The sequence below is a fragment of the Rousettus aegyptiacus genome, unplaced genomic scaffold (genome assembly GCF_014176215.1).
Source record: "Rousettus aegyptiacus isolate mRouAeg1 unplaced genomic scaffold, mRouAeg1.p scaffold_m13_p_5, whole genome shotgun sequence".
NCBI lineage: Eukaryota > Metazoa > Chordata > Mammalia > Chiroptera > Pteropodidae > Rousettus > Rousettus aegyptiacus.
Window position 1 is genome coordinate 95,222,962 of NW_023416308.1, and position 72,089 is coordinate 95,295,050.

Genomic DNA, 72,089 nt, shown 5'->3' on the forward strand with positions numbered 1-72,089 from the left:
TTTTCTTACAAACAATGCTGTATTTTGCATGTGTATGTGTGTCTTTGTGTTATTATTTTCTATCATTGCTTCCAAAAAGTAAAGTGACTGAGTTGATAAAGTGGTTAATAAATCTTAAACACTTAGGTTTACTTGCAAATTGCATGCCCAGTTCTCTGCTTCTTGCATGGTGCGCTCTGGCCAGCTGTGGTGAGTTGGTTACCACAAGCTGGTTTTCAAGAAAGAGCTTGAAATCGAATCCTTCAAGATCCTAATCTTTATGAATTTGATAAAGGTGGTCCAAAGAGCTCCTTAGTTTTTCCTCAGTAAGTACGACTCTCACCATCATTGCTCCAACAGGAACATGGGCTTTACAACTACCCTGCTAAGTGACTTGGGCTAGTCACTTCCCACTCAAAGTCTCAGATGCAAAATGGGGATGGAACGAACAGATGATCCCTTAGGGACTTCCTGCAATGATATCGCACATGTCATATGGTCTTTGAGTCCATAAACTCACACTCTTCTAGGGTGGCAACCAGCATCCATCTGTGGATATATGGCAGACTTTGGGCTTTATTGTCCCTGCTGTGCCTCTTCAGGCTCCTGCTTTGTATCTCAGCAATGACAATTTCAATTAGCTTATGTTTCCCCGGAAGCAGATACTGGAATGAGGATTCAAGTTTAAGAAGTTTATATTTGGGAAGTGCCATAAACACCAGTAAGAGCGTAGGAAAGTGATGCCGTGAAAGAAAGTGGATGAAATGCAGCCGATCGAGGGTGTGCTATCAAACCAGCTGTCGCCGCCAGTGCTTGGAGCTTAATCTGAAAGGGAATGCTAAGAAACGGTATTAAAAACATGGCTCAGAGTTATCTTACCTGAAGAGCAAGAGAGCTGAGGTATTTATATACCAAATCCCGTCGGCACACCTTAATGCTCTAATTGTCAACATATCCAGCCTGCCATGAAAAGCAGTGCTGCATCACTTGGCTTTGAGAAAAGCTTTTTCAGGTCAGAAGTGCAGCAGTTCTCTGGAACACAACTGCAGGATGTGGGCACAGCACCAACTACGGTTGTAGTTAGTTCTCCTTCACACCCCATATCATTTACTCACCTGTGCCTTACTTTTTCTGATTAACTAATAACCCTGAGACTTCCTTAGATTTGTGTTCTGCCTCTTCTACTTACTACTTGTGTGACTTTGGGCAAGTTATTTAAGCTCTTTGTGCTTTAGTTTCCACATTTGCTGCAATAACATAGTGATAATCCTTATCTCATAAAACAGTTTTTTTAGGATTAAATGGTAAAGGTTGGCAAGCACTTAGTGAAACTGAACAAGTCAAGGGAATCCATGCCCACCTGTGCAGTGAGTCAATGAGAACTGACACAGACCTTTGCAGTGGAGAAAGACTGACTATTTTATTTTGAATGGCGCCACCCATAAGGACGGGAAGGGAAATGCTCAAAAGCCCAAACTTCTCAGTGGCTTATAGACAAGAGGTTTTATAGAGCAAAAATCGTGAATGATCATGAGTAAGGGTTCATGGTCGTTGGTCTCTCTGATTGGTTCTTGGTTAGATAAGCAGTTAATTTTCTTCTCCAGTCATCTGTTTCCCTCCTGCTGTGACCCTGTCTGGTTTTGGGGACATGGCAGTCATTTGCTTTGCGGGCTGAAAAAACACCTTAACAATGCGCGTCAATAGGTTATCCTGGTTTGAAGGGGTGGAAGCTGTATATCTTGTGACTCTTACTGATTGTTTGCTGTTACTATTTCTGCTGTCCTGGTTATTTATTCTCCCCCCACCCCACCCTGCAGCCTAACAGGTCCTAGGCTAAGCAGTTTCTACAATGGTTAACAGGGTGCTGCGTGACTTCCTTCTTGTGGCTGATAGTCAAGACTAGCTCACAAACTTATTTTATATTTAATATATTTTCTGAACCAATATCACCTCAATAATTTTAATTAAAAATATGTTTTATGCCTTTATTAATTCTTTGATGTTAGTAGAGTGGTGCCTACCACATAACAATTCTTCAATAAATGCCACTTATTATTTTCATTATCCTTCCATAGCCACTTCAGATGAGAGTTGCTTAAAAAAACTATCGCTGAGACCCAAGGCTGGGTTAAGGGCTCAGGTCCCTTCTTAACATATTATGGTGGCATTTTCCATATGCGAGTTTGTTTTCTCCTGTGGACAAGGAATCACAGGAGGGCACCACTGTAGCTTACTCAGCTCTCCACCCCCTGCGACTAATACAGGGCATAGCCTGCCTTTCAGTAAATAGGTAATAAACATTCTGATTTTACTTATTCACAGATAGATGCTCTGCTTTCAGACTCTGGGTAAAATGTAAATTTCACCAAACTGTAGCAATATCTCATAAAACAGTTTTTAGAATTAAATGGATTATTCTAACACACACATTCCTACCCCTGTCCCCTTAAAACACAAACACATACATACAAAACACTTTTTAATGTTTCTAAAACTGGTTGAGTTAGTCTTAACACTGGGTTTCTTTAATAAAGTAAGCCACTACTAAATAAATAGTGGGCCCTACTATTAAATTTGACAATATATGCTTCAGACTGCAAAGTGAAAGATAACTTGGAGACAGTTCTCAGGTCTTCTTCAAGAAGAAGATGGTTTTCTGGAGTGCCTTGCCCATGCTGTGGATCTCATACTCCCATCTTCCCCTAACACAAATCCCAGAGCTGATTCTGCCAAGTCTCGCTGAGTTCCAGTCTTATCTTGATCAAGGACGGGTAGGCAGACAGGTGGGTCCTAAGAGTGGAAAGGGACAGAAGAGCTATGTTAAAATCATGTTGAACAGAGATCTGAGAGTCAAGACAGAGAAGCCAAATTCGATATAAGGATGAAGGAGGAAACAAAAGAGAGAACAGAGCACAAAGCTCAGGAATGGAATAAAAGTCACAGGAAAGAGGGGAGTAAGAGCCTGTTGTAAAGGTACAGACCCAGCCAGGAAGTCATCCTGCATTAGATGACAGCTGCACGGTGTGTGAGTGACTTGGTCTGGGCTGGAAACCGCAAAACCAACATCTGGGGCAGAGGAGGCACTGATAGTAGAGGGCCTGACCCCAGGCATCAGATCATGCAACCGTTTGAAATGGTAGAGGAGAAGGCATCAACAATGAACCAAGGGCCTTGAGAGCATTTAGTAAGATGTTAAGAAAAATAACTCTGGCTAGAAATTAGAAATTTGGCTTGCTAATATCACTAAATTAGCAAAAGAGCTTGGTAGGAAAAAAAAAAATCAAAAGCAAACCCAAAGTGGAATTCTGACTCCTTGACTTACTAGCTGGAAGAATTCGGGCAAGGGATTTGGACATGTCACCTCTGTGCACTTAAGCTTTTATAATAAAATGCAGATAAACATCCCTGGGCTGTTGTGAGGAATCGGTGAAATACTAAGATAATGACAGCAATGACTGCTGACTACTTAGTGTGTACCAGAGGCTTTTATATACTTTGTCTTATTTGCCATAATAATCCTATAAGATAGGTGTGCTATCATTTTTATTTTACAGATGCAAATTGAATCAGCGTGGTTAAGTAACTTGTGCTTTGTCCCATAGCTAGAGAATATGTACAACCATCATGCGTGTAATATAGTAGATGTTTAATACATATGAGTTTTCTCCTTTCACTCTGCCCGTAATGCTAGCTATGGATATTTTTGAAATCGTCTAATTATTAAAAATAAAGTCTTAGAAGAGTCTTCTGTCTCCGTTGTGCTAGAATTTGTTTAACTGTCATCATGTTCTTTGTGAATTTAATAGCGTCTTAATTCATGGAGGCTGTGACCTTATTGCAATGTGTTGACTTCCTCCGCCATCAGTGTCTGCCTCTCAAGGGACTTCCATCTACAATTGTTTGTGGCTGTCTCTCTCAGTGACATTTGCTCCTCTACCTGATTCCTAAGATGATTTGTTTCTCATTTGAGCTTGAGAAACCCAAGAGATAATGTCAAAATCAATCAATCCCAGATAAGCTTTGTAAATGCAATTCCTCAGCTTTGCATAAAGTATAATCTCTACTGCCCAGAAGAGCTCACCCAGAAGAGAACCAGGACATTATAACACTTTCTAGAATCTCACACATGGAGAGACTTCAGCCACACAGCACCGAGACCTAGCATAGGAAGATGCGAGCTGAGGAAACATCACTCCCTGGGACTTGTGGGAGTAACAGGTGGGACATGGGAGCCCTTGATCCAATGTAGATAACCAAGAACCCCTTCAGAGAGCCACAGAAATAATTCCTTCTCTACTATTCTCCTTCAGTAAGGAGAGAGAATGATTAGGTCAGTGATGCCTTGAGTGGTTTGTACTGGTTTCCAAAGAGAGATTAAGGCTGGGACTCGTGGTTACTTCTTTTCTTAGAGAAGCCAGCAACCATGGGTTGCATGAATGCAGCCTGTTGTGGATGTGCCTTATAACATGTTCGTAAAAAAAAAAAAAAAAAAAAAAAATCGAGTTAGTAGCAACATTTAAAAATGAGAAACTGTAAATGAAACTGCACATTTCTGTTTTCTCTTGAAAAATCACATCTGATAATCCTAGGCTGTCATTTCCACAGCAAGAGTAAGCTGGATCTAAGGAAGCCTCTTCAGATGGGGGAGTCACACTCCTATATATGTCCCACTCCCCATGTGGCCTCACACTCACTTAGGTTATTTGCCTGGTCCCCTAGGTATTTGAATTTTAAAAGGGAGTAGGAAAAGAAATAACGATGTGGCTAAAAGAGTGTTCTAGTTTATAATAGTAAAAGTAAAAGGCACTTTATAACTATTGCCCTTCTATATAGTTACCCCAGTTTTGCAGAAAGAGAAACTGGAGACCTGAGAAGTTAATTAACATGTTCACTGTTACATGGTGGTAAGTGGTGGAACCATAATTTGAGGTTGGGGCTTTCTGGCTCCAAGTTATGTGACCACAAAATTCCACTCTGCCTTTCCACCACCATGGCCTTATTGGGATCTACTTCTCCCTTATGAATAAGATGCCCACACATTCCTGAATCCCCAGGGAATGAGGTCTTGTCAGGGCCCTCAGAGTTATATAGTATACCAATCATTGTACTTTATTCCAGTGGAGTCTTGCTTTTCTCTTATCCTGGCTGGCAACCTCTCTGCTCTCTGAACCCCTAATGAGAATGTATGCAGTAATATTCAAATAGGAGAGGAGAAACTGCTTTATATATCACTGAGGTTACCATTTGCATTGACGTTTAAGAGGTAAAGGTTAAGATTAACTGGCTTTTAGTCCTGTACTCAGCAGCCACTTGCACTATACATCACTGGCCTGAATTTTCGGTCCCATTAAATTCTTTTAGGTCATCTGGTCCCAATCTTTGTGGTTGTCTGAGTGTGTGTTTACATCCCAGGAGTTACTGCCATTTCTAATCTGTGCTTTATAGCTCCTACCTCCCACCACCCTTAATTGCTCTTGCAGTACTTTCGATATTATTTTAAGAGCCTTGCCTCTCTCAATTATTTCTAAGAGTCCACAGGGGCTGCGTGGCTATCAGACATTTGTCGTCCGGGTTTCTGCATGACATTTGTCTTGTTCTATCAAAGATACTGCTGAGCCACTTTTGCTGGTCACCCCCACCTGACACTATTGCCAAGAGGTGTCAAGGTCATACATGCTTTCATGCGGTGGTGGGTAGAACAAACACTTATCTCTCATATTTTGTGTTTGGCATGGCTATCAAACTGCTGGTAGCCTCAATGTTTTAGAGTCTTAGGTTGTTTTGTTTTGTTTTGTTTTCCACAGCAGTCCTCTACCCCTGTATATACCTTTGCTTTGCTCCATAGGACCCAGAAAAGATGCTATGGGAAACTGGGCTGGGAGATACAATACTGAGTCTTTGCTTCTCTCCTTTGATGACTAAGGCTTAATTACTGCATTAAGACTGTCTGCCTAATGCCTTCTTCCCTTAGGCCAGGTGTTCTGTGCAAACCCTTACTATCTCGCCCACACTAGGTCTCAGTGATGGATGTGGCTCAGAGTCCATTTGGTACCCTTAAGTGAAAGTATTTGATATTATCTTGCATCCTTAAAGCCAAATCATCCAAAATAGGCTTATTACATGGCCTCAATCCAGATACAGATTGGCTTAAGCATTCCTCTGAGTGCTCAGGTAGGCAGTTTCAGTGTTCTCTTTCCTAAAGAAGTCAGCATCACGACTCGGAGATGATTTGGGGTTTGGACTCTTACATGGTATGGAGTGAATAATAGGGCTACAAGGTCACAGCCACTGCTGCAAAAGAGGGGACTCCTTGAGCAGCTTAAGCAGGATATGGAGGTTGAACCCAAAGGTAGGATTATAGCTGGGTGTTAGGAAGGGGTGAAGGTGGTAATCTGTCTTGTTACTGCCTTCCTCTGCAGACTGGTTTCATCCTTGCTCTCTTTCTCTCTGCAGACTGTCTATCTTTGCCTCCTCAGTTTGCAGGGAGGCATATGGCCTTCCCATAGCTCTCAGGTTTACATGTAATAGTTCCAGAAATATGCAAAACTTGCCATGTCTTTCCCGATCCCAATTTCAAATTCCCAAAGGGGAGAGCTCAGTTTTTTCCACATGGATCAGTGTTCCTCTTGATGCAATTACTTTGCCCAACCCATCACATCTATGTCTATGGGTCAAAGGCAGTCCACAGGGAAGGTCAGCATGAGCTGGACAGCTACATACATTTCATGCTACTTGATCGTATCTTCTTTCTTTCTTCTTACACTCACTTGTACCTTTCTGGGAAGGCTTTGAAGAGATAAGAGAAGGTACTTAAGGAAGCAGTTTGGTCTAGCAAACAATGTTGGTGGCTAATAGTGAACATTTTCTATGTGCCAGATACCATATTGAGTATTTCACAAGAATTATCTCACCTAATACACACAATAAGGTCTTATCAGTGGTTATTATAGGCCGTGTTTCATAATGAGGACACCAGGCTCAGGGAGCTGGTTTAAAAAGTGATAGGAAGGCAGGATTTGGAGTCAGAAGATCTGAATTTGAATCTGCGTCAGCATTATACTAATTTCTTGACCTAAGGCAAGTCTTTTTATAGTGCTTAGTCACAGTTTCCCCATCTATAAAGTACGGATAATGGTGTACTACAAAGATGTGGAGGTGGTGGTGATGGTGATGGTGGTGGTGGTGGCGTATGTGTATTCTAAGGATTAAATTAAGAAATGCATGTGAAATATTCTGTAAAAATTTGAAGGCACCACACACTTAAAAGGGATTACTATTATTAAGGTAGAAAACTCATAGAATGAACTTTTGGCCTAATGCCTGGTTCCCAGGGTGTTTTAGGCAGGCCATTGTTTGCACAGTTCTTTCATACTCTTAATTTGTAGCTGCATGTCTTACCTTTTAGGTGGCACCTTGAGTCTAGGGTGTGTCTTTCAAGTTTCTTTACATAACTTAGAAACGATGGATGCCTAATAAATGCTAGATATACAGATGGAGTTCAGGCTTTCTATGCATCTGTCTTTCATGTTTTTGCTGTCATGTTTTTCAATAGTCTGGAGACCTTTTAACAATAAGAGTGAAAGTTCTTGAAAAATCTCAAAAAGCCCTGTATATATGCAAAGGCATTATTAAATTTACAGGAGGCGCTATTACTACTAATACTTTGCAAATTTACAAGTAGTAATGGAAATAATAAATCTATAAGAAAAATACTTTTACTTCTGTTTGTTCTTTGCACTTGGCGAATGCATCTCATACAGCTCAAATTTCTGCTTCCTGTATGCTTTAAGCCATATTGAGATATCGAAAGAAGAAACATATAACGACATAGAATCACAAAATGTTAGAGCTTAAAGATCATTATGTTCAGCCCCATCACTTTACAGATGAGATAACTAAGTCTAAGAGACATAATATGACTTGCCTAAGGTCACACAATGAAATAGTCATCTTATGTCATTATTCTTCCTCAGAAACGTTTGGATGTCTCAGGTATTGTTAACATTTCCTTGGAAAGAGAACAATTTTTACAATATAATCTTTTCTTTCAATTACAGTGCCATGTATCTTAGGCTCACTGATGGAGATGGTAGAAATGAGGCCATGTATGGAAAGCAGAAAAGGCCTGTGGGCTCACTATACACACACCATTCGAGTAGTAGAAAACGCATCTAGCCAAGTGAATTTCTTGAAATTAAATATTGAGTTGCTTCATTCAAGCAATTATTTCTTGAGTATCTACTTCATGCCAACAGTAGGGTAAGCTCTATAAGGAAATAAATTTTACTACAAATGATAACATTTATAGAACAGAGGCAATATAGCACAGTGGTCAAGAGCATGGGCTGTGAAACCAGACTAGCTACCTAACAGCTATGTGACCTTGAGCAAGATCCTTAAGCCCCTTGTGCATTGGGGGCATCATGTGTAAAGTGGGACTTAATAAAAGCTACTGTGAGGTTCCTGAGTTTAATAAATATCAGATGCTTACAGTGTCTGTCATATAGTCAGTGTTATATTGAGGGTTATTTCACATATATTTTCTTATTGAGTCTCTCAGTAACCCTATGAAGTTGGTACTGTCCACCTTTTATAGAGGAATAAACTGAAATTGAAAGGTCAAGTAACCCCTCCAATGTCACCCAGGTACCAGCGGCAGAGCCAGGATTCAAAGTCAGGTCTGTGTAGCAGCTGGGCCTGGTTTCATATCCACTAAGTGGCACTAGAGAGAAGGAGCTAAAGTGGCATGGAAATCTTGCGATAGGACCTGAGGAAGATCTTTACCACCTTGGGAAATCAGAAAGAGCTTTAATGAGGAACTGGCATTTAGTTGAATCTTGAGGATTTATTTATGCAGAGGCAGGAGCGAGAAAGGATAAGCAAAGGGTCAGGGGTTGAAAGGTCAAGGTATAGATGCGGAACAGGCAGTGGGTGTTTTAATAAAAGTGGATTCTGGGCTATGTGCAGGACAACATGGATGTATGAGGCTTGAAAACCTAGGTGAAGCCAGATCACCAGGGGACTTAAGTGTGAAGCTAAAGGGTGTGCAACTAAAATTAAAGGTCCTTAAAATGTGCTCTTAAAAAGCCCAAATGGAAAAAGAACAAATATAAGAAATAAGACTAAGACTTTGAGACATGGTGCTTACTTATCAGCAAGGACTGGAAAAATATGAGCTTATTTATCTAGTTACTTCTCTTCTGAAAAGGTCACATCACTTTGCAGAAAAGAGCTTCTATCTTAATCACAAAAGGAGCTGATTTTGTAAACAACATACTTGTTCATTTGGAGAGTTTCTTTCTGAAAAGTGAGATAATTTTCATATTTGAATCAAAATGCAATTATGTATAGATATTTTTCCCTGACTAGATAAAATATACCTAGATTTAAATTTTCATTTGTGAATTCTTTCCCTTCTTCTCTCCCTTCCTTCCTTCCTTCTGCTTGCATTTGACCTTTGATGACTCCTTTGTCCAAGACAACTGGTGTCTCCTAAATCTTTAATTCTGATCTTTCCTTCATGTTTGAATATTCAAATTTCATATTCATTGTGACATGAACTCTCAGCCACTAGGGAACCCAACATCCCTAGTATGGCAGAGCCAGTTCCAGGTGGAACTGGGACCTGAGCTTGTCCCCTGTCTCCCATCCAGAGCTCATTTCAGTGAATAATCTGAGAAAGCAGTACTTGGGGGAAGAATTTAATTTCCCAGAGTCTCAACAGCCTTCTCAGGTACAGCTTCAGGACTTAAAATCCATGGAGGATTTAGAGCTAGAGGCAACCTTAGGTTTATCAAATACAGTGCCCTCCTTTTGCAGATGAGAGGACCAAGGCTGAAAGAAGTGAGGGGGAACTTGCCCAGATCACACAGGCTGGAGAGAGGCTGAGCAAAGTCAGGGCTTCCAATCTGCTGACTCCCAGGCCCACATTTTCTCTCTGTACGTGCTCATTCTTATTTTTCAAAGTCTCCATTTCAAGAATCCATCTCTTTACAGTCACACACACTCAAAGGAATTCTGCTTCGCAATGGCTGGAAGTGCTTCAAGTGGAATGCGTCCAAACCAGGAGGAAGCCATTCCCTTGGTTTTCTTCTGGATGGGCCATTCAGGTTGGTGCATGGTGAGGGTGGAGGTGTGGAAAGCTGGCAAATTCTGCTCTAGCAAGTTTTTCATCCTTTCCTACCCCAAACATATCCCAGTTATTGACTTCTTGGTGAAACCAGAACCTAAAAGAGTAAAAATGGAATTGGTAACTGGTGAAGGAATGCCCAATTGAGCCAAAACCAATACCGCATATTTACGTAGTATTTCTGTAGCCATCTTGTTTTCTCACACTCACAAAGTGAACACATGGTGCAAGCTCAATGGCTGGACTGTGTTGTCAGTATGACAAGTGAACTGTGTCTACCCATGTGTGGAAGCACTGTGTAAAACACATACAAAAGGAAAAAACAAAAAGAAATCTCTAGGAAAGGCCCATGTTATCTCAACACCTCTCCTCTGTCATGGGTTAGACCCAGAGAAGCACATTGGTCTAATCTCAAGCAACCACCCATAGATCCAACCTCGTCTGCCCTGTAAAATGACCTGGCAGCTTTGAAAACAATATCAATGCCTAAGCTCCACCCCCAAAGATTCTGATTCACTTGATCTGGAAAGGTATTAGAACAAAATGATTTAAAAAAAAATTCCTCAGTTGGCTAATGTGCAACTAGGTTGGAGTATCACTCCATTGGACTATCCAGAAGCTTTCCTTAACTACTAAGATCCATTCTTTATGCTGTTTTTTGTAGCCACTTACGGCTAAATGCACTTAAAATGTGGCGGTGTTATACTGCATCATTCAATTTAATAGACACTTGTTGAGTGCTTTCTGACACATGGCTAGATGGACTGAGGGGGTGTATAGATGAATGAAAATGTCCACTGCCTAGAAAAGCATGGAGTGAAACAAGTCACATATACAAATATCTACTGCCTGGGAAGGGGGCAATAACTTTTTCCTGGGAACATCCTGAAGGCCTCATGGAATGAAACCTTGAAGATTTCAAGGGAACATTTCTTTATCTTCTTGAATTCCTTTGTATGCAGGGTCCTGCTTAATTGAAAAGTTGCTTTGGTAAGTCCACCATAAGAGCGTTGGGTCACAGTCTAGGTTTGGAAGATGGAAGCTTCTCTGCATAATAGAGACTAGAAGCAGGGGATCAGAGCTGAATGCTATGTAGGGAAGAGGTCAAAAGAACATTTGGTATCTTTTTGATCAAAAACAGAGGCTCATGAGAACATTTTTAATAAAAAATTTTTTTAGACAAAATGTAAGGTATTATGGCATGTAAACCCCATCTTCCATATTTACTAAGAATCTTGCAGTAAAGTACACATTATTCACCAATGATTTGATAAAAGTGAATTATGTATGGAAAATACAAAGAAATGCCCAATTCTACCTTGAGAAGGGCAGAGTAAAACAAGAGGATGCATATGGGCAAAAATTTATGTGTAGGGTTGCCAGATTAACCAAATAAAATTACAAAACACTAAGTTAAATTTGAATTTAGATAAGCACAAATAATTTTTTAAATTTAATTTTAATATTAATTTCAAGTATACAGTACATTGGTTAGACAATTAATATAGTTTATGAAACGATCCCCCTGATTGCTCTTTCTCTCTGGCTCTACACCTAGCTGCATTCCTTATGCCATGCTCCCCATCCCCGTGACCAGCTATCAACTACTGATTTGTACTTCTTTAACTCTTCACTCCCTTCTGTTCTCTATATTTGCGAGTCTGTTTTTGATAAGTTTGCTCTTTTTGTTCCTTAGGTTCTGCATATAAGTAAAATCATATGCTATTTATCTTTCTCTGTATTACTTATTTCACCCAGCATAATAACCTCTAGGTCCATCCATGTTGTTGGGAAGGGTAGGATTTTATTTTTTTTATGGCTGAGAAATATTCCATTATATTTATGAACCATACCTTCTTTATCCAATCATCTGTTGATGGGCATTTAGGTTGCTTCCACATCTCGGCTTTTGTAAATTGTGCTGCCGTGAACATAGGGGTACATAGATCTTTACGAATTATTGTTTTGGTTTTCTTTGGATAAATACCCAGAAGTGCAATTGCTGGGTCAAAAATATATCCCTTTTTAATTTTTTGAGAAACTTCCAGACTGTTTTCCATAGTGGCTGTACCAATCTGCAATCCCACCAACAGTGTATGAGGGTTCCCTTTTCTCCATATCCTCGCCAACACTTATTGTTCTTTGATTTATTGTTGATAGCCATTCTGCCAGGTGTGAGGTGATATCTCACTGTGGTTTTAATTTGCATTACTCTGATGATTCATGACCTTGAGCATCTTTTTATATGTCTATTGGCCATCCGTAGTTCCTCTTTGGAGAAATATCTATTCAGGTCTTCTGCCCATTTTTTTAATAGGATTGTTTGTTTCTTTGTTGTTGTTGAGTTGTATGAGTTCTCTATATATTTTGAATATTAACCCCTTACCAGTTGTATCATAAGTGAATATCTTCTCCCATTCAGTTGATTGTCTTTTTGTTTTGTTGATGTTTTCTTTGTTGTGCAAAACCTTTTTAGTTTGCTGTAGTCCCATTCCTTCATTTTTTCTTTTGTTTCCCCTGCCTGAGTAGATATGTCCGAAAAGGAATTAGTAGTAGCTATATCAGAGAGATTATGGCCTATGTTTTTTTTCTAGAAGTTGTATGGTTTCAGGTCTTACATTGAAGTTTTTAATCCATTTTGAATCAATTCTTGTATATGGCATAAGAAGGTGGTCCAGTTTCATTTTCATGCATGAATCTGTTCAATTTTCCCAATACCATTTATTGAATACACTGTCTTTACCCCATTGTATGTTCTTGCCTCCTCTGTCATATATTTAATGAGCGTATAGGTATAGATTTATATTGGCTCTCTATTCTGTTCCATTGATCAATGTATCTGTTTTTATGCCAGTACCATGTGTTTTTTTTTAATTTTTATTTTTATTATGGTGACATTGGATAACAAAATCCAGTAAGTTTCAGGTGTACAATTCAATAATAAGGCAAATATATACATGGATTATGTGTTTACCGCCCATAGTTAGATTTCTTTCTGTCACCATATATTTGACCCATTTAATCCATCTACCTCCCCTGTCCATCCTACTCCCTTACTCTGTACCATGCTGTTTTGATTTATATATCCTTGTAGTATAGTTTGATATCAGGTAGTGTGGTACCTCCAACTTTATTCTTCTTTCTCAAGATTGCTGTGGCTATTCGGGGTCTTTTATGGTTCTATATAAATTTTAGGATTATTGGTTCTAGTTCTCCAAAAAATGCCATTAGTATTTTGATAGACATTACATTGAATCTACAGATCGCTTTGGGTAATATGACTATTTTATTGTTTATTCTTCTTCCCCCACACAAATAATTTTTTGATTTAAGTATGTCCCATGCACTACATAAAACTAAAAAGCTTCTGCTTAGCAAAAGAAATCATCAATAAGGTAAAGAGAAAACCATCCGAATGGGAAAATATATTTGCAAGCAACACCTCCAATAATGGCCTAATATCTAAAATATCATACAACTCAATAACAACAAAAAAACAAGTGAGCCAATCAAAAAATGAGCAGAGAACCTAAATAGACATTTGTCCATAGAGGACATACAAATGGCCATCAAATATTTGAAAAGTTGCTCAACATTGTTAGCTTTTAGAGAAATGCAAATCAAAACCACAATGAAATACCACCTCGCACCTGTTAGAACAGCTATAATCAATAGGACAAGTAATAACAAATCTTGGAGAGGATGCAGAGAAAAAGGAACCCTCATACACTGCTGGCAGGACTGCAAATGATACAGCCATAATGGAAAACAGTATGGAGGTTCTTCGAAAAACCAAGAATTGATCTACCATATGATCCATATTTACCCCAAAGACTTGAAAACCCATATTGGAAAAAATATTTGCACACTGATGTTCATAGCAGCATTATTCACAGTGGCCAGGACATGGAAGCAACTGAAGTGTCTTATGATAGATAATTGGCTAAAGAAACTGTGGTACATATATACAATAGAATATTACTCAACAATAAGAAGAGATGAAATACTGCCATTTGCAACAACATGGATGGACCTTGAGATAATCATGCTAAGCAAAATAAGCCTAACAGAAGAAGTCGAAAATCACATAATATCACTTATATGTGGGATATAAACTGAAAAGCAACAAAAGAACAGGATAAACAAACAGAGATTCATGGACGTGGACAATAGACTAGTGGTTAGCAGATGGTAGGTGGTGGGGGGAGGGGGATGGTAGACAGGGTAAAGGGGGTCAAATATGTGGTGATAGAAATCTAACTATGGGAGGTGAACAGACAGTGTTTACTGTTAAAGTGTACAGCTAAAACTTACTGGATTTCATTGACCAATGTCACCATAAAAAAATTAACTAATTAATTTTTTTAAAAAGTATGTCCCATGCAGTTTTAGGACATACTTATATTAAACAATTATTCATTGTTTATCTGAAATTCAAATTTAATTGAGTATCCTGTTTTGTTTTTTTTTATCTGACAGTCCTACTGTGGGTTAAGGTTAGGTAGAGTTTTTTAAATCAGAGAGGGAAACATGAAGTGAACAAAGGCACAAAGAAGGGAGAGTTCAAGCTATATTTGGGGAATAGGGAAAGGTAAGGTGGAAATGTAGTGTAGAGTGTTGGGAGTTGTTTGGGCAATAAAATAGGAAAATAATCTAAACCCACAGAAAGCCATAAATACCAGTCTCACTGATTTATGCTCTGTTAAGAATAGAGAGCTCTTCAACATGTTAAAGGGAGGGAAATTGTATGCTCCATTCATCTACCCATCCATCCATTCATTCATCCATCATCGACTAACTCAGTGTGGCACGTTAGAAATACATGTCCTCTGAATTTATATTCTGGTTCTACTATGTGCACACTGAGTGAAGTTTAGCACATGACCTAGCCTCTCTCAGCCTCAGTTTCCTGAGAAATGGGCATAATTAGGTCTTTATTCTATACTTTTCATCAAGGTTATCACAATGATATACAATTACTGAGAAGACAAGGCCACCTTGAATGCTTCTTGAGGACTTGTTTGAAGGTTCCAATACTGCATGTAGCAACTCATAATCTTTATTACCATAAAACAGTCTTTGTAGTCTGTCCATTTAATCCTTTTGCAAAAGCACTGGACTTTATCCCTGTGTCCTCACCAGGGAGTAAGGACTGCATCCCTGGCTCCTGCCCAGTCAGTAAATTTGTGTGTAGAAGGGTGTTGCTGTTTGTATAATGTGTTACAATATGTTTTCACATTCATTATTTCCATTGAACCTTCAGAGAGATCATTCTCCTGTCATTCTGCTAGGAGGATAGATTGGGGCAGGGGTAATAGATTGGAGGTAGCAAACCCACCAGCAAGCCGCTATGACAGTCCAGGAAAGATGGAAGATCTGAACCAGAGTCATGGAAAGGTGAGCTAAAAATGGAAGGAACAAATGAAAAGAAATGATACAGAAATAAAAACAAAGGGAAGTTCTGACACCCACGTTTGGTCTCTTTGACATTGCTTCCATTACCTCTAGGGACATGTCCTGGATAAGGGTGAAACTGGATGCTCCTTGGCAGTTTCACATGACACCACCCCTAACTTTCCATTGGATAAAGGAAGGCCCAAAATAGCCTCTGGTCCCACAGGCTAGTGATTACTGGGACTCGGATTCCTGTTTGGAAAACATGGGGAAGAAGCCAGGTACTTGCCCACTTACCTTCTCGCCAGCTGAGCTGGGCTGGGCGTTAGCCCCCTGGTGCCTGCTAAAGCAGAGCATTTGCCAACTTCGATTAGCCCCTTGGCCTGGTGTAGCCGGGCTTTGCTGCATTGCTGCTAAAAGAAGCCTCCAGGAAGGGGCTGTGAGACTAGAGATGTTCCCCCCGCCCCCCTACTAAGTGTAAATCAGGACTAACTGCTTAGCAGTTTGAGGTAAGGGTGGAGAATAGATAAAAATATTAACAGAAGCAGAAGACAAAGCCAAATGTTAACCTAATGGTTACTTCTGAAAACAGAGAAAATATTCCAAACAATCAGTATGAATTACTCGTTTTTCTTCTCTTTGCTTAAACTTTGTAAAGTCCTTTGGAGTCCAGCAGAATAAGCCTAGCGTTAGTGAAGTGAAGTGTGGAAGCTGGGTGCTGGCTCAGAGCAAGCCACTCGCGGTGAGACAGACAGGTGACTACCTGTCTGATTTCTGGCCCCTGAAACTCTATTCTTTGCATCACTGGGAGACTTGACCCTCATCTGCAATTTGAGCCCTTCCATAGCAGGTAGCACCTCTTTTGTTCCTGAAGACAGGTAATTTAAAGGAATTTGAGAACCCTGGTTCAGAATTCAGTGTTAGATTAAGCTTTCTGGTCATCCCATTTTGACTCTGAATGTTGATTTTAGTATTTATAGCTGTTTTTCTTATTTCTGTCGTTAGGCTCCTACTTGTGTTCATTTCCTCTAGGACTAGGGTCCTGGCTGGTTAACCTCCAGGCATTAGAATTCTATGCCCAAGTCCTGGCCAACAGGAGGAGGGTCCTGCTTCCCATGAGCAGAATTCTCTGCTATCACTGACTCATGCTTGCTTACCTGGGGGAAGAGGAGTCTAGGGCAGCTGTTCTGTCCTGGCTGGTCAACAGAACCACTGGGAAGCTTTAAAATATGCAGATGCCTGGGCCTCACTCCCAGAGATTCTGATCGAACTCATCTGGGGTGGGGCCTGGGCACAGGTTTTTAAGTGATTCACATGTATAGGTCAGGATCAAGAACCACTGGTCTGGTGGTTACGATGGGGGGCCTTGGTGTTTGCGACAACATGAATGGATCTCGAGGACATGAAGTTAAGTGAAATACAGGGAAAGACAAATGCTGTATGATATCGCTTGTATGTGCAATCTAAAAAAGTCAAACTCAGAAAAAGACTAGGATAGAAGTTACCGAGGGCTGGAGGGTGGGGGAAATTGGGAGGTATTAATCAGAGTACAAACTTCCACCTACAGATGAATAAGTTCTGGGGATCTAAAGTACAGTATGATTATAATTAATATACTGTATTGTATACTTGAAAGTTGCTCAGAGAATAGATCCAAAATGTTCTCACCACAAGAAGAAACAGTCATTATGGGACCTTATGCAAATATTAGCTAATGTTCAGGTGGTAATTATTTTGTAATATATAATGTATCAAACATACACGTTGTACACCTTAAACTTATACGTTATAAAAGTACCAGAAAATACAGGGGTGTACTAAAACCATTAAGAGATTATTAACATAGAGGATGTAGTAAATTTAATAAAGATTTTAGATAGCATTTGAATAATTTAAGGAAATAAAAGAACGCTGATTTAGAAAAAAAAAAGAGATTAGAGCCTTGGGATTAAATAGATGTGGCTTTAAATCTGACTTTATCATTTATTAACTGACCTCGGGGAAAGTTATTTAGGCTTGTGTGTTGTCAGTTTCCTTGTCTCTAAGATTATACCTATCTTGTGGTTGACATGTATTCTAGATAGCATGTAAAGCGTCTAGCATGGCAGCTGGAATGGACCCAAAATAGGGATGTAATACTATTGCCAAACTCTTTCCCTTGTATTCAACCAATTCCTAGAATAATAACCCCTTACTAGGCTTCTCGCATATGGATCATCTGTCCACAGCCTACAGATGCCACTCTCTCTGTACGTGTCTGTAGAATGTTCTTTACCTTTTCAGGCCAAGATCCTGCTCAAACCTGTTGGGCACATGCAGTTGTCAGCACCTTGAGTTTGCAGCTCGATCTACCCCATCGCCTACAAGCTCTGCTCTTGAGAAACTGGAGAAACCAGGAGAGCAAACAGTTTATCTTTCAGGTTACTTCTATTTAGTTGGCAGTGACCACACAGAGCACAACCTTGAGGATTCTGAAGCTGAAACTGAGCGCAGCTAGGACTTAGTGACGTCCGCCAGACACAGAGGAGTAGGGGAGAGATGCCACGTGTGCCGCTCCTCTGCTGATGCTGGTATCCAAGACGACTGCCAACCCAGCAGGGCCTGGGTCACTGCCCTTCCCCTCCTCCAATCCCAAACACAAAATCACTTTGTGGATTTTTGATTTAGGGAGGATTGGGCATTCCTGAATTTAGCAAGTGGTTCCAGAACACTCTCCCTGTCTACCCAATCCTAGCAACTCAGAGGAAGCCCTCTGATCTGCTGTGAGGTCGAAGGGGTGACAGCTGCTCCATTTCCAGGTATTGGAAACAGCTGACACAAAGCTCCAGCAACTCTGCCCTTGGATTGTTCAGCACCGAGCTGTGCTGTTTCTGCTTTTGGAAGGGCCTCCATACAACATGAACCTCTTTGCATATTAACCCTTAAAAGAGCAAGCCAGTGTTCTCTTGAAAGCTAGAAACCATAAGAACCAGTAGTGCTCTTCCTTTTTGATGGAAACTCAGATCTTCTAAGGCATGTACCTATTTTCCATTTCTCTTGTTTTCTTATTTTTCCAATGCACTTTACACTGTTTCAATTTTGCAGTGATTAACAGCATGGCTCCATATCCAGAATGCATGGATCTCAGTCCCTGCTTTGCTAGTCACCAATGCTGAATCTTCAACAACTTAACTGAATTCTGTGCCTTAGTTTCCTCATTTCTAAAACAGGGATACTAACACTGCCACCTGGTCAATGGATCACTGCGAGGATTAAGTGAGTAAATCTGCATACGATGCCTCAGACAGTACCTACTTAGAGTAAGGTTCCAATGTCCTTGTGATTGCATAATGGACTGGATGACATGAGGCTGGATGGTGAGGTAGGACCTTCCTGAGGTGCCATGGCTATTTTTAAAAATGTGACTGTGGCTCCTTGTTTCTCTTTCTCTTTCAAACTTTGTGAGTTCATCCATTTCACCCTGGCTTCAGTCATTTCCAATCAGCTGGGATGGACACTTAAGAATAATGGGCCTCATTTGGAATGTACAGCCTGGAAAAATGCCTTTTATCATAGTGTATCTCCTTCACCATTTGCCTAAGTGTGTGTAGTGGCCACATCTTAACTGCCAAAGAGTATCACTAGTGGATAAACAAGAGTTGCCTCTTTGAATCTTCCAGAAAAAACAAAGTGGCCCTGGATGCCGATGAAACAGATGAAATGGTATCCTCTCTAAGAGACAGAGACTATTAGAGAAGAGTCTCTGATATCCGTACTAGGTGAGCCCAACATACCCTGTCAGCAGAGTACGAGTTCAGAAATACTTTTGAGATATTTCTATGGACCCATCACTTTTCTAAGTGCTTTTTACATATTAATTCATTTGATTCTCACAAAATCCTATGAGGTAAGTCACAATATGTTTTACTTGTTCCTCATAAATGGGGAAATTGGAGCACAGGGAAGTTAAGTAACTTTCCCACAGTCACACAGGTCTAGTAGCAAACCTGGGATTCAGACCTTAGCAATCAGGCTTCTAGATGGGTATGGAAGGGAAGATGAGCATGGACTGGGAGCAGAAGTGGTTTGAAATAGAAAGGTTTCTAGTTTAGGTTTTTCAGAGATTCAGGCCCAGAGGACTTTGGGTCAAGAATAAGTCAGCGAGGAATATCAGACCTTGCTTTGCCAGTGACGTCTGTCTCCTAAGCTGGTCAAAGCTCCACTCAGAATGGCCTTCCCTAAAAGTCTGCTCTGAAAAAGTATGCTATTGGGTAGGGTATTGCCATGACTTATCATGTGACACCCTTGTCTTCAAGGTCATTGTTTCAAGAAAAAGGATATATCCAAAGGGCTGGAGACAACAATTGAAGCAAGTTGAGAGCTGCATGTCCTTGGTGACATTATAAATCCAAAAATAAAAAAACTGAGATACAAACCCCTTTTGTTTCAGATACTGTTTCTATAAACAGTGACTCTACAGGATACAAATCCTGCAGTTTGATCCACGGTTTCCTGCCTCTTTAACTCAGCAGCACACTGGATCTCCCTTTGCCGGGCACCATATACTATGGAGTGACATAAAACACAGGCAAATATTGTCTGGCTTTGAAAGTAATTTTAGAGCCAGGCAGAAAATGTTTGTAGCTTGAAGAATATCTGGGCACCTTCCCCAAAGTATTCTCTGCTTGATTGTCAAAAGCTGGTAACATTTTTATAGTTACAGATGAAGTGAAAATCTTCCTTGGGGCATGTCCACACTTCCCTAACTCCCATGCTGGCCTAAGTGCCTGATTTCAGACTTGGGGCAAGTGCCCAGTAGTAAGAGCGTTAATGATGGAGGGAGGCAAGAGATGAACAGTGAGTTTTCAGAATGTTCCCCAGCCTTTAAGTGCTTGAGAAACCTCTTTAATATCTTTTTACTACAAACAGTGAAGCAGGAAAAACATAAACATAAACCCTTAAAACTGAAATTCACCTAGAAGACCATTCAATTTAGCCTCTTCCTCTTATAGACAAGGGCTTGGGCCAAAACCAGAAACGACTTGGCCACCTAGTTAATGGCTGAAATACCAGGACCCCTGGCTTGCCAGGTAGGCTAATCAGAATTCAAGTTTCTGCACTACCTAAGAGATGGATGATATATTTGGACACCCTCCACCCCAGCCCATAAACGGAAAATTTTCAAATACAGTTTGCAGTATCTAAAATGTGCAAGAATGTGGACACACAGACATACACATACACACAGAGCTGGCATGGGGGTGGGAATAGATTGTTCTCCTGCCCTCGTTTCTAGAAACCAGTTCCTACAGCCAGGAAAAGGTTTGCCACAACCACTGAAGAAGCCCTTTGTATTTACAGTGTGGCCATTCTGGAAGGGTAAAGCTAGGACTCCTCAGCTGGACATTAATAGCTGATTAATTCAGGAAGCTTATTTAATTTGTGACCAATATAACTGTTTCACAGAGAGAGGCTCATGTTGGCAGGTGCAGAGCCCAGCTCCCCAGATGGAATAATCTTTTCCTTATTAATTTGCTGCATGTTGCTTCTCATTTCTCGCAGTCGTTCCAAATGTGTTACAAACGACTACATGCTTTGGGTCCTGAATCCACTACTGCTGTAGCTTTGAAAGGAAAGGAAAAATAAATTGTTGACTGTAAACTGCAGTGAGCTTTCCCAGCACACATTTCCACGCTCGCCTTTAAATCGTCAGTGCACTCTCCTAACCCAAGCACTGCTCCACTGGGAAGCAACCATTGCTCTTGTGTTTTTTAGGAAATGGAAATCTAGGTGGTTTGAATGATGTTTTCAGGGCTGTGGTAAGAGGTAGTGGCGTGGCTAGGATGGGAACTCGCCATTTCAATTTCTTGGGCTGCGCTGTTTTCCTATTACTTGAGTATATAGCAGGCTGATTGCCTACTTCCTTAGTCCAGTGCTTATTAAAATTGAGTGGAGGGCTTGTTTAAAAAACAGATTGCTGGGCCCCTTTCCCCAGAGCTTCTAATTCAGCAAGTCTAGGGCAGGGCCTGAGACTCTGCATTTCTGACGAGTTCCTGGAGATGCTGAGAGCTGTGGCAGGAGAACACACAGAGTACAGGTGCTGCTTTCTCCCAGTAAACACTGCTTGGTATCTTCTGGAGAAGACCTCTTTCGTTTAGAGGGTTTCTATTTTGTGTCATTTTCCTCTCCTCTCCCCCCACACACTAAAATCCCAGTTTAGAAACTTTTTAAAAATATTAGGGCTCAATGGAGGTTGCAGCTTGACTAAATAAATTCGAATTGGAATAATCTTTTCCTTATTAATTTGCTGCATGTTGCTTCTCATTTTTCGCAGTCGTTCCAAATGTGTTACAAACGACTACATGCTTTGGGTCCTGAATCCACTACTGCTGTAGCTTTGAAAGGAAAGGAAAAATAAACTGCAATACTTGATATGGATTTTCCAAAATGTGAGCACTTAAGCCAGAGAAAAATATTTCCCCTGGGTTCAGCCATTCTACATAGACCAGCTCCTGGTTTCTAAGGAACCATTTGAACAGAATACGGTACCAAAGTACAGTGCTGCAGAAGCATCCTTAAGATAATTTCTAAATGTAGAACATACTCCTCAACCTCAGTCTCTCAACCAACATTTTTTGGTCATTTATAGGCTTCAGACATGCCCTGTCATTAACTACAGTGTTTTGTGGGGGGTATTTTAGGATAGAAGGGCTCATATTTCCAAGAGAAGCATTTTTGCTATGCCAGATGTAAAAAATTAGCACCTCACACTTAAATATATAATGAATGCAAAGGTCTTGTTTGTTTAGTGTGTGTGTGGTGGGGAGGGGTGTGATTTAATTAATTGGAAGACCAGCTTTTACAATTCCATGCTTCTGACATTACCAAGCATAGATTGTTGTTATTCGGACGAGCAAATGCCAGGTTGAGCTCCTGATCTAGTGTTTTGTACCTAGTAAATAATTAGAGGGGGTGAGGTAGAGGCCTATGGAAATCTTATGAAGAGTGCTGCATAAATAACTCTTTTTCTTAATGAGGAATATAATGCGTAAGATTGCGATATTTTTCTGTTAATATTTAAATACATTCCTCAAGCAATTTACTGCATCTATGCACATATGAAAAAGCAAGGAGGAGGATTTCCCCCTTCACAAATTAAAATAGTGGCTAGAATTGAGGAAAATAGATGAAGATAATCAAAAGGCTTGGGATAGAGGTACAGGTTGAGTCATTTATTAATTAGAATGTAATTTAAAATGCTGGTTGATTTGGAGTGGCTGCATCTACTCTAGTCATTGAATTTTACTCTTAGGTTGAAATTCACAGATCCAACCACTGGTTAGTTTAATATAATAAACAAAAGTCAGATTCCCAATTCCTCCTTCCCCCAAACCAACCAACCAACCAACCAACCAATCTTCAAAGCAACAGTTAAAGCATGGCTAATAAAATAAAATAAAATAGCCCAGATCCCATCACTAATTTTGCTGCTCAAGATTTTGAGGTTAGATCAAATCCACAGATGACCCTTTCTGAGCTAAATACTTAACCTACATCTATATACACATAATGTTTCTTATTCCGAAGAACTAGTAATAACAATGGCTCATCAAAATGTAGCCGTTTCCACTTTAAGTGACTTATAGAACAGGCTTTATATGAGAATATGGAGAAGCCATATGTGTTTTACTTTAGGTTTAAGCCCTAATGTGGCCAGAGTACTGGATGAACTAAGGTCAGGCCTGAAGTGCTTGATTGTAGCTCTAGTAACTACTTAAATGAAGAAGGGGTAATTTAACACTGATTCATTCTAAGATTTAGTTCAGATCTTCACTCAGAACTGTGATAGTATTCATAAAATTACTACAGCTAATAAAAAGAAAACTTCAAAGACACTGCTAATGACCACAGAGGCTTATCGATACAGTGAAAAATAATAATCAAAGCAATGATCTGGGTTATTTCCAGGCATCTTAACAATCAAACAGGTTTAACTGCTTGTACGCAATGAATAGAGTACAACATGGCTACTCCCGTTAACTTCAAGTTGGTTAATTTAGTATATACCTCCATTTTTTTCTCTCTGACCTCATCTTCTAATGAAACCTATCATGTTTACCAATCTCCTTTAACTTCAAGTAATTCGAATCTCACATTTTATTCTAACTCCTTTTATTCAACCCTTTCAAAAATATTTTAGTCTTCCTCAATTATGAAAATTGGTTAAGCCTTGAAGTTTCCCAAAGTTCTGATGTCATGGCTGGACTCATGACCTGACTGGCAGTCAGGAGTTTCCCTTAGAGTTTACAGTACTTTGCAAACTTACTGGACAGATTATAATCGAGTAATTCATCTCATTCAATCTGCTCTTCCATATACATAACACAAGTCGATGTTTGTTATGACTTTCTTGATCCTTATTTATAAGACAATACAAGAGGAAACCATGTGTGTATGTTTGAAATAGAAATGATACATCGCACAGATATAGTTCACCACGTTCTGGGATGGGTTGACAGTGTTCAAATGGGGAGTCGGAAGAGTAGGAACAGATGCTTTTTTTCCTTAATGGCTCTTTCTCTAATTTAAAATCCTTCCATTTATTTCCCTAAGATTTAGTGATAACTTTAAACACTTTAACTAAATTACCCAGCGGCTTGGCAGCCATCACAGAGGCAAATCTTTTTAGAAATCCTAGCAATCTGTTAGATCTTGGGTACTGTGATATAAAATCTGTGTGGCTCCATGAACAAAAATTAAATCAGTGCAATGGATACAAATACATAATGCAAATGGCACCATCTTCAAACTGAGGGTACATGACCTGCCTCTAAATATTGAATTTCTATATCTTTTTTCAGTCACTGACTTTCTAAATTTGGGCCAATTTATTCTCATTATCTGTGAGTAAACCTACTTTGATTTTTTTTTTTTTAACAGTTATTTGATAATCAAATAGAGCCAGCCAGCCCTGGATCCTGATGTTGCTAGGATACACAGTTTGGTACTTGATGAAAGTATATCACTTCAAAGGGGAAAATTTTCAAGTGTCCTAGAAAATGACACTTCCGTCTTCCACTGTGGAAGACAGGCCCAATCCTAGAGCTTCTTGGAAGCTCTGACTGCAGGACTGGCCTCCCATGCTTTGACATAAGCATCCCTTCTGGAGGGCTGTACAAGTACTAAAATTCATCAGGTTGGTCTTAAAGCAAGGAACACGCGTATTTATAATAAAACACGTTTTTGTATATGTTTTACAGTGAAGAGAAAAAACCCAGAACCCCCAGATTTTATGTACTTTGAAAATATATTTAAAAACATTAAAAATTCTATATTTAAAACATATATTATATGTTAATTAGTACACTTAAATAGAACTTGTATTTACAATAGGCTTCTGATGCGGTTAAGTTTTAATGCCAATTTTTTCAATAACATAATTATATAAATATACTAAAATACAATAAATATTTTTTTTTGTTTTACATGGTGAATAATATCTTTACCATAGAGAGAACAAGGCCACAGACATTTACTTACATTTTCAATGGGAATCACCATAAAAAAGCAACAGGCCTGCTGCCATGCATGAAACACTTCTGCCACAAAGAGACCACAGCAAGACTTTTAAAAAACAAAATGGAACAAAAATGAACAGCAACAGAGAAAGATTTTAACAAAATAAATCTTAGGTCAACATAAACCAACAAGCGTGTGACTGTGATGTATCTTGTTGGGTAAGAGAGAGCCACTGACCACACGATTGCTGCGTCTCCTACTGGACCACTTAATAGAACTGGTTTTTGCAGTACTTTGAGACTGTGATGGGGACTTTTTCTTTTTCAAATAATTTTGTCCCTCAAAACAAAGCTGCAAAAAGTTAACATACAGCAGATATTCCAAGTATTCATTACATGTAAAAAATAATTACAAAGACAGTATTTTCAAACAGCACAAATCTATGCTACAGAAATTCTTCCTTCTTTTAGTGGCAGGTATTCAGATGGTACTGTAAAAGATAGTCTCGTTCTAAATGAAAAGACTGAACAAAGAGAAATTACTTGATGACAGCGTCCCTCGTTCCCTGGGTCATGGTGGATCTCCTCTTTTGCTTATCCCTCACCCTACTAAGATGCAGCAATTTCTTGAGGCTTTCTTATACTCAGGGACACTTTGGGATTTGGGCAGTGGGCTGAATGGGCTTAGCGCTAATGTTCATGGGGGTCCATTTTTCCCAAGACCATTATTCCAGGCTCCCAACTTGACTTCTTGTAACCCAAGATGGCAGAGGTGAGGCAGGGACTCTCTTCGTGAACAGACAGGATGGGACAGGAGGTTTCTGTGGCCTTCCCTGGGGAGCAAAACTTTGTCAGCTCTGTCCTGGTCTCTTCCATTGAGCAAGGCACCTTCAAGTCTTTGGTGTGCTGGATGTGCAGACACCTTCCCAAAGTCTTGTCTCTGGACAAGATTTTTTTATCGGTAGCCTTGATCATCCAACCTGAGTTTTGGGGCCTTTTCCTGTTCCCTTCCCCCTTACCAAAAGTTCTTAAAAGATAAAACCCTGGTTTCCTCGTCTGATTTCAAAGAAATAAGTGTTCAGGTAGCAAACATCTTGTATCTCATCGCATCAATCTCATGATTACAATGTCCCATTTGGTTCTGAACCTGCTCCAGGCTAATCCAGCTTTATGCAAAATTATCCAGGGGTGGAGAGTGTTAAGTAAGCTTGAGCGTGGTCCTCCAGCGAGAACCTCTTAGCACAATTAGATAATGTAGGCACTTAAAGCGTGAGGTCCAAAGCAACTTGACACATGTCATTCCAGAGCCACCTCTGAAGGGCCCTTCAGAAGCCTCCCTTTTTGGAATGTCTCAAGTACCGTTCCCCACCCCCACCTAGACCTCAGGATGGCCACTCAGAAATTCCTCTTGCACCGCCCGGAAATGACATATCAGCTCCACATAGCCTCCATATGGCTGTTCAGTCTCATTTCACTGGCAGTGTGGACTCCTGTTCTGATCTAGGCGTTTCCGGGTCCATACAAAACACCACCTTTTGCTTGCAAGACATGTTTAAACCTTACCATGATTTTTCTTTTAAGCCTTACAATGATTTACCCAAATTACTTAAAAAAAAAAAAATCTTAATTTTTGAGTTATTTTTGGTTGTTCTTTTTCTCTTCTAAAAGAAAGAAACCACTGTTCTCTATGCTTATGAGTGCCACGATGTGACAAAATTTGTTCACTCGTTCACAGCAGCGGTAAAATATTTCAGAGCGCGGAACTGATTTTTCTTAAGAGAAAACAAAACAAAGAGGAGACCAAAGGGGGAGGGGGGGAAAGAATGTGCTCTAAGTAAAGGCAGGTCTTTCCGACAAAAGCAGCTTTCCCTGACCAAGGCCCAAAGGGTGAATGAGAGCCTCGGAAGTACATTACGGGAACTGGAGTGAGCACTTCATTCAGTTGCCTTATTTTTATTTACTTTCCAGTCATCTGATTGATATTGCAAACAAATTTACAGCAGACAAATGAATCTTTTATCAACCAGAATATATATATTGAAGAAATTCTTTCCCCATCCCTACTCCCAGTGGGAACTAAAAACAAAAACAAAACAAAACAAAAAACAAAACAAACAAAAAAACACAAAACAAACAAAAATAGACCCCTCCCATCCCTCATCCCCTAAGCCAGTAAAGCGATGACAACAGCACCTTGACACTGTTTTAATTCCAATGCTATCAGAAGTTTAAAAGCAGTAAAACAGATATAGTACTAACAAGAACGAAGATACTTACTGTCTAAAATGTAAACGGAATGTTTTGGTTCAAATTTTTGTTGATTTTTTTTTGTCTGTTTTCTGAAAGAGGACAGTTTATTATCAATTCACAATTAAAGCAGCATGCAATTTATTATTATTTTTTTTTTAAAACTTTTTACGTTTTCAATTCTTGGCAACGGCAAAAAACCACAACATTATCGAGGAATGTAATGCAGACTTTTTAAAGTTGTGCGCAAAATGACTGTTTCCCTTCTGGTCATGGATATGTCCAATAAATAGATTGTAGAACCACTGTACTGTATAAACTTCATTTATACATGCAGTTCATAAAATTATTTTTTTCTTAACTGAATAATTTACCCTGTTATGTATATATACAAATAGATAATTTTGTCTCAATATAATCTATACAACATAAATCCACTATCTTCCCCTTTTAATGGTCAATGTACATACACAGGAAGTGTCTATCCTTATGAATCGCCAGCCAATTCTCTTTTTGCTATCCATGGTAAGGGCCCGCACGTAGGACTGGGTAGTTCGGCACTGGGAGTTCCAATGCCTCTTGTCTATGCCCCTGCAGCCCTCCTTCGTGTAACCCATGGGATTGCACTTGGTCTCGTAGAAGTACTGCTTCAGTTGGCCTTTCGACACAGGGACTTTTTCAAGGACCGTGACCGTCCCGCCTGACATGTCCACTGCAGTCTTTTTATCTGCCGCTGTGACCCACTCGCTAATGCTGTCGCACACGCTCAGCTCCCCGCGGCGGGCAGGGTCAGAGTGGCGCCGGACCCTCATAGACATATTTGCAGCATCTAGGTAATTTTTGTATTCCTCAAGCAGGAAGAGAAGAGGCGGCTCCAAAGGCACTTGACTACTGAGCATCACCCTGGAAGTGTACAAGTCCGCGTCCTTATTGTTTTCTTCATGGGGCCGAACTTTCTGGTCCTCGTCCAGCAGCTCTTCTATCACGTGTTCAAAAGTGTCAGCCAATGCTGTCAGGCCTCTCGAACCTGCCTTGGGCCCATTCACGCTCTCCAGAGTCCCATGGGTCCGCACACCTGGGTAGGCCAAGCTGCCTTGTCCTCGGACGTTTGCTTCTTTCATGGGGGCAGCCTTCATGCAACCAAAGTATGAAATAACCATAGTAAGGAAAAGGATGGTCATCACTCTTCTCACCTGGTGGAACTGTGGGAAGAAAGCAGAAATAGGACATAAAAGTGGTTAGGACTTTCTTTTGCAGGATACAACGCAGCCCATCTGATTGTAATTCCAGGCCATTCTGCAGGGTCACGGTTTTTTATGTATTGGTGATAAACTCCAGCTGTACCAGACACAAGTTAATGTCAGTAGTGTGCTGTATGTGGTTTAATATAAACCAGAGGCGTGCAGTGTTTTCTCCAAGATTTAGAATATAAACCCAAGATTAGATGGAGTCTAAGCAAGTGAAAAAATTGTGGCTTCAAGTTCTCCTCCTTCCTCTCGCTTTAGCAGCTTTGTAAGTTAAATTTTTAATGATCTCTGCTCAGGCTGTCACAAGAAACACAAAATCAGAAATGTTACTAAGCAACAACTGCAAGTGTAATAGTAATTTTTTTTTTTCAAGTTAGCAATATGGTACTATTGCAGGAATGTGTGACAGGAACAGTAGTGGCCTGGGGGTTCTGAGTAGGCCTTTCTAGCTATGTGATAAGTAGGCATGAATAGCACAGAAAAAATAGAAGTCGGGGAGCTATAAGGAGCCCTTTCCTTGACTTTTTTTCTCCCGCAGAGATAATCTATTAGGGCAAAGAAGATCTGTTTTACAGATAAGGAAACCAAAGGCCATAGAGGACTTGCCTCGTGTCCCAAAGAAAGTTCATATTAGAATTCGAGACTCCCGACCCCAGCTCCAGTATTTTCCTACTATACCTGGGTGGTCATAACCGAAAATATTTTGCTTATTTCCAAACAGAAAGCATTTTCTATACATTGATTTTAATGATGTATCTATGCCTGGGGCCCATATCATGAAAACAACGTGTCTGCTTAAGAGAGAATTGGAAAAGTCAGCATTAAAAAGGTATTGAAGTCAATTTCACATGCCTCCCATATGTGGATCCACATTTATCTCCTTAACTCTCTGAGCCCTTCACCCCTTGGCTTTTCTGGCTCATATGCAGACACATCTAAGAAAGCTCAGCTTCTTTTTTTATTGGGAATGGGGTCCTCCGTGTGTGTGTGTGAGCCCTGAGTTTATCGTACCTTTAAAAAGCTGAGTGGCATATTACATGTTTTGGAATAGGCAGCCAGCACTTCTTTCTGTGCTTTTGAAGTTTCCTGGGAAGTCCCTTAACAGCACACCGCAAAATTAATCTTTTCCTGTTTGCCAGAGGGTTGCTATACTCTAAATTTGGCTCCACATCTACAAGCATGCTCCGGGAAGCCAATTAGAATGGATGAACAAGCAAAATGAAGAGATACCTACAAACCAAACCAAGGTTACTGTCACATGGTGAAGGACTCCAGAATCACTTACCTGAAGCATCGCATCCCTTAGTGAGACAAGCATCCCCCACTCACAGCCCCGATATTCTAACTTTATTCCTACTTTCAGTTCTGGAGCACAAACTTACAAAAAGACACATATGTGCTATTTAGTCTGTACACACACTGTGCCAGTCAGTAGGAAAAAGGACTGTTTTTCTGTCCACTGAATGAGAAGGCAACCTACCTCCAGTCAATAGGTCACACCGCAGAAATGGCTGAAAACTCTGGTACCGAGAACCCAAATATGATATCACTTTTAGAAGATGTCATATTTTTTCCCACTAAGAGACTTTCTTGTCATCCCCAAACACCAGCAGATTTCCTTGTAGGTTCACACTCACTTTGCACGTTGAGCGAGCATGATCAGAACTGCTTGCAGTGCACAATGGTCTGAGATTAGGAAGGGCACAAAGGCTTCAAACAAACACAAACCCATTCCGCTAATGCCTGGTCTTTTGTGAATGTTCTGGATTCTGCACCATCAAAGAAATGGATCCTCCAAGGAGGGTTCTATTCCTGGCAGGCGGTACTTACACCACTGAATGAAAATCCTCTCTCCTAATGTTCCTAGTCCAAATTAAAACAACCCAAGGGACACCTCAAATGTAGGTCAATGAAAGAATGCAAATTTAGAGTCTTTTACTCCAGCTATCTGTATCACACTGGTAGAGATTTGCTGTGATCAGCTATCTTTTGATACCATATTTTATTAAATCTTCGATACCATCATAAATCACATCGTTATAAAAAATGAAGCTAATTAAACTGTTTATCACTTAGAACAGTCACTGTATACTTATTGAAAAGATTTCCTTTAGACTTATTTGGACGCATTTATCACATATAACTTTTGCACATACGTAAAAAATAAAGCAAAATAAACTGGTTAAGGTGATGACAACTATATTATAACTGTTGCATTGCCAACAAGAATAAAGTGACAACTATAAGAACCCCATTTCAGAGAGGTTAAAAACATTTTTTTTAAGTGCATATTAGAATTAATGAAGCAGAGTAAGTTTAACAAGCATTTACTAACTCCCCACACTAACTGCTTAAAATGGCCCAAGGTACTGAGGTATCTTAAACCACAGTTAGAAAACTCTTTTATTATCACTACCAGAGTAATGAGTCTTTTAGAAACCCTTTTTTATAGTTGACTTAAAGAAGTTCATTCTGCCTTTCACTGGTCTCATTTATCTTTTTATTAATAACTTTTTGGTTTAAAAAATAGTTAGTACTTTATCATTTTCTCATCAGCTCCACAAGCAAATGTTTCAGAGAGACAAATGGCATCTGAGTAAATATTACTCGGCTTTCATCCTGAAGGCACCCCTCAAAGCAGAACATCTGCATGGATTCGGTCGCTAATCACCTGGTGATAAAGCTCAACCCCATCCCCAGTCTTGCCCTCTGAGAGACACTTCCACAATGCTCACTTAATAGGCCTTGAAGTCAAGTGCATACAAAACCAAACTCAATTCTTATTGTTGGAACAGGGTTACTTCCTGTGAACAATGTTATTTTTCTATTTCTGACAATGGTTTCTTGATACATTGAACCCAGGCCACAGGCTACAAATTTTGGAATCCAGTTTAATGATACATTTTTTGTATGGCTTTCAAATCCAATCAGTGGAGAGGTCCTGCTCATTTTCTCTTTAAAACATTTCCCATCCATCCTTTTTTTTCTCCATCCCACTGCCATTTTCTTGGCTCAGCCCTAACTATCTCCCTGATTGACTGCATCGTCCCCCTGATATACCTGACATCCTGATATTCCATTCAGCTCCAATGACCACTGTCTGACAAACACTCTCATCTTATTCTCTTATCCAATCCATTTATCCAGTTTTCAAAACATGGCCTCACCCTACTTAGCTAACTTTCCATATTACTCAATGTTTCATTACCTCTGTTCTGATCAGGAAAAAGTCCTTGGAGCCCCATATCCATAATTGCCTAGAAGTGACTTGTTCCATTCTCCTGGAAAATCCTTTATCTCTGACTACATCTTGCTTATCCTTCATGACCCAGTTCAAGCAACAAATCATATATGTATACCTTCTCTAATTACTTCAGCACGCACTCCTTATCCTTTAAAATTCCATATCACATTTCGTTTAGTACTCATTCCTACTCTGTTGTTAACTGTATTGCTAATTATGGTTGGTCCTCAGTTGAATGATAAGCTCTGTGAGGGAATGGGTCATTGCTGATTCCCTAATAATGCCTAACCCAGAATAATGTAATAGTACCCAGTAAAAACTTACTGATGAGTTTATTAAACCATGAGAAGAGACAGTTCTGACATCAATTCATGATGTCATCTGGAAAGCATCAGTGAACTCACTGAAATTATTAGATCATGTATAGGCTGTGCTAAACCAAAATTATAAGCTGTAAGAAATTTTATGGATAACAATTATCATCCATAAGCAATCTCTTAAGTTTCTCTAGTAGGGTAAAACTTTACTTGAATAATTAAAAAGCAAATAACACTACAAATACTGCCTGTATAACTCTAACAGATCAATAGAAGAGTTAGACAGTACTAATAACCATAATAGTAAAATTTGGAATTTTCAGTCTTTAAACTTTCTCTTTTTTGGTTAATCTCTTCAATAATTTTATGTACTGTATTAGGAAATTATAAAAGTTTAAGAGCTTCCATGACAATTCTAGTGTTTTAGTCCTTCAGGTGAATCTTTATTACACAAAACATAAAGAGGATGCATAATATGGCCATTCATCCATATATCTGTTTATACATAATAAATTCATCGGTGCTACCTAATTCTGCTCTAAGCCTTACAAGAGTGTATAATTACAATCAACTCGACACATCTCTAAAGTGCTAGGAAGGATTTATTTAGATCTACTCTCAAAACATTAAATATAGTATATGGGGCTAAAAAGGAAATCAACAAAGTAGGAATAAAGATTAATTTTACACATGACTTAAACATTCAACAAGATTAGCATCCTTTCCTGGTGCAGTAATAACTTGCATTTGTCTAAAAGACTACAGAATACTCACAAGCTTCGTTTAATTTGGCCGTTGCAAAGAGACAGGACAGATATTATTATCCCTATTACACAGGTGAAGCAATTGCTGTTCAGAGAGGTTAAGTAACCTGTCAGATATCACGAAACTGATAGGTCACCTACCTTCTTGTCTAAGCTTCTACCATCTGGACATCTTGCCAATTTTAGAATATTTGACTGAAGGGAAGGGAGAGGCTGTGCTGCAAAGCACAGTCAAAGATGGAGTTTATACAACATGGACACAGTTTTCTGCAGTTGTATGTATCTCGGGGCCCAACTTCTAAAAGGCAGCACCATTCAGGTACTGGATTAATCATGATCTCTAGGATCCTTCCACCATAAGGCTTAGTTACATCAGTGAATGGAATTTTAGACCTTGTGATCTTCCCATAAAAGAAAGCTTTGCAAAAATTTAGACATGTTAGAAACAAGTTTCCATGGCAAAAGGTAAGAAGGGAAACTAAACAACAGTATGGGTAATTCAGGCATACAGGAATAAAAAACAAAAACAAGCTTTGTTTGTTCCTCGTCCCCTTGAGTTTTGTCAGTGAGCATGTAATCAAAGAAAATACAGTTTGCTGCTCCTCTTAGACAGTCCTATAAGCCACAAGGATAATGGTAACATTGAAGAAATTATCAATTAATATTTAATTCCTAACATATATGATGCAAACTTATTAAAAGGCCACTTTAATGAAATCTCACAAATCAATATTATCTTTAATTTGTGTCCAGTTTCACGACATGCATACATTAGCCTTATTTTGTACATTCATCAGACATGAAATCTACTTTCGAGTCTTATCGTCTAGGAGGGAGATAGCACACATATGTAAGTAACTAAAAATATAAAGGTAGAAATGACCCAAGAAAAGTATAGATAAAATTCGAGAAAGAGAAAGCGATTACTTCCCATTGGATATTGAAGAATGCTTTGTGAAGAAGACTGGCAAGGATAGAAAGAATTTAAACATATCCAGAAAAGACACCAGTGGATGGACAGCAGCTTGGCTAAAAGCATGGAGGTGGGAAGACACGAGTGCATTTCTGGAGAGAAGAGTTCTGGCACAAGAACAGTGAGAAATAAGAGTGAATAACTGTTTGGAAGGCTGATAATGACACTAAGGAGTCTGCACCTGCCTTACAGGCCTGCAACAGCCAGTGAGAGTTTCCAAGCAGGGGAACGGTTTGAGAATCCTAGTTTATCATCACGTGTAGGAAGAACCAAAAGAATGATAGACTGGAAGAGACAAATTAATTCATTGATTTAATTCTTAGTGGCTAATGAGCTTTAAAAATAAATATTAATCATCAGTCCCCAACTTTTTTGGTACCAGGGACTGGTTCTGCTATGAGAATCTAATGCCTGATGATCTGAGGTGGAGCTGAGGTGGTGACGCTGGTGCTGGGGAGCGGCTGAAACTTCAGAGGAAGTTTTGCTTGCTCACCCACCACTCACCTCCTGCTGTGCAGCCTGGTTCCTAACAGGCTGGGGACCCTGTATTAAGTAGTTACTTAAGTGTGGGGTTGGGGTTTAAGAGATTAGATATATCTTTTAACTTAATCGATTCATTCATTCATTCACTCATTCATTTTTAGGCTGAGGTGAGCTGCAAAAGGAGAGAGGGAGAAATGCAGTGGGCTGAGTAATATCTAGGTTGGCCGAAAAGACAGTACAAAGGGAGGTGGAGGGAAGGCAGGAATATAAACTCTCATTCCAGTTATAATTACACTGAACCTCGATTCCACTCAGCACTTTTAATTCAAAGATCTCCAAACACTTTGCAAATATTAAGTAGTTAAGACTCATAGGACCCTAGAGATGTAGGTAACTATAATTATCCCCATTTCATACAGGAGGAGAAAGGACAAGAGTTTTTAATCAACTTGTCTGCTTGCTGTGGTTTCCATGATAGAACAAGGTCAGAACCTCAGATTCCAAAGGAAAACTAGGCCTTTAACAATAGGCACTAATTTCTTCCATCCCTCTGCATTATTTTTGTAATATTTTCCAATTAGGTATATATTGCTTAGCTAAGAAGACTTCAAAACAAAACAAAACAAAAACACTTCACAGTCCTCAAAGAAAATAATTGGCAATTGGAATCCATAAACAAAATGGGGAGAAAAAAAGCTAATCATTATAGAGCTGCTCACCTACTTACCTGAATGACCGATCAATTGAAACTAATGAATATTTTAGTAAATGAAATCTGATAATGCAGATGTTCCAAAGCTTTAAAGAAGTGCTTTAAAAATGTAGTTTTTAACCATAATGTAGATTATGTCCAAGAGTATCCAATTATATTTCATACGAAACACAGCTCTTTGTACCAGAGTGCTCTCTGACCCCCTAGTACGTCCATGGTGTTTAGTGATACCTGAAGACATTACTCAGCCTCACTGAAAGTGCCAGAGAAATCACTGGTTCTTAGTTCAGACCCAGAGTGATATATTCATGTAACTACCATGAAAAAAGTATATTTCCATGAATCATTAATTTGATAAATTTATATACATCTTTACTAGAAAGCACTACAGCTTTAGACCTCTACTAACTCCTGGTATTCCCTACCCCATTCCTGAAAAAGTAAGAATTTTTCTGTTGGTTAGAGACCTACCTTACCTAAGAGTAAAACTAGACCATATTCTCTACTAGGATAGGGATTAGGTAAAGTGAGCTGTAATGGTGGAATAGTTTTGGAATAAGGGATAGAAAATGCCTGGCAGAAGGACAAGGTTTGGGCAGAGAACACTTCTCCTGGCATTCCAAGCCCAGACACAGCTGCCACCATCAAAAGGTCTCTAAGTGCTTCCATCACTACTTCCCTGGGAAACCTACTAGTCTAGTGTTACCAAGGAGGAATCTCTGAAAGCTAGAGCCACCCAGAGCTGGTGGTCCTATCCAGGACCTAGCCTCCTCCTTTTCTTCTCTAGAGGAAACACTCCCCAAACAGTGCATATCTCTAGTCTCTAAGAAAGTCCTAGCATCAAGCATACACAAGTCACTTACACATCAAATGAGCGGGTTATCTAAAAATGTTTTTCAAAAATACATTTTAGAACTTCTATTTTGTAGATTATAAGAACCAAATGGCAATTACCATTCAATTAAAAAGCCTAACCTCTTTATCATTTATTCCAGGGCTTCTTGCCTTTAATTAGGATTCTGTTTCCTTTGGAATTTCAGGTGGGATTTGTTACAACAAACTAAAGGTCAGATTTAACAATATCCTACTAAATTTCCAAAAACAATGTATTATTTATCAAATTCCTATACATGGTAGACAGTAATGGTAATTAAGATTATTGTCTACCTGGTTCCATGTCACTGACCCAGTCTTGCAAGGAAGAACTTGGAAAATTATAAAATATACATCACATTTAATGATTGGTATTGATTTCTACAGCTTCTGTGCAATCATGGGGAAAAGTTTCTTCTAAAGGGACAAGGACTCTAGAAATAGTGAGTAGGAAGATATAAACATCACTGTAACACAAACATTTAAATGATATTTAAACATACAGACTGAATTTATGGAAAATTTTCAAGTAAGAAATTCATTTTACATAACCTAAAGCCTCAAACTTCGGGTAACTTTTGAGTTTATAAATTAAGTGTATTAATGCAATTCAAATTTGTTACTAAAAATACTACAACAAAAGGAGAAATTTATGAGGTCTGAAATAAGTTTTAGGTAACATAGGTATGGAATAAACTTCCATGCACTACTATTAAATGAAGACTGCTTCTCCAAGAGTTATCTACAGGCCAGCAGCATTAGCATCACCTGGAAGCTTCTGTGAACTGCAGAATCTCAGCTTCCATTCCTCCACCCCACCCACCCCATCCACTAAATCAGAATCTGCATTTCAACAGGATTCACATACTGCAAGGTGATTCATATACTTATTAAAGGCAAGAAGCCCTGGAATAAATGATAAAGAGAAAAGAAATGAAAGGGTTAAAGTCAGCTTAAGTATCGTGGTACATTTTGAGCATGCCATGGGCTTACCTGTCATCCTTCCTCCTTGGTTCAACTTATTTCACTGGGACATTTATCATGTGGAAACATATTTTTGCTTTTCTAATGGTATTAAGCAAAATCTAGGTTCCCTTAAGTCCACTGGCTTTGCTGCTATTGTGTTTATATCATAAAGTGTACGATACCAGAAATATGATTGGTTGAATGAGAATTTATAGAGTACTGTTAATCTAAATCTGGACTTCCACTCAATTCCTAATTTTATCTTAATGCTACAAGGCAAGTACAAGCATAATTGGCTTCCCAGATCAATTACACAGCCTAACATCTCTCAATCAGAACCGTACTGGAAATGACAAGGCCAGCTACAGCAGGTGGTAGATTTCCAGGCACATTAATATTACTTTCAGCTAGATGTCTCTGATCTTTATGGAGCTCTTTCTGTCCTGAAATGGTAAAATAAAGATAGGCAGGATGAACTGACTCTTCCACTCAATGGAGCCTTCTTATTTCACACTTGTCCTAAAGCAGATCCAGTGATCTCCTACAAAGTACCATGAAATTGAAAAAAAAAAAAAAGAAAGAAACTCGCAAATTAAAACAGCAGCAGCAACAACAACAAAACCCTAAAATATATGAATGTAAGAATCAAGCATCAAAATCTCCTATCCAACCATAACCTGTCTCGATTTCAATAAGGTATCCAGCAGGAAACCCAATTTTTCATTTGAGTTCCAACATTTGGGACCATTTACTTGAAGACTGAAGTACTGAAAATGGTAAAAGAAGAAAGAAAAAAGAAAACTCTCCAAAGAATAAACATTTTTTCGTTCAACAACTTTATGAGGGATTTGATGGGGTAGTTCCATAAACAGAATTAGAGACTGGTCCACTATTTAGGCTTTTTACACAAAGAACTGCAAAGACAGATAGTTTCCAAACACCAAGAAGTCACAAAGCTTATCAGTACAAGTGCAAATAACTCCTACTGGAAACTCTCTTAGTGTTGCTGTTAAACCATTTGCAAATGGGGGAGCCGGAGATGTCACAGAAATGAAAGGGTTAAACTCTTTTCCCCAGGCAGCAACCCAAGCATTATTAGGTTCCACCTTGAGTCCCACATAGTACAGATGTCAACACAGCCAAGAGACGGCCTCCTCCCAATTACAAAGAAGGCGCACCTACTAACAGGGGATGTTATGAAAGCACAGCAGAGCACTGTCTCGGAAGTTCCTGGATCCAGAAAAAAGCATGCTCTGTAACCAGAAAATATTTAAATATGAAAGGCATTCTTTGTCCCTAAGGGGAGAGCATGCAGAAACTCTTTGAGACCAGAGGATAAAGGGAATCCCCTTTAATAAAATAAGTTTGCCATAAGGCAGAGATTGGGAACATGCCAGAACAATAATTAAAAAATAAAACAAAGAAAAGAAAAGAGAGTTAAGACCAGTCCATCCTATTTCAGCCTCTTTCTTTAGAACTGGCAACTTTAAATCAATGGGTCAGTTTTAGGGTGTTGCTAGACACTCAGAGTTCCTGCCAGGAGATGCTATAGGAATTTTGACAGCTGTGAGCCAACACCCACTAGACACTGTCACCTCACAGTACATTCTTAATGGACTCCAGAGTTGTGGTAAAGGCATGCCCTTCTCAGTTTTTCCACAGATGGTACTCCTGAAATTTTCCATAGCCAATGTATTCTTGTGGTTAATTAGTTACCTGAGCAATTTCCATTATAGAAAGAATATCTGTACATAATTAGAGGTAGGTCCAAACTGGAAGGCTTCAATGTCATTCATTCAGAAGCTCTAAAATGAGAATGAGATGGATAATTCTCGCCTGAAGAGACCTCTCTAGATTTGACCCTATCCTCTGAGCACATAGAACATTAAATATAAAAAGGCAAAAGAGAGGCAAAAACAGGTGTGGGGAGAAATTGGAAAGACAAGTTGCTTCTGGAGACAAAAGAATAGCATTCCTTTTAAAATTACTATCAAGAAATCCTAGGGGAAAAATAAAATTAGCAAGAGAAGGCTATTAGCTCTCTGCTGCTCACCTTGATGAAACCATTTTCAGGAATTGGTTTGTTAAACTCCACTGAAGTGCAAATGCACACACCACAGCCCTTCTTCTGGGATGCATAGTCATACCCTACAGAAGCGCATAGGTAGATGCCAAAACATGTGTAGACATGCAACCCTTTCTGTAGAAACTCAGTGTTCTGAGCATTAAGGAGGATTAACCTTCTGTACACACTGAAAAAAACTGGTGGCTCCACACATCCAGTTGTCCTTCAGGTTATTTTTGTATTCAACTCCATAATTTCTTTTAATTACTTGCTGTAAAGCACGGGAAAGTGCTCATTATTTGTAGCTTAATAATTGAACATCCTCCCCTGATCACTCCCCAGCCCAGCCCCCAGCTCCTCTAAGTGTCACTGTTCATCTGAACAGCACAAGTAAGACAGTTTTTGGGCCCTGTGTACAATGCGCCATGTGGACCCTAGTTAAGACACTGGCCGCGATCCAGAACTACTATAAAATGCAGGGAAAATATTAACATCTCAGATGACAAAAGATCCATATGGCTGGTCAGAAAATATCCATATCACTTAAGCCAATGGCATGCACCTATATGGAAACATTCAGTTCTGCAGTTCCATGAGTATCAGGGCTGTGAAAACATCTGTTCATCTCCATCCCTTCTTACTAAACACTGATTCCTACAGAAGATGTGCAAACTCAAACACCAATATATTTGTCTATGCAATGAAGTGAAGGCTGTGTTTCTACATAGTAACTATAAATAAGTATGTTATTGGTGGTGGTAGTGGTGGTGTGTATGGGGTGGGGGGTTGGTTAGAAGTTGCTCTAGGAAGCTGGATAAATAATATTAAACTTCTCTTTGTATTAAAAATGATTAAAAATAATAGCTAACATTTATTAGCTATGAGGTAAATAATTATCTGTATTTACTGATGGATGAGGCTCAGAGAGGTTTAGTAAATTGCCTAAGACCATACCCCAGCAGGTGGTGGAAATGGAATTTGAATCAGGGCTGGTTTGCATGTTTATTTCCACATGGGGTCAGATGTGGGTGTGATGTCTTATATTTTGAGGGAGGTCTACTTGGCAGAGATACCCTGTGGACCTTATCCACCAATTTCTTATTTAGTTAAGCAAAGCCCCAAATTATCATTCCTGATAAGTAGTCTGTTTGTACACTAAGTCCACAGAAGTTGATGATTACTCTAATTCTTTTTACTACCTTCTTCCCAATATTAAATTATTCCCTAAAAGTACCAATCATACATGCACACTTAATAGGGCATAGTGTCAAAACTATGCAAAGATAATCTGGTTGAAATGTCAGACATGTCCAGTCCTCCGTGCCCTGAGAAGATTTCTTTGGTTACTGGAACAATGCCACATGCTGTTCAGACCACAACTGCCAAATATGACTGTGTCTAATCCACTTCATAAAAATGATTTGAATCAAGAACCAAGTGACATAAAATCTTTCTTTTTAGTACCCTAACCTAATCCCCTCAAAGTCTGGAGGCCTGGTACCCTAGGCCGCCCCACTTGTGACCCATTCTATTTGTTCTGTTATTATTCAATAGAGCCAAGGGTCTGAGATGTAGGTAAAAGAAAGGTACAGGAAGACAATCTCAAACTTATTCTCAGGAGTAGTTCAGACTAGTCAGGACCACTAAAAACAGATGGTCCAGCACGGACAGAGCGGCAAATTCTCACAGACCGTGACAACAAGAGCAATAGAGTCGAAACAGCCAAAGAAACAAGGGTCATGGAGTGGAGACCTCATGTGGGTTTTCTGCCACCAAACTGGTACCCAGAGGCCCTCAGCATGAGCAGCAAAGGCAAAATGGACCCCATAGCCAGACTGAGTTGATGCAAAACATATACCTGGGCTGACGTCCTGAATGTGTGTGGTGGGTTAGATGATGATGGCACAGAAGACAGAACTCCTTGCTTCTGGCCATAGTCAGCCCTCGGAAGAGCGCAGACTTCTAGAGAAGCAACTGCAAGCAGCCTGAGAACAAAACTGGAAATGCCTGTTGTGAAGCCTCCACAGGTGCTAACAAAGGAAAGTGCGTGTGTGTCAGTGATGTGTCAGCTAGCTTCTAGCAGTCCACCCTTATGCCCAGGAATTATTTCTCGGGTAGACCAGATCCAGATCCAGTCATCGACGCAACTATCCGAGTGCGGCTAGTCCATAAGGGGCAAGAGCGGTGGCTTTCCTTTTTAAAATGTCCCCAACAAAATTACTAGAAAAAGGAAGAATGTCCATTTGGTTTGAAAAACTACTCTGCCAGGGTCCATTTACTATACTTTTCTATGCAGTGAAACTACAGGGATTTTTTTTTTTTTTTTTTCCTAAACAGAGTGTCCCGTCCTCAGAGAAAAATGAGACTGAGAATCATTTTTTTTTTTTTCAATGAGACTATGGAATTGTGAGGATGGCCTGGAATATATGCTTTTCAAAATTTGGAGCTGTTATCTAGGCTATAAATTTTGTTTTTGCATGATGCCCTATTTGTATAACGCAGGAAACTGCCCGGCAACTTTAATGGAGAAGTCTAACAATATTGTGTTATAGTTCAACACTAACATTGTATCCTGGCAGTTTTAATTTATCCTATAAAGTACTAATTTTTTTCATTACAAATCTTGGAGGAAGTGAAAAATCCTTCTTTAAAAGAGCGCCCTCCCCTTGGGTGTGAAAGTTTGAAGTTTAGCAAGACCTCTTCTGTGATTTAGGATATATCTCCTGACCTCAGTCCCTAAAAATAATGTTAACGGCTGGGAAACACGAATTGAAAGCCTGGTACACAGAGCACTGTGGTGGTACAATTTCCTTTTCTGTTTCCATAAACACCGTGGTGCTCTTAAGATCTCATATTGCTGGTTAGGTGAATAATGAATGCATGCTCAACTTTCCACTGCAGGAAACCCAGCAAGTGGCAACATGGGTTCAGTCCATGTGTGTCACTGGAGCTGGGGTAAGCCCATGGCCACAGTGAGACATTATTTCCATTGGAACTGATGCCTGCACCAGCCCTTGAGACTGTGTAGTATTCTCACTGCAACCAGGGGCAAAGTGAGAGACTGAGGTATCACTTAGACATTCGCCTCCTATTTCTCATCTTTCAGACAGACAGGTACTCTGTTGGTGTGCATTCTCATACACTGACGGTGGGGGTACAAACAGTTCAAGCCCTTTGCGGGATAATTAGGCAATAAATAGCATCAAAATTATAAATGAATTTTCCATCTGACCCAGCAAGGCTATTTCTGAGAATAAATGTAGAGGTACAGGTAGCTACACATGTACAAAATTATAGATATGGTTATTAATTGAAACAAGACATATAATAGCAAAAATATTAGAAAACACCCAATTTCTAGCTACAGGAAAGTAGATTAACTATAGTGCATACTTACAATACATGAAATTATAAAGAATAAGTTAGTTCCCATATAATGAAATGGAAAGCTCTCTGAGAGATACTGTGATAAAAGCAAGGTGAAGAAGAAAGAGTACATGTATGACATACTGTCTTTTGTCACATGACGCTAATACAAATGACCACATACAGATGGTATGTGGCACGTGAAACAAGGGTGGGCAAGGCACAGGCAGGGCAAGGCTTCCCAGTGCAGACTTTTTACTATTAGTTTGATTTTGGGATCATGTAAATAAATCAACTATCAAAACATTAAGTTAAAAATAACCAAATTTTAAAATATGTTTAACCTAGAGGCTTCACTTTTGGCCTCAAAGACTCTCCCATACTGATGTGACAGACACTCAAGATTGACCAGTTCCTTTGCTGTGTTCTGGCAGTGACTACACTCAAGAAGTCTGGGACATCTCCCTGGAAGAAATTGGTACAAAGTAGGACAGGTGCATATATAGGACAGTCCCTGAGTTCTGGTCTGCCTTTCCCACTTACTACTAAGTTGATCTGTCAGTTTTTACCAACAACTTTGGCCAATTCATAGGTGTTCCTTCATGGGTAAAACAATTTAAAGACTCAGTTGCCTCAGCTCTGTGATAGGAGGAGGATGAATTCTAGTCCCGTCTGACTCGCAGCATCTTGATAAGGGTCATCAATTCATGAAAGAGGGTTCTGTGAACTGCAAAGGACAACTCTACAAACAACTGTTGTGAAAAATGACACCAGCCTGAGGGATGACCACTGGCTAAACATAGGAAGGGAATGAGACTCATTCCCAAAAGTCTCTGAGACTGAGATGGTGGGAAGGAAAGAAAACTTCCAAAAGATGGAATCTAAACATAAACAGAAAACAAGGACAAGTAGTCAAAGAAAGACTTGAAGTGGAAGACACGCAGTTAAGTGACTCCATATGTGGTCATCTCCAACTGAATATACTGCAAGTTCTGCAAGCTTAACAGGGAAATTAGGGACACATCTATGGGAGCAAACTTTAAGAATATAGACAGGAATACAAATGCAGGACTCACGTGAAATAAATGATCCAAAAAGATAGCTTTATTCTTGGTTTTCAGTGTAGCTGTTGGAGACATGTGCCTGTCACACACAGGTAGGCCTCCGACGTTCCTCCAAAATGGGATGCAAACTTCAAACACTTCTAAAAATGCTCCCTAGAGGACCTTTTACCCTAAATTTAGAAACTGAATGAAAAAACACTGTTTAAAAAGGAAAAAAAACACACAACTCTTCTCATCTCCATATGTACAGTCATCTGGAAAGCAGATCTCCCATTAAATAGATGGTCAAAGCTGCTCTGTGATGTTAAACTCATCATGAAAATCCAAGGGTGGCTTTCCTCACTTTCCTGAACTGAAACATTCCAAGAAGTGGGAGATAACCACAAGAGGAAGTTCACTGGAGGTGTCCTAACTCGGTACTGCTATCTAGATGACTACTTAGGAAAGCGGAGGGCTATGTGGAACTCAAAAAGAAAGAAAAGAACTTTCTATCATGTTTAAGGTCATTGTGCAAGGTGTCTGGTTCCTGCCGGGTCTAGTAGTCTACAGGGTGCAATGTATTCTTGGACCAAATCTAAATAAAATGATGGAGTTTGACTTTAGTCCATGCTGGGAAGCTCGAATGCCATTTGGGGTCAAATACAACATCCTCTCACCTCCAGCTTCATGTTTTACAGCAGACCCTGTTTCCCTACAAAAATTTCTTGAGGAGGCTTACTACCCTATATTATTCCTAGTCAGACTCCTCTGGCACAAGAGGCTTAAATTCCCTCTGATTAAGAATAACACATTATATTTTAGTAAATGATTTATTCATTCAGCAAAAATTATTTAGAACTTACCAAGTTTAGAGGCACTTTGCTTTAGGAAAATCAGTTTCAAGGCTGCTTCATGTAAAGTGGGAATAATTAATTAGGTAACTCAATAGATTCTTCAAGTGACTGAATGTAAATCATCATTGATTTTCAAGTATAACAAGAAAATCGGAGACCTATGGAGGTGGACACAGTCCCAGCTAATTATCCATAGCATTCAAGGGAAGTGTTTCAGTGTTGCCTCAATTTTACACAGTTAATCATTCAGAGGTTTACAAGACCAAAAACAATTCTTTAAAAAAATGTTTATGGGAACACAGAGACAATGAGCTGACACTTCCAAGGTGTATGTCAGGGTCAAGGATACAAGCTCATGTCTCATCATCAGAGCTCTGGTTGTGAAGCTGAAGGTCATAACCAGCTGTGTTTCTGCCCTTCCCTCATGTGAAGAAAACTCAGGTGTAGCCCACGTTTATTCCATGAGGGGGAAAAGAACCACAGATGTTTTTAAAGCTCCATTTCTGCTTCTTCTCCCTTCAGAGCTACAAGGTTGCCCATCCCTCTGTGGCTGGGTGAAATGTGAAAGCATTTCATTTGGATGTCAACTTGTCAAACTAACATCTTAGGATGACTGTGACTTAGCCTTCTCCTAAAATTTACCTTTCAGTTTTTCATTCATTTAACAGACACTCTCTGAACACAGATACCTGAGACACTAAAATAAATGAGACAGAACCCCTGCCTTTGGGGATTTCACTGTTAGGAGGGGGATGGGGAGCGGATTAGAGACATAATCCAGCAATTATAATTCAAGGTTGTACATGCTGTAATTGACAAAATGTACGAGGACATTCTCAAAAGACAGAATGAAAACAGAGGAAGTGGAAAGATGACAGAGGAGAAAAGTCTGTTGGGCCAGGTTTTTATTCAATATAGATCATATTTTGTAGAGTAAATGATTATATTACTTTATCTGCTAACCTCTTAGCATCTACAAACCATAAAGCAAGACAAAGTCCCCATGAAGAGTTTAATATTGGTGAGCTTTGAGGGCACATAAGCTGGAAACCAAAAGACTCATTTACGTATACTTATCTAGAACTGATTTCTTAAAGTGCTTTTCCAGCTGAATACGACAATGCTGAAATCTGTATCTTTTCCATGAGAGAAGGACATGTTGAATTATTTAGCAAGTACCTACAGCACCACCTGCTATGTAAGTGTCCATCAGTTGGCCATGTACTATGGGGACTAAGATAACGTAAGAGACACAGCTTTTGCTTTCAAATTGTAAAGACTAAAATACATGGGAGAGGAAAAGCTAACATAAGATAGTTTCTTTGGGACAAATATCTCATTCAACTTTGAAAAAAATGACCGTTTATTCAACTTCCTACAAGTATATATTTGGAGTAACCATGTCTCCTCCCTTGGGGATTCTGAATTGAGATTAGAATAGAAACAAGTTGCCAAACAGGAGTCATAATACAGGATGAGCCTCATGTCAGCAAAGCTGTGATAGAAAACACCATGGGGCCTACTTCCTGCTATTTAGAACCAAAGCCCTGGGACCCACACAGCTGGAGGGAGAAAAATGGGAATTGAGGGGGCAGAGATCCTGGCAGGGCCTGCAGGAAGCCAGCCCTGGTTGCATCGCTTACTATAGAGTGGGCTAGAATGCCAAGAAGCTACAAATTTGGGCACAGTGGTCCCACAAAGCAAGAAAGAAGCGGGCTCAATTTCAGCATGGTGGTCTGTTGCTTTGATCTATATGCCATACTGTCCAGAAGATGACAAATCTAGTAGGTCTCACTAGTCAGATTACTCACTCTTCTTCTCATAGAAAGGAGCAAGTAAAGGGGACAAGAGAAAGGAAGTCCCAGAATGCTTCTCTGATAAGTGTTCCGTTTTAGGAAGCAAGTCCCCTTGTGGAAACACAGGATGAGGGAAAAGGATTCCTTTCACATTATTCCAGGTGTAGAGAATTTAAGTAACTTGCCCAAGATCACAGATCTAATAAGTGTTGGGCCCGGAATTAGCCTTAATCATCAGGCCGAGGAAGGCAGCTATCAGGCCTCAGCTGCCTCATGAAGTTTCTGTTTAGGAAGGGTTTCTTTAAAGTCAAAGACTACCCTGAGTAGGATATTCTAGAATATTTCTCTAGACGAGAACATTATATCCACACTGCCAGCATAGACCCGACACAGAGAAGACACCTAATAATGATTTAATGGTTGTTCAATTTCTTATATTAATTACTTATTTACTAAATTGTGAGATATAGACCATAAATGACCTAGGAATTCAGATAGGGCAGATTTATTCTGGGGAGGAAACTTTTTAGAGGAAGCAGAATTAGAGCTGAGTCTTGATGAATAAGTAGAATTTAGATGGATGAAAGGAGGAGACTGTCATGAATAAAAGAATTAGACTCCAAGGATTGCAACAAAACAATTTTGATCTTGTCCACTTTGGTACAAAGTAAAGCAAATTTAGGCTTGAAGTATGCTGATAAAGTTTTGTCTTGATAAGAAGTCATAAAAGGTGCTCTTTTAAGGCCAGAAAGTGGCAATAATAACAACAGTGGCTGAAATTCATTACACATGTACTACGTCAAGCAATGACTTTAGCACTTCTTCACATGTATTAACACACTTAATCCCTACCACTACCCTGTTAAGAGTCTGAAGCGTAGAGATTTGAAAAAATTTGTACAATGTGACAGACCTAGTAAGTGGTAGACCTAAAATCAACCTGCTCCTTGGGCCCAGGAGTTGTCCCAGGCCTTTTGCCCTCACATCAAAGTTTCTGATTAGGAACTAACTATCTTTTAAATCAAAAGAATATCTTCAGCAGTCCTCCCTCTCAAAGCCTCTGAATTTCTGATTATTTGCAAAGCTGCCAATCCCTTCTAATCATGCTCTGATCCAACCATTTGGACAATAAAATAAATGATAAATCTCTCTAAATCATAGGATATTCATTTTATTTGGTTTCTAGTGTAATTCAAACTTTCCTGTACTCTGAACCACTTGTACATGTTTCTAAACATAACACATGCTCAGGCTCCCAAACCTTTGAATTTCAGGAAGCAGGACCTGACAGCTATATTTTTTCAAAGTTTCACCTCTGTATTATGTTCTCCAGCAGTTCACATACTAAGATCCTCAGCGTTAAGCAAAATAACTATGCAGTTCAAGGAACAAGACATCGAAAATCATTTTCTTTTTCCCTCTTCTCAAGTTCCACTCCCCTTAAAAAAAGGAAACTAAATTAAAGAAAAAACTCCTTAGAATAAACATTTTTTATCTTCTTTGGCACGTAGAGGTTGCCAGTCTTAGCCCTAGATAGTGAACACAAGGCCAGGGTGACAATATTGGCCTACACTTGTGTCAAGCACTCACATTAATCTATCAAGGGTGAAATATGGTTTCTTACTTGAATACTTCAGGTTATGGTTGTAGAGAGCCACAGTAATGGTAAGAAAACTGAGTTAGGAGAAGTCATTCGGTCATAACACTTGCTCTGGTCCTACAGCCATGCATCTTGGGTGAAGTTATTTAGCTACCCTGAGCTTCGGTTTCCTTAAGTTACATAGGAATAACGTCTACCCGATCTTTTTCAAAGGTAACTTGTAGGTTCAAATGGCATGAGACATCAAATTAATGCATTTTTTAATGTATGAAACACTACATCTTTGGATAAGATTATTACTAAAATGTACAATCTTGTCTACGTATGACTTTAGCCAATAAAATCATGTAGGAATGCTAGTGGTGACAAACCAGCTGGATTTTGGTTTCGGTACCACTGCCTATTGGAGCATTTCACCAGGGTAAGACTTTAAAAATCTCTGATCCTGCTTAGAACAACCATGGTGAAGGTTCCCCTAGATTTTTACAGGAGATTGGCTCTAAGAATAATCTGAGGCTCTTGAATAAGAGACACTTCCAAGTTTTAAGAAAGTCACTGTCAGGAATGTGGAAACCAGAAAAATATACCAGTATTTTAGGGAAAGCAGTTGTTCTATGATGACAAATTTGAATGATTAATAAAATGTTTAAGATAAGGTCATCCTGTATTGCTTCTCAACTGTTATACATCTATAATTATTTCTTTAAAAAAATGTGCATTGGGAAACATTTCACATAGAAGTATCTATTATTAGAAAATAAACATGTTTTGACTAATGTTTAAAGGCAAGATAGTATTCGTAACACTGATTCTTCTGCTTTCTTTTCCTTCTTTTCAAAATAATCATAAAACCAGCTTCTAGTAAATAGAAGCGGTCTCACGATATAAGTTTATTTAGGGGAAAATACACAGGGTTTATACACACTGTCAAATGAAAGACAGACTCCTAAATAATAAGAAACCTGAATATGTCCTTGTATGTAAGGAAAACATCTATCATAAAATTTGTGGTAATGAACAGCATTATTACAAGAGTTCTTCACAAAATAGCCTCAAATAGCAAGATGTTTAAGACAATGTCTAACAAGTATTTTTGTCGTCATAATTTGAACATGAAATATCAGAAAATCAGGGGTCTAGAAAAGATCAATCTCTTGAAAGCAAAGTAAGTTCTAAAAAATGTTACAGTCCATAGTATGGGCTGAAAGTTCAAAAATAACTCAGAGAATTTAACAGACTTTTTTTTCCCCCCTAGACCAGGCTTCTATTGAAGCAAGTATATGAAGATGTATTGGAAGCATCATGTGAGAGAATCAATGGAGTTCCTTATCAAGTAGCTCCTGAAAATGAATGAATCCATTTAGGAAAAAGAAACCCCAGCTAGTCCAGTGACCAGCACCCAATGGACACTCAGTAAATGCTTGGTGAATTAATGAATAAAAGAATCATTTCCTATGTATAACACCTTTACTTTTTTTAAAGAAAAACTTTAAAACAGAAGAAAACAGGCATACAACAATATACACTATAAAATACACCATATCCTAAGAGGGATGTAAATAATAAACTGTTTGCTTTGCTGACTGACAATATGTATACTTGAAAGCAGTATGAGAGATCATAAAGTATAAATATTAATGAGTACTTGGAGTGGGCTGTGCATTCTCTGGTATAAACTTGCATTTTAATGACATCTCCATATTGGTTAATCTCCAACTGTTCTACAGAAGAGCAAAATAAACTATAAAAAAGCAACTACCCATGTTGAAGCCTGATGAGGCTGGGGGAGGGGGTTAATTTCTTTGACAACTTACATTTAAAAAGAGAAATTCTTGGAAAAACTAATATCTGCAGAGTGTTTGGCTTCCAAAGGGGAAGGTGAATTTGGGGATTTTTTTTTTTTTTTAGTTCAGCTGCTGAACTCTCTTAAAAACCTAATGTCAAAAGTTAATTTCATAAGCAATTTGGGCATCTGAATCTGATCAGGACTCTTTTTTAAAAAAACATCCCCTTCTGTCTGGTCCAAAAGAAAAATAACTACTTTTGAGAATCCATATGGAAATATAAGAAAAAGGAAAATATTGTACTTTGCAAAGAAATGAGATGGATTTCTAAGATTCAAATCATGATGTTGCACCTATTTCAGGTAGAGGATTCAAAGGCAAATATATAATTGTCAGCATTAGGATTATATATGAATGAAAAACAAGAAGCATACTTATGATCGATATATTTAAAAAACAGGAATACAAAGGTACTGCACATGTTAATATGCAATACTTTTAAGAGTTTCAGGCTCTGCTTAAAAATCTGGAATAAAAAACTGACCATATTCCAAAGAAGCCTCTTTTTTTTTTTGTCAGATTACAAATCTCCTTAATAAATCACTTTGCATGCAGCAAACATTCGATATTTTGTTAATGGAACTAAAAGTTCTTCTAGATACTATGTATAGCACCTAAATGTATATCATTGGTCCTAGATCTGCTCTTGGGAGCAACACAAAACAAAACTACCCCTTCCTCCATATGTCAGTTCTTTATATTTGTGAAGGCTGTCCTCTAAATAAGGATGTCAAAAACATATCACACATGCTGCCATGACAGGCATTAATAATCGGTTAGAACATTCTTTTCTATTGAGCCTGGACAGCTCCGGAATTCTTAACGCTGCATTCCAGGTAGCTACCATCATGTAATTATTTTCTAAGGGAGACAAAACCAATTGCCACTCCAGCCTAAGTTTTCTTGTACTGAGCCACTCATTCCAAGTTCTCTTAAGCATTCCTCACATGCAGTGGTTTCAAATCCCGTCAATTGATCCAGTGATCAATTGTCAATGGCGTACCTTAAGCAACCTATTTCAGGTCCTTGAATTGAAGATAATACTCTGGAATGATCTATTTAAAAAGTAGAAGAGACTTATTAGCTTCCCCATTTGAGTATTGTGCTTCTCGTAGTATAGACCAAAAAAACACTGTAGCTATGTTCATCAGCCCTAGTCACACCACCCGCCCACACAGATCCTGAAGTTACTTAAAACATCTAGGTTTTTTTTTCCACAGTCTAGATCATCCCCCTAAACCTTGTACTGACTTCCTAGTCTCTCCTATGTTTATACAATTGACTTTAACCTAATCGCAGTATTTTCACATTTAAGTAAACGTAAATGATCCAGATTCTATCATTCGACAGAATGTCTGCTGGCTTTATGTTTCAATATGATAAGCATATCATTTGTGCTTTCAGATACATTATCAGCCAACATGTTAATGCTGGATGAGCTTTCTCCATGTTGCATAAGAGAGAACACCTTCAACAGTTTGGTCTAGGAATGTGGCCTGGGACTCTGCCAAGCATCTCTTCCAGGAGCATGAAGCAAATTTCTCAACCTTCAGATTGTATGTGATGTAAGAGAAAGTTATCTGTGTTTAAAAACACTCCCTACAATTCAAGAAATAAATGAACATGTGAAAAGAGCGAAACTTGTTTCATTTTGGGCATAGTTTCAGTTTTCAAAGGCACATGAAGGCAGAAAGAAAGCAGCAAAAAATGCAGCAAATGCTGATGGTAGCAGCTCCAAAAGCAAGACTGACTAGACTAAAACCTATGTGGCAAAAATTTTATTTAATGAGCTTCCTTCTCTCTCTCCCTCCCCCCTCTCATTTTCCTCCATCCCTCCTTTTAGTAATTATTTTTCCTAAATAGTAAAGTTTGCTACACCTGATTACTTCTATGGCTGACACAAAGTACAGACAATACGATGACTTTCTTTGGTTATGTGCTCACAAGAAATTGGCACAAACTTAACATATACTGTTTTCCATTCCCTGAAGTATAATAACACATCTTCAGTGGCATCCAAGGATTTGAAAATATTTAAACAAAAATCCACCACTAAGTTTATAATTGCTACTGTCTAAATCAACTTTAACATTTTATACGTTCCAAATAATTTTATGAGTGAACCAAATTGTGCATAAAAAATTTTAGAACTAAGCCATCTAAAGGACATTTATAATAGGTACTAGAAAAAAAGTAGTATTACATGTATTTCCTACAATTTCTGCCTTTTCACCAACAAAACAGATAAAAATTGTTCCATAACTGTAAAGTTTCTTTATTGTCTACATTGTTAGTCAGGATCCAAAGCAACTATTAATCAATATTTGTCTAAGTGCCTCCTCTGAGACCAGAACCATTTTAGATGCTATTGTGAGAACATGTAAGAATGAATTAAATACAGATTTTGTCATCAAAGAATTGTAAGATAATTTGTAATTATTGGTTCCTGGTTCTATTACAATTTTTTGGTGCTGGTGCAGATATAATCTTTATCTATTTTAAGATTGAAGTAATTCTTAAAATTTCCTTCTCCTTATACTTTCTTTTTCCTTACTGTTTTTGGTATTTAAAGTCTTGCTAAATATATGACCCTTTATTTTATTCTTAAATAGTCTCAAAATCATTAAAGTTAAAATTAGATTGTAGTCAAAGAAATTCTTAAGATCCCTCTATTCAATTTAGATGGTATTATTATTTGGTATTATTATTGCATCTCAGAAGGAGCAAGGAATTGCTTGTAGTAAGTGAATAAAATCAGAACCTTTGTTCTTAATGCTTCAATACATATCCTTAAAAATAGTAGGTGTTGAAAAGGAGACCAGCTCTTGTTCCTGGCAGGCTATTCTACATTTGGCTACTATATTAAAATGCTCAAAGGCCTTAGTGTATGTGTGGAGCTGTGGATCTGCCAGTTTTAAAATCTCATCTACAATTCCAAACTCATACTATCGCCCTCCCAACAACCCCCACCCCACACTCATCAAATTGAATAGGGTGGCAAGGAAATCTTAGTAACCATAGCCTTGAAAAAAATGGCTCTTGTGGCAAATAAGGCATTTGGCTGGTAAGCTGGTGATTTTGTTCTCTAGGTGGCACTATTCAACTTTTGATGAGTTGTTTATATTGCATGAAACTGTCCATTTATTTTCTTTGTATATTTGTATAAATATCAACTTTATACATAATAGTTTTAATTAAATAACAGGTTGCCTTCTAGTTTTATTTTAATGAGCCAATTTGAAGTTAAGTGATTTTTTAATCATAAAATTTTACATTTCCTAGGTCCATTGTCTTAGAATTATGGAATTTTCCTTTGCCTGCCCTCCTCCTTCCAAAAATGCAGAGGCATGTCAAAAACACAGAAGGTCATCATAAAGTTTCAGTCAGACCAAAGGAACCAAGATGAAAGCACATTTAAGAGCTACTAGGTTCTGCAAGCTTTCAAAATCAGGACATTACTACCATGACAACCAATGAAAGTTCTTTCAAGTGAACCTTTGGGGAAAACTGTATAACATTCGTTACTCTGTGGGCTCTTTAAAAATAAACTTATACTTTATTATCGCTGTCACTGAAGCCTGTAAATTTACTTTGCTTCTCCCCTGTCATGCTCTGATCCCATACATTGCCCCCAATTAACCTAATGGAACCCATCCTCGAATTTTAGGCAATGTATAAATGAGACATGAGGGCAATCAGCCACTTCTTCATATCCAGTATATTTGGTCAAATTTGTTTTACCAAGAGCATAAATGTCCCAGAGTTTGTACTTGAATTTGAGTACTTGCATTTAAATGAAAGGTTCCATACTTATCTGACCAGACACTCACGTTTTTCTACACAAACAAGAATGCCTTCCTGTTTCACTTAGAGAATACACCCTTTTACCACTCCCTCTCCTAAAAACTTTTTTCAAAGTTAATATATTAGTGAGATCCATTGTTTCATATCTGTCATCAATAACGATCTCATATATTTAATAACTGGGTCCAAGACTTTTCTAAGGCTTTAGTACACATATTCTGGAAAGCCAGAGATACATTTAAGTGTAAAATTATTTAGGATTAAACAGTTCTCTCTTAAGTAGAAGTTTAAGGGAACTTTGAGGACATATACATCTAACCTTAAAAATACCAAAGCCTTCCTGTTTCCTAGGGTGAGACCCCACATACAAATAACATACGGATTTCATTTGCCAACATCACTTATTGCTTAACAGTACTCTATACTAAACAGAGTAAATGAATGCAGACTGTAGTGGTAAGTTTGCTCATTCACTTCTGAAGGCCATCTGGGCATGTTATTCATCCTAATAAAGAAAATTTATCACAAAGCAACTTGATGTGATTCTTGTTCAAATGATTTCTTCCTCCACTGAACAACAGCCAGCAATGAAACCTAGAATACCCCGGAATTCTCTCCTCCATTCCTCTTTAAAATGCAATTCACAGCTTGAGATCACAGAGCCTGCCAGCAGCTGAATGGCTGTACTAGATGGCTGAGAGTCCTTCAATTAAAGCAGCAATTTTGCAATTAGTGGAAACTGAGTGCTCCATAACAATCGTTTGAAAACAAGTTGAGACAAGTTAGCAATTACCCTATTAAAGGGATATAGTCACTTGCATTGAGCTAGGCTAGCCCCCTTACGCAAACTGAAAGTTTCCACACCAGGAAGATGCATGTAGAAATGATGTTTTTAACCACTACAATAAATTCAGCATTTTGGACATCTGAAATGGGAATGTCTTTCATTTTAAAAGATATTCAGAGTTTAGCTATCATACAACCTCCATGCTCTTCTGTTTGTATTCATGAAGTCTAAAATTGTTCTTCTCTACTCTAACTTCCTAAATCTTAAAATGTTAATGAACTAATTGTATATGACCTTTGCATTGTGTACATCTTCAGTATTCTTGAAGCTTAGTAGAAGATTAAGCCTATGATTGAGACCCGAAGCTGCTGGCTGTTATATGTCACAAGTTCATTACCTAGACACAGGGGTGTGTGTGTGTGTGTCTGTATGTGTGTGTCTCTGTGTAAGGGCGGGGGTGAGGGGTAGTATTTACAAAGGATTTAAAGACAAATGTAAAAAAAAAGAAAACGAGCTCTTTGCAGTACTATCAAGTGGGCGTGCCCAGCTTGCAGTGTGAACTGAGCTACACACCAGAGCTGTTTATGCTTGACAGAAATGAGATTATCAATCATCTGCATTTTGACTATTAAAAAGCTGGGACTCTTAAAGATTCCAGGAAGAAGGGAATAACGTACATTCTAATGGTGCCCCGTTAAACAGGGAACCCAAGAACTTTGAGCCAGGATCTTAGAAAATTACATTATTTACAGGTGTCCCCACACTTTGTGAATGAAAAGGAACCAGCAACATTCCAGCACCTTTCCGACCATCTTTGGCCATAAGATTTAGGCAATTAACTCAATAGTATAAATGAATCATTTGAGATCATAGCATTTTAGGCGAATGATTACATTCTTGGTTCCTTTTGTTTGCAAGTAGGTTACACTTATTGAAAGGACATCCTAAAACAGATTTCCTAAGTGCTTTATTTTCTGTATACTCAAATGTTGACCTACTGTTCACCTTAAAAATCACTTTAAAATAAACAAGATTTCCAGTTACTAATTCAGCTGTGAATGGGCTATGAAAGGCTCCAAAGGTATGTGAAAAATCACTGTTATTTTGCTTTAAAAAAAAAAGTGATATCTAAGTGTGTCTGCAATGTTCTAATGCTTCAAAACATGTACGTAAGTCTTGTTTATCTGGAAATCATTTCTTTCTGCTTATATCATTTATAAATAGGAAACATTTTGTCATAACTTAAAATAGCTCTACGTACATAACATTTCTCCTGTCATAATACTTAATACTGGTCTATATTTACCAACATTTATCACATTTTGCAAAATAAAGTAGAAGAAAAAAGACAACGACTTTATGGCCCTGGAATTCCAGTAATGGTGACCAACGTGTTTTAAATTCCAGTAAAGGTTATGGTTATATTTCAACAAGTATCTCTTTCTTTTTTCTTACCTCTAGTGCTAGTCCAGAGGTTAACTTAGAAAAGAAAAATCTTAAGCAAAGTATTTGCAAAATCAGGAAACAGGTGTTAGTGATTATTTTAAAGAAGTGCCATTCCCATGGCCAAAACTTTGTAGTGTAAATTCTATGTGAGATGTGATCTATTATGTGTAATAACTTGAAGGACTATGTGCCATACTCTCAGAAACCTCCAATCTAAAAATGATAATATTGCATGAGGTAAACACTGAGGGCTTCCATGTTTCGACCCATTAAATCTGCAATTATACCTCGACAGATAGTGTAAAAAATATATGTATATATAAATATGATTTTATAACCAAAACGACTTTTGATCTTACAACAAATTCATATAAAATATATTTTTGAATAAAAATAAAGGAGAGGAGGTATTTTTCAGGAAGTTGAGCCAATTTGAAGGTCTCATTTAATAGCATGACATGTTTTATATGCAGTTAAAAACTAACACCCCCGATTATATATTGCTTTGTTTTAAAAGATAATTGTACTAGGATTATTAATAAACACTCGGAAATATGCTTTTCTTTGCTTCTGGCTAAAAACATGCCTGCGTTCTTGTCCGAAATTGTTCACTGGTTACTGCTAACACTGAGGAGTAAGTAAGTGTGAGACACCTGGAGGACCCTAAACTAAGATCTAGGTAGCCCTAACACACTACCAACAGTAGCCTATCAAAGCTCCACCAGCGAGGAGCATTGGAGCCAAAGAAGCGCGTCGTGTCAAAATTCGTCTGGAGTCAGAAAGCGTCATTCAACAAGTCCCTCCTACCAGCTCCCGAAGGGATTCGGCAAAGCCATCCCTCACCACTTCCCCACCCCCAGCAGCTGCTCAGGGCAGCTTGGCCGGCAGAGGGCACCCTCTACCTTCCCTAGCACTGCTCTCCCTGCCCCCTCCTCCTCATCACCCCCGCCCCCCCACCGCCCGCTCCACCCCAATACACAAACACAGCATCCTCAAACTGTGACTTTAGTTTCTCCAGTGGGGCTGCCCCGAGTCGGCAATACCCCCTAACCTTCGGCTATGTTTTTCCAGGCACAGCTCACTCACCCATTCCTTCTTTCCGGCTTTGCCTCCCCAGATACCCACCCAAGTCAATACATCTCCACACAAATCTCACTCAGCCCCTCAAAGTGAAAACTTTTACTTCCCTGAAAGGTGCCCCAAGAGAGGGGCGCGAGGTGGGGAGAGGTGTGGGTACAGCCAGCCCCGGAGTCCCTCAGCCCCTTTCAGGTCCGAGCTTCAGGGCTGTCTCAAGTTTTCCAAAATACATTGGCATTGGACCTATATCTTTGCTCTTAACTCCTGGGGAGCAGGTGACTGTGTGCCACCTGAATGGAGCCCCGGGGACGGCGATGCGGGCCGACGGAGCAAGGGCCCCCCAAATCTGCGCGAGGAGCGCTCTGTCTATGGGAAAGATCTATATCCCAGCCCCGACACCGTCGCCTCAGTCAGGGCCACGACAGCTGGGGCCCTAAATCTATCTCGTGACCCGTTCTCTCCAGGGGGAGGCTTTCGGGGGATCCTCGGGGCGCCGTCTACGCTCCCAACGCGAAGTTCCATGTCTCTCCTTGACTTTCTCTCCTCCACATCAGGGCTTCCCGAGATCCCTTTCCCTCGGGGGTCCTGACTGCGCCTCTGGAGCGTGGGATGGGAGGAGAAAGCTCCGCAGGAGCAACTCCATATCCCACTTCTCCTGGAGGGGAGGAAAGAAGTTCTGGCCTCTTCCCACAACTTCGGGGACCCCCAAGGCCACGTCCTTCCCCAGACGGGCGGCTCCCACGCCAAGTCCCACACCCGATGCTCGCCTACCTCGGGGTCCACACAAAGCTCACGGGTCCCCAGCGGCGGAGTCACATCGTTGTCCCGCTCCTGGCCCCTTCACCCAGCCCCGGACCCTGTAGCGAAGCCGCTCGCCGCCGGCCCCACAGCAGCAGTGGCAACTGCAATTCAAGTGTTTCATTAAAGCTTCAGGAAGAGGGGATGGGGGGCGCGCCGGGCCGGTTGCTCTGCCCCGCCCGGGAGCCCGCGGCGCGACGGGGTGCGCGGGACAGCGAGCGGGCGGGTGCGCCCGGGCGCGGCGGTGGCAGCGACCCGGAGCTCCAGCCTGCGCCTGGAGCTCGGGTCAGACATTATTTAGCCCTTCGGTTGAGCTTCGATTGGTCAAACGGCGCCGCCCCCTATCCCCCCGCCCCCCCTCCCCCGGATCCCCCGCGCCACTGGTACCCGTGCGGGGCGGCCGCTTAAAGGGAACGCCGCGCCTTTTCTGCTCCCCAGCTCAGCCCCCAGGACTCCCGGGGCTCCCCGGGCCCGCGCGCCCCGCGAAGCCTGTCCCCGGGGCCCCACCATTTAGCCCAGCGAGCCCCGCGCCCGCCTGGGGAGCCTTGGCAGGACGCACACGCAGCGCCCGCGGCTTCTAGGGGTGACCTAACCCCCGCCTCGGGGAACCCCGAGTCCTGTGCCCTCCGTGGAAATCCCGGCCCTGTGCGCTGGGGCGGCAGGGAGCGAGTGCGAATCCGGCTCCTCCGGTTCTTGCTCCCCTCGCTTGCAACTCCTTCCACCCCATCCCAGCACCCAAGTTCTGTGGGAGAGGGCGTGCGTTTCCCGGGCCACAGACACACCTTCCCGCACCACGGAGCTTGCAAACGCGAGCACACAATGAAATCGCATGGAGCAGGGGGGGCTATTGGTTTACTCCGCTGCCTTAAACACGCCAGTTTAACCAGAGTTCGTGCACTGACCTCTCCGGAGTTTGCCTAATAGGAATTCAATCAAGATAATAACTGCATTCTTTATTAATGAACGCCCCCAGATAACGTTACACTAAGTTACTTGCTCCAGCCAGGAAGCCAAGGCAATGACAACCCTCACTAAAGCCACACGCTTTCTAGCCGACCAAATAGAGAAGAAAAAATAAATAAATAAAAGGAAAAAAAGGAAAGAGAAAGAAAGAGAAAGAAAAGAAACCCACCTTTTCAGTCACTACTTGTCAAAGTAAACATCAAGGCAGCTGCTCAGGGGAAGACTTCGGCCCCAAAACTCCCAGACTCTATTATTATTTTTTCACGTTCCCTTTGGTTAAAAAGAAGGGGGGTGGGGGCGAGTCTTTGGTGCCTGGTCTGTACTCCTTCTGTTCTGCAGCAAAGAAGTTAAATTATTGATAGTGGAAATTGCATGGCGGAGGTAATACTCGCACCCCCTGAGCGAGGAGCTCCATTTGATCTCGGCAGAGGCAGGGAGATTTCATGCTAGCTCGCCAGGGGGGAGCGGCAGCGCGAGCAGCCCTCTCGGCGGTGAATGGGAAAGTGGGTGGGAGTCCACGAGAGGGCTCCACGGTGCCTTGACGTGCGCTGTCATATGATACCTCCGCTGCCTCGAAATAGACACTCTAGTGCACGAATTACCAGAATCAAAATTCAGCGCATTTAAAATGATACATCTTTTATTAGAAGAGTTCCGTTCCAGGCATTGCACGGTTTTGCAGATGTTTTCACTTCCCTCCCTAGCAAACTTACACACATAAACCGACCCTTTTAATAATGAACCTGGCAGCAATGATAAATAAAAAGCCTTCTGTTTTAACCGGAGGGTGGGAGTGGGGGGGAGGACAGTTGGCTCAGTTAATCCACCTCTCGCGCCCCCCACCCCTACCCCCACTCCGCCCCCACAGAAGAGCAAACAGCCTTTCCGGTCCATATTTGCCGGTAGCCAAGACCCTTGGAGAGAACTTAAGTGGCTAGGGTCCAGAGGACAATTTTCAATTTGCCATTGGACGAACGCTGTTAACCGTCTCACCTAGGTTCCTGCATTAAAGCTGTATTTTCTTCCAATTAGTTCGACCGATTTGTACGCGCTAGGACAGACCTTAAATTTATAACAAGGAGCAAGACGGCAGTACTTAATTTGTAGTCCTTGAACCTGCTTCAAGCATAAAAATCACCTGGGTGTCTGTTAAAGTGCAGACTTCTCTTCCCGAAATGATGATTTAGTCGGGGCGGGGCAGGGTCCAGGAATTAGCATTTAACAAGCACCTCCAGGAGCAATTCGAAGGCTGAAAATCTGAGGGCACGCTTTAAGAAACATTCTTTCTTGAGGAGTGCATAAATTGGTGTCAGAGGACTCTCCTATCCCCCTCAAATTTGGTAGTCAATTTTATGTGTATGTGCACTTTTCTGTAATCTCAAAGAGGTTTGACCTAATAATGGCTAAGACTCGTCGCTGTAAGAATTTCCCTAAACACTCTAACATTAATTTGGGGAAAGGGAAAGATTTATAAACAGTCTCCTTTCCTGGACCTTCCTGTGGTCGTCAAGAATGTGCTGTTAAACTGAGTATATAATGATAACATTATATACTCAGTTATCATTATATACTCAGTTCAGTTTCCCTCTCGGTTTACAATTAACAAAGTGAATTCACTTCTACTAGCTGTTTTAGAGCTTCTAAAGATTAGTGACAGAAATTATTCTCATTTTATAATGAAGAACCCAAGGCTCAGTGCCACAAAATAATGTGCCCAAGTTCACACAGCTAAGTGCCAAAAAGAAGATTTCAATGAACTCAGGAACTCCAGCTAGAAACACCCCTGTCTCCCTCACCCCAAAATAAGCCTAACTATCTGTTCCTTGGAAGTGTTACCGGGATGTGTGATCATTCAGAGCATCTTTGCAAATTGTTGGACTGAATAGTCAAATTATTCAAATATATGCAGATTCTTAGAGTGTCACACATTTAGCTTTGCACCTCTGTCAACTTGACAGAACACATGACCAATACAAACTACCCTACTGCACAGATGGTGAAGTTTATTGTGGAATATTTAATGTATGTGAAATATGCAGGCTAGCCAGAAGCAATAAAAGACAGAGGGCATGAAGCTGGGCTTGGCCACCTCAAAGGACCTCTGTAGTGAGTCCCAAGACTATAGGCTGAATTCAGACACAGTTTCTTTTAATATCGCAAAACAATTTAATAAATACAATTTATAAATAAATAACTTTAAAAATAAATAATTTTATAAATTAAAAAATATACTTATACTACTTTATAAGGTACTGAAGAAGCCTTACCCAAACATAAAAAAAAAATAATAATTTTATGCTAACTTCAAACCAGTGCTTACTTTCCAACTTTAAATGTGCTTGAAGACGAGTTATTTCCCCAGGTTTTTTAGTTTGCTTGTAATTTACTTCCTTCCTGAAAAATACCTAGCAGGTGAATGCCTAGAACCTTAGAAACCTTCCCAATGCTCCTCACTTGGAAATGATGGCAAATCTACCTGCTAAATTCACATTACCAAGGCAGCATTTCTGCTGAAGGAAAAAGTGCTTTTATTTCTCAGACTCTGATAGTGCCTGTGGCCAATCTTCTTATTTCTACTCTATCTTAACATTATACAAATAAATGTTTGTATCTTTACTTTCTAGTGTGTAGTGTAGTTTTACTGAGGAAAAAAAAAACAGAGGAGTCAGAAGTAGCAGGAATGTTTAGAAATAAAAAGAGATTAAATGCCAATTTAGATAAAGCCTCTGATGAATCAGACCTCTTGACACTTCTGAGCACTTCCAAATTTTCTGATTTGTGATTATAGTGTTACCCAAATCATAAAAGATCAGACTTAAAACATTTGTCTGCTTGACATAAAAGCACATCTTACATTTAAAACAATGAAACCTAGATGAAATAAAGTTGGACTGGTGCCTTGCATAGAATTCTCAGAAGATTTTTAATTTAATTCAGGTAGCATATAGAGAGGATGTTAAAAGTCTAAGATCAAACTTTTTACAAAACGATTTTTTTACTGTGATCAAGAGTGATATTGAGGACAAGCCTCACTGCCTGAAAAAAAAAATGCTCTTTATTTTCACTTATGTGGGGCTTAAAAAAATTAATTTTGAATTAGTCATAACCTTTATTTATTTTTGTATGCTCTAATACTATGCTAACTCAATGTTCTAGAAAGACAAAGTTCAGGAAGAAATGTGAATTCTCATCTTTTCTTGTCAGGAAATATAAACTTATCCTCATTACCCTAGTGGGAACAGGGGCAGTAGACTCAGATTTGACACTGACATATTTTTCTATTAATAATTTTAATTGGCTGAGGTCAATTCTAGTATCACTATAAGGATTTTATGTTTAATTATGTTTATTTAAGTTTCCTAGTTAGTCCTGCCTTCAGTCTTCCTTGCAAAAAAAAAAAGTGTCTAGAATCAAATAAATTGACCTCAAAAACTGCTGAAAACTGGAGTAATTAGTGTAGGAAAAATAAGTGAACAGAAAACTTTTCTGCTGAGCAGAGTGGCAAAGGTGTCGTCAAATTCATGTGAGGTGACATCAAAGGCCCAATTCAGCATTGAGCTATGTCGCCCACAATCCTCCAAATTATTGAATAAGGCCTGTCGTGAGAAAAATCTCAAGGGAAAAATAATGTTCCTATTCATTAGATGGTATTATAATATAAGGAGGATTCCTTCTCTGTAAGCTTTTTATGAACAACAAGGATAGCTCTATGCTATATTCAAATGTGTCCAAATTGGTCAACAGCTGTCACAGGAATTGTGTAGCCAGGCATGGCCATTAGTGACAAGCAAAAGAAATGAACCACAAAAAGAAAATGTTAGAAGGGCAAAGATTAGGAGAGTAGAATAAGGTCAAAAGCTGATCCCATCTGGGAATAATATTTAGTTGGATTGAGAAAAACAGCACAAAACCCATTATGAAACAACTGAGACTAACCCCCAAACACATGAAAGTCATCAGCTTTTAACCCTCCCCATTACCAGATTTTTCTGAGAACATTTAAAAACTATAAACTGGTTTACTCGTAACGTTCTATAAGCATGGTCAAAAGGAATGGGATTGTGGACTTAGGACAAAATTTAGAGCTGACAGTGATAGCTGACTGTAGTGTCTGTTGGTTTTACTGGGAGAAGAGCCATGAGAAGAATTAGCAAGTTTATACCAAAGGGTTTCAGAACATTAAATCAGATTGTAAGGAGCAGATTACCTTATTTTTGAGAACCAACTATATTTAGGCTGTGTGATTATTGAGGTGAGAGATTTTTTACTGCTAGATTTTGTATACTTCATGGGCACAGTTAGAAATGTATACAAGATAACTTGGAAACACAAAATCGCTGAACTTCCCAAAGTCATATTAAAGAATCACGCTGAAAATTGGGCCTATTTTAACGTGACTCTGGATCTACATGATGCCCATCTTTCACGGTCTTTTAGACAAAGGTCCTGGGCAAGATGTGCAACAGGCTCTCCTGTTCCAAGTTCTCTAGTAGTGCAGGCATGGTGGGAATAAAATCTCCAATAGCACATGTGTGGTGGCATCAAAGATCTGGCTTTAGATTTCTCTAGCATGCAAGTTCATTTGGAAACATTTGAAGCTCAGCTTTCTCAACGGCAATTTACCTTCATTTTACCACCTTCATAGTTACACTCATTCGAATGATGAAAATTTGTTGAGCACCTACCGCCAGACATTGCTCTGTAGACTGCGATACAGGCAGATGAGTAAAATACATTTGGGCCCTTTAGGTGCTAAAATTCTAAAACATAAGATTTGCCTTTTAATCCATTTGGGTCACTTGTAAATTATGGAAAAGGTAGGAAATTTTGTTTTATTTTGTTGTGCATTGCCAAGAGTTTTGCGAATAGAAAAGTGAATATCAGCATGCCCCTAGTGGCCAGGGAGGGTAATGAAAGACAAGGAACTCTCAAAGCTGGAGAAGCATGGAGCAGCTGGGGAGGGCCCACCACTGACTGATCCATGTTCTAGCTGTCATTGGTTAGCAGTGTTTTACAGAAATAGACAAAGAATAGGGGTCTGGGGGCGAAGAGAGTGGTAGGGAGTAAATCAGATGTAGTTCAAGCAAATAGTTTTCTGAATATGATTAGCTTGACTTAAAAAACGATAGGTCCAGAAGAGATATTAAAGACATCTCATCTTCCTCACTACTCATAGTCCTATCATTGCAGACCAGGAAAGTAGCTAGACTACTCATCCTTTTTCTGGGGACCTTTTTAAGAATCTAGCAATTCTAGTGCTTGGAAGTTCCCACTTGTAACACATTTTTGTTCTTGTAATTTATATCTTATTTCATTTCATTTAACCTTAGTAAAGATGGAGAACAGCTGCTTACTAACCTCCTTGTGTTATTAAGTCACCACTCGGGTTTTTCTCATAGTAAGAAATCAGATCTCACAACCTTTCTTCATAAACTCCAACTTCCAACTCATTAATCATTTCCCTTGGTCTACCCTGGACCTCCTCCAAGATCTCCATATTCTTCTGAAAATGTGGAGCCCCAAACTTGACATGTGTGTGAAATTATCCAGGGCTCGGGAAACATGGGAGTTATGAATTATCTGAACACAGCTGTTGGGAAAAACTAAAAGGAAGATTCAATCAGATTGACAAATTCTTCCCTTGCAACATGGAGACAAAAGTGGTTGTTTCATTAAAAGATGAGCCTTAATGTCAAAGTTATATCTTCTTTCCTTAGTTTTTAGAGGAAGCATTTTTCAAAAGAGGCAGATATTGATTATGACATTTAATTTTACTTCTTTTCCTCTTAATAAAACTGCTTAAGAACAAGTGATTCTTTTCTGAACTCCATTTAATATCCCAAGTTGTGGAACTTTAACTGTTAAATTGGGACATTGCTTTCATATTCTTGAGTGTTTATTTTGATGTGATTTCCCTCAGAAAGTAAAGTCTATGAAACACCACACTACTTTTGAAATTTGAATTTTTTCCTTCATTGAACCATTTCTTTTCATTTTGTCTGCACACAAAACCTAATTAGAATAGAGCAAAACTAAGTCGAAGTCCATAAAAAAGAATCAGGCTAACCTGCAGGATACCTACAATTAAGTTTATCTGATTATTTCACTTGTCAAGTATCTCCTTTATGACCTCAAAATCCAATGTGACTAAATATTTTGGCCCTTCTAATTCTCTACAGCCTAGATGAAGAGCATGGGATCAGCAGAAATACTATTCCCACTACTCACGGTTGTCTGTTTAGGGCATGTTTAGAGCATTCCGTGGTAACTGCAAAATCCATCAGGTAGTGTCAGGAAGAAATTAGGCCAGACGCGAAATGAAATCAGCACTCTATAAAGAAACTCTATAAAGTAGGAAGGGAGAACATTTACTTCCCCTTCGTAATATCATTTTAAGAAATTGTCAAGGGACTCTGTGACCTAAAGAAGACTAGTAAGAGTGTTTGCTGTAAGTAGGCACTTCTGAAACTTTAGTCTACCAGTGCGGGGCACCAAAGAGTGGTAAGCCTGGCTGCACCTAAGAAATGGTGATGTTCATGCAGATGGAGAGGGTAATTATGATGTTTAGCAAAAGCTGAGGACAGAGAGATGGGGTAGAATGGTAAATGAACAGGAGAGAGCACATGTATTTAAATTCTAAGACTCCTTATGACTGTTTTTTGTAGTCATTGCTGTATAAAAGTTGTAGAAAGTTTTTATTTTTCTCTGCTTGGACAGTAGTCATGATCTGGGGAGAAGGGGAGGAAGGAGGTATATATGGCTAGATATCAAATTTCAAGTCAGATGTTGATTCCATCACACAAATTAAGTATATTTCTGGGATGCAAATTTAGACCAGAGTCAGCTTTCCTCAGGACAGCTTTCATCCTGAATTAGAAAAATGAAGATTCCCATTTTTTTATTACCAAATTTCATGCCCCCTCAAATGCAGTTTAGCACAAAGGATCTTTTATTTCATAGGCATATTTTTCTGGAGGCCTTGGGGAGAGCGAGCCAATACTATCATATATTCTGACTTTTATAATTTTAAAAAGTCATGTATTTCTGACCTTTTTTAATTAAAAAAAGTTCCAAGGATAAATACCTTAAGTTAACTTGCATTTTTTATTGCTTTATGTCTATAATGAATGCTAACTTGAATTATCTTTCTCACATAATAAACATATTTTTATGGCATTACAACCAGATTGTAGATGTTGATCATCTTAGAACTAGTTTGCAAGCCAAATTTCCACTGCCTTCTATTTTATCTGCACACAAAGCTAATTAAATTGAGTAAAAATAAGATGAATTCCATAAAAGAGAATCATGCTAACCTACATTCCAATTTATCTCAAAAATATATAGTTTGATGTATTCTTGACTATTCGCTTAACTGATTACCATTTTTTATAATATTACTTTTTGTTATTGTTTTTTGTAATTCTCATTTATTTATGTAATTTTGTCTTCCATTTATTTATCTTATTTACCCTTCAATTAATTGATATTTATAAAACCACAACCTCAGAACAGTATTTAGTAATAGAAATTAATCACAAAAGTGGAATTATATGGATGTCATATGAACAGAGAAACAGACTTAAAGAGGTGTTTTTTTTTGGAAAATGATGTGTGTTAAAAAAATATAAAGTTTAAATTAGTAAACATTCCTAAATTAATTCTAAAGTTAATTATATTTTTCAGACTAAAGATTTTAATAAATATAATTCATTTTAGAAATTCCCCCCTTATTTCTTGATCATTTTGAGGAAAGCAAATTTTCTGTTTCATTTTGTTTTTCTAGATGGTGGTGGGGGGAGCTATAAGACTTTGCTTACTGAAAACCAAATAAAACTGATGTCAAATCTCAGGTAAGAATCTAGGACCAAATGAAGTAACTGAAAACATGAGGAATAATACAGGAATTAATGAAAACTTGAGGCTTCAATTCATTTTGTCTTAGCTAGTGTCTCAAAAATTATAAAATAACTATGGAGTTTAAAGAAGTTTAAAATATAATTAGTTCTTCCCTACATTTTGAAATTAATGTTTTTAGCATGCTACTAACATTTTGTTAATTATGTTTATATTTTAGTAGTTAATCTAAGATAAATATAAAATATCTTATTTTGAAAATCAAGAATATTAAAATCTTATGCAGGCTGCTCATTGTTTTCTTATGTTTTGATTACTGGAAAATAGAAAAAAATATCATTATCATATAATGTGTTATTAAGGCCTATATAGTAGTCAATAGTAATCAAGAAAATTTGGGTCTCAGTTTAAACTGTCACTTTCTGGCCATGAGACAAGTCACTTCGGTAACCCAAGCTTGCTCAAATAGGTAATATAAGTTCCATAGAAATGTTTGGTGAAAAGTTGAGAGATCTTCACTCCGTGAAGTGCAAGACTACCGTGCACCTCAGTTGCTCAATCAATAAAATGAGAGCCTTGGTTGTCAGGTCTGGCAGTTCTGCAGACCTTAGCTCAGAAAGAACAGATGATTCAGGTGATTTTAATGCACTAGAAAACCAGTGAACTATGCTTTCAGGAAATGTATATCATCTGGTAAACTAAACTTAGAGCTTATATAATTATGTCCCCTAACATTAGAGCCTCAAACCAAGGTAAGGATTCATATTCTTCTTTTATATTAAGTAGTTACTTCTGACAAGGCTTTAGGTGGACTTTTTTCACACACTAAAATATCCTTTAGTATCATCCTTTTCTACTGGACTGGTTTTGGGACATATTAAATACATTGAGTTCGGGCCATCCTTCCTGCAAAAAATCAGAGTGGAGGCAGGATGAGGTCTCCCCATAGACCCTGCCCCTCATCTTTGATTCCTTTCATGACTTCGGAAGCTCAGCAAAGACCACTAACTTGTGTTATCTAAGGCTTACCAGTATGCATTCAATCCCTTGTTTAAAACTACATTTTTCTAGGAGTTGCTTTCTAGGAGGAAGGTAGACGAAATTTATCAGAAGATGCCCAAGTAGATATATAACTTCCTTACCCAGACTATCTCCCAGCTTAGTTTCTAGAGCTGGTATTCTGAGTTTTGAGTTGGTGCAAAGACACAAAGGACCCAGACACCAATTCTTGGCCTTCTCCCAAATAAGATGCTATTTCCAGAGAAGTTCCAAGTTTGGAGTGGAGTCTTTGGAGGAAGAACACTGAATTGCACAAGGAAATCCAATAAACATTTTAGTCCCCAACAGGGACTGTAACCCTTGTAATTATGTTTAAGATTGTGCTTGTCCATCCTCTTCTTCTCCATATCTGTAAACAAGATGTTAACTTTGGAGGTTTGTCATCCACTGTGTTTTGGGAGAGGGCGTTCTGCATAGCAGCATCTGCAGTGCTATATAGCCAGTAACTGTTTGAAAAGACAAATTTATGAAATGGCTTCTAAACACACTAAATCCTAATCTAAACAATTTATAACATTTCTTACTCAATAACTCTCAGAAGTCAATTAACTCGGAACCGCCCAAAACAAGTCAAGAAAGGAGCTAGACGTCACACATTGCAGCAGTCCCCAACATTTTAGGCACCAGGGACTGGTGCTCCTATGATATTCTAATGCCTGATGATCTGAGGTGGAGCTGAGGCAGTGATGCTAGTGCTGGGGAGTGGCTGCGAATACAGATGAAACTGCACTTGCTTGCCCACTGCCCACCTCCTGCTGTGTGGCCTGGTTCCTAACAGGCCATGGACCCAACCTGTCCATGGACTGGGGGTTGGCGACCCCTGATTCATTGAATTAATAAACTAAAGTAAGCAGAAAGAAGAACATGTAGGTGAAAAGTTCTAGATACTAATCTTTCTGTCCAGTGACTATATGCTTATTTCTGGACAATTCTCTTTCCTACTAGTGTTTTATACATGACAACAATTATTTAAAAAAAAAAAACAGCTAAGATTGCACAGGGATTTACAGATTAGTTTACTGATTACAAAAAGAGGCTTTGCAATTAGACAGACCTAGATTTAAGTCAAGTTTTGCCACTTTTTGCTCTGCTAATTTAAGATAACTAATTAACTGATACTTCAGTTTCTTCATCTTTAAAATAGGAATAACAATTTCTGCTTAGAAAGATTGCTATGAGAATTCAATTAACTATGAAAATGTAGAATGTTTACCACAGTAAACTCAATAAAGTAATATTTTATTATTAATCTATTTGATCCTCACAAAACATGTTAAGTATTGTCACTTTCTCCATTTCGTGATTATGACAACAAGGCTTCAAAAGGGCTAGGTGACAATTAATGGTTCAGAAATCTTTTATTAGTTAGGAAAGATTCGATGTAATTCTAAAGCAGCACTTGCGGCAACTAATTTTGAGATTCTCAGCTGTCTGAGATGGCTGTGGCGAAGATCTCTTAACAAGATGTATGTGCAAACCTGAAAATGAGAGACCCAGATTAAATCTGGATGGAAGCTATTATAAAGACATGATTTTATAATGGACTTTGGAACTAGAAAACTTTAGGTTTAAACTTAGTTTTACTAATTAAAATTTGATATATAATTTTGGGTAAATTACTTAAACTCTCTGAGCTTCAGTTTCCTTATTTATACAGTTAGAATATAATCTATGTCAGAGAGTTGCTTTGAGGGTTAAATAATATATGTGAAATGCAAAGCAAAAACTTAGTGATGGACAAATGCAAAATAAATGTTATCCCATTCCACGATAATTTGCTTATACTTTGCCATAGTATAATGATGACAAAAATGAACTCTTTATAGTCTATTGAGGTTAGTGAAGTCATACCAGGTATATAAGGCAATGCTCATTGAGTTAACGACCAGAGTCTGAACTTTTCTCTTTTTCAATGGAGTGATGGAGTTCTAGGGCAGTGGGGTGGTGCTGGTGGTATCAAGGATAAACTTTGGAGTAATAGCAAGCTCAGTCCATACAAACATGTCTATTACACCCTAGCCATCTCATCAGTTGGTTCTTTCTTCACTTGGCAACTTGTTTAATAGAAAAAGTGAATTTTAAAAGTTTTATTCAAATGCAAATTTCCTTTTGCCTTAGAAGGAAAATTCAATGGCTAATACCGAAAGGTAGCAAGAGACTAAATTAACATTTCTGAATCTGTGCTGTTATTAAGTGGCCCCACCCAAGTGTTCTGTTTTTAAATAGGTTTGGGAAATGCTACAGAGTAGTATTTGCAGATTTTGTCACCAATAAAAGTCAGACACTTTCATGTCACATGTCAGTCATTACAGATATCTTAAAATACATTGATGCTTATGACTACTTGAAAATTATAGTGTTGACCTTACTGTTAGATCTTATTTAGTACATTAAAAAAGCACTAAATTACTAAATCACAAAATAGAATGTTTTTATAACTGTATTTTAGTGTAATTGGCTTCTTTTGTAATCTTGTAGTTTGTTTATCTTATTCCTTTAGAAGTATTATTCTGAGAAGAGTTTACATAGGCTTGACCAGACTGCTAAAAGAGTGGATGGAGTGCATAGCAAAAAAGTGGTTACAAAGTCCATTTTAATTCAACATATTCCAAGTCCAAGGAGAAAAAATAACAAGGCCATTCTTAAGCATTGATTATGGAAGTTTTTGGGAAGAAAGAAGCCTTACTGGAGGAGGAAGGTAAAAGCAGAAGAAACCATTTTTTTCCTTACTTTTTTCCCTACCAAAATAACCAGAACAGTAATGAGCATGGGTAGTAGAGATCAGTCTCAATGGGCAAATGGCCTTTGAGAAATACTCACAGGAAGGACTCTGATTCAAAAACCCTTGTGTAAATACTAACCATATTTTGGTTTCTTTTTTTATTTCTTCGCTCAATTTTCTTCATAGTCCCTCTTTTGTAGTCACTAACCCTGTAGTATCCTATTCCAAAGGCTTTAGATATTTATGGAGCCTTTCTACCATCACCCAATTAGGGGATTTCTTCCCACAGTCACCTTATTACCTAGGGAGAGTAAGTAGTTGATGTTTTCCTTGAAGCTGGAGGTAAATCAATTCCAACTCCTTCTGGTTCTGATTTAGCATGTTCGAAAGGAATTTCTAGATTCCATGACATCATAACATTCACTCTGGGCACAAAGATCTCAGAGCATTTTTTTTCTGCTCTTTAGTGCAATTGATTGGATTTCCCTTTCCCAGTGTGAGAGTATTTTTGAGTGCATTTAGCATTCACTCAGAAGTTAAAAATTAGCAAAGTACATTTTATCTCCTGTGATGGTCCAAAAAATGCTCACAAATGGACAAAATGTCTCATACAGGACACATACTTTGCTTACGTTAAGACCAAACTGTTAAATTCAGAGGTTACATGCTGCTAAACTGCTGGGGGTTTTTTAAACTAGATTTTAAAGTTGTTTTTTAATTTTTAAATTAATACTTAAAAATATATTTTGCCATTTGTCTAAAATAGAATTCAAGAATGATGTCTGTCATCCCTGGTGCATCAGAAGTTATTTTAAATATGGCATCTTTATAAAAGTCAATAACTGCCTCATCAAAGGGCAATCATGTCCAGTGTGGGTGGCTGTGCCAATTGTTTTTGAACTACTGCAGCAATCTAGCCAATCCTAGGGAATGGCTTGCAGCCTTTCTACACCCACATTTTTTCTTAATTATCTCTACCAGGCTGAGTTAGCTAAGGACAGATCTATAGCATTTCCTGGATGTCAAAATGCCCACACACCTTCTGTAATCCTTGGGCTACCAGCTCTCTTTCATGTTTCTTTTGGTGGGTCCATTTTATCATTTGTTATCATGTGTACATAATGCATTATTCATGAGGCCTAGACAATTTCAGGATGTTATATCTTTGATTTTAAAAGAAAATGACCTGAAAAATTAGAATTTCTGCTTGTACAAATAAGCATGTGATAGTGAGTCTCTCATCATCCTACCCCTTCAAAAAATAATCTGCAGAAGTTTGAGATTATTGTTCAAATTAAAACTTTCCAAGTGATCACTTCTCAGAAAACAATAGGTTCAATATGTATAGTCTTTCTATGTTGAATTCAGGAAAGCTGCTTTGATTTTTCATAATATATTTAAAGAACAGGTTAGAAACTGATAGTACACAAAATTGTAAATCATCAAAGGCTAGGGTGACTTAGTCCCTACAGTCCACCAAGTAATAGTTATCCATCATATCATCCAAATTTGGAGCTAAAGTGAAATTTAGAATTTTTTCTGAGAACGTCCTTTTAAAAAAAAAAAATGTGTGAGGAAGTAGAGATCTAGAGGAGCTCATTGATTTTTCCAGCTATTGACAACTAGTTGGGAGTAAAGCTTGAACTCAGGCTTTTAATATGGTTCACTGTGTTCTCTTGAAAAAGGTAAGAATCCAGAAGTCTGTCCCCTTCTGGGGAACAGAGCAAATAAAATGGCCAGTCATGTCTCTAAGTGATAAGCTCTTTCAAAATAGGTCCCACTCAGTCTTGCTCATTGTTGAACCTCCAGACTCCAGCTCAGTTCCTGGCACATAATAGTTGTCAATTAATGCTTTTAGAATAATATTATGAATGTTAGAGTCTATAGAAAGTATATCTCTTGGGCCAAGTGGGAAATGTCCAGTCAAGCTCATGATCCCCATAAGTATCAGAATATCTACAAAGATAAGCAAGATTCCAGGCATCCAAGACTGGGATGACATTCCAGAAGCTTGAAAGAAAACAAACCAGCATAAATTCATGCATCAGATATGGTATGGACCAAGTGACCTCTGAGAACCTTCCCAGCCCTCAGATTTTATGACTCACAAATAAAAGTAAAATGTTTCTTGGCTTTGGCTCTTCCTATTTTCTGTATTGTTTTGGAGGGAATTAGTGACTGTG

The 72,089-nt window shown here is 39.0% G+C and overlaps 1 protein-coding gene across 1 annotated transcript; it reads right to left on the reverse strand.

Moving 5' to 3' along the window:
* Window positions 1–26,925: 26,925 nt before the first annotated feature.
* BDNF (brain derived neurotrophic factor) lies at window positions 26,926–57,599 on the reverse strand. Its single transcript, XM_036221046.1, is given in 4 exon segments — window positions 26,926–28,448; window positions 57,279–57,409; window positions 57,412–57,568; window positions 57,570–57,599. Coding segments are annotated over 4 exon segments (1,083 nt in total). The 3' UTR covers window positions 26,926–27,683.
* Window positions 57,600–72,089: the final 14,490 nt, after the last annotated feature.